We start from the raw sequence: 72,089 nt of genomic DNA on the forward strand, positions 1-72,089 counted from the left end.
TAGCAAAATAAATGATAGGATATGGAAAATTGAAGTTGTAAGTTAGTGAGGAAGGATGATTAAAGGTTGGTTGAGGATGTTAGACTCGGAATATTATTTCTTGGATTTGTACCATGTTGATTATGCTTGTTTTGATTAATTTTTATCATTTTAAATGTGATGATCAATGAACAATGTGGTTAGTAGATATTATTGAATAATGTATTCATTCATTTACATCTTACATTTTGATTGTGAATATACAAGAATTATGCATTAGATAGGGTGATTTTTTGTTTTTAGCATGTGCAATTAATGTATGTTATGCATATACAAAAGTGTAATTACTTGATGAATTAATTATTAAATAAGTTATTAAATACCTAATTAATGGTTTAACCATTATGGAAATTCTATGTTATACATAAATACTAAGTATCATTAAATATCTTCATTGATTTGATTATTCATTTGTGTAATTAAATAAATGGATAGAGTAGGATGTCAAAAAAATTAAAAATATTGTCAAAATATATTTTTAATTTTGTTTATTTTTCTTTGTGTTTTTTTTTTTTAAGGTTAAATTTCGTTTTAGATATCAAAAAAGGTTACATCACACGAGCATGTTTAATCTAGTTAGCAACTAGGGAAACCAAACCATACGCAAAATTGAAGCTTGGAAATCATCCATATGAACCACCATATAATAGTAAGTAGACTAACCATGAAACTAGTTCAACTAATAGGAGACAAGTCTAAATCTCCATATGCAACATTTCCAATTACTCTCGGTAATACCATTAAGTGGGCACAAAACTCAAATATTTTTCAATGAAAAGTTTTTTTTGTAGAAACTTCAAAGGTCCGATTTCGAAGCTTCGCTGGGAATATAAAACACTCACAAAAGTGAAACAGCCATGGGCCCCCATTATGCCACAACTTGATACCATAATCCCTTCGCAATTTTTAAAGGGTGCCTCCCATATTCACCCTCTTATATGTGGAGCAAGTGTTATTTTATTCCTTGCAAAAAACCATCGCCTTCTGGTGAGCTATTGTCTAGGTATAGGTTCAAACAATTTTGGAGAATTTACTATGAACTATTCTATTCATAACATCTCAAAAAATTATCACTAAATTGAAAATCCTACCTAACTCAAAACTGATGGTTAATTGGGCGTTGTCTAGAGTGGAAGTTGAAAACATTTTTCTCCAAGTTGTGACTTAGGAAATAAGGTATGTACTCAATTCATTTGATTAGACTTATTTTTCACACATCTTGAGGTAACTTAATGCACAGGCTGATGCATTTTAAAGGAAGCCTGAGAGATGCAAATTAGATACTTCTTAATCAAATACATCCTAGATGAGGATATGGTTGACTAGACGACTTTCCATCTATGATTGCTTCTTATCATAATCTTATACTTTCCTTTAAAATGATTGGCTTTATTTTTTTCTATAGATCAAAGAATAACACTCGTTTGAAGTTATTTTTGATGGATTGAGTAGGTAAAAGAAAACAAATTTGTAATTCAAACATATGTGGAAAAGGATCCAAAACTCTCTACAAATGAAGCATAACCTTTCTTAATAAAGGAGAAGGGAACTAGACTGATCCATATCTTTTAAATTCAAGTATACATTTAGAATTACATATAACAAAGCATGTTAACCAGGTAAACTAAACCACATGAAGATGAAGCACAAAAACATAAGAAATCATGAGATCAAAGACACATTAATTTGATTATGGAGTTCACCTAATGTGGGCTACATCTCCAGGCCCTGCTCAATAGTGGGGATGCCTTATTTTATTAAGTGGCATAAAAGAAATCAAGTACAAGAAACTTTACAATAATGACCCTTATACCTCCAATCCGGATGATGGCCTAAAAATGGAGAGCTCAGTTGAAGAAACGAATGTCACCACTGAATTCCTAGCGTGAAACCATGAAAAATCGACTATAAACTTGCCTAGTTATAGCGCTAACACCTCTTTCACTCTAAGGAATCTTTTTTGATGCCTCACTCAAGGTTCCAACCCTAGACCTACTCCTGGTTCTTCCCAGATCAAGGTTTCACACCTCCTGGTTCCCAACCTCCACCTTCGCCTCACTGCCTAGTCAAATGAAATGAAGGTTTTTATATAGCATCTTGGTGGAGATTTCAACGTGATCCCCAATGGACCATTACTGGTGAATAACAATAGTAATGGGTAGGTCAGGGGCTCAAACCCCATCGACCCCTCAGAGTAGCACATTTTTCATATATATATATATATAGATATATATATATATATAGATATATATATATATATATATATATATATATATATATATATATATATATATATATATATATATATATTTTTTTTTTTTTTTAAATTTGGTGCCATTTGTTTTAACGTTGGTGGGACCACAGTCTTGTTCAGTTGTTAAGGTTTAAAATGGATCATCTCGTTGGGGGCCGACCCACGTGAGTGGGTTGGGTTCTACCCCCTCCAGCTCCCCTCCAATCAATGTACAAAGTTTGAAGTGGGGTCGGGTCCGCCAGCGGGCAACCTGTCCATCGTAATATAATATGTAATATGTAGTGGGGTTCAATAGGGGTGGTGACTCGCCAACCCTTTTTTGGGCTTCATTATATATTGAAATATATTAACATTTGGTAGGGGTGGTGGGAGTGGCAGCTCACCACCCATATTTTATATACTTCTTTTTTATAAAACAAACTGATCATTTTTAACTTTCTTGAAAATAAGGGTCACTAGGCAAATTAACTATTTGACAAATTTGCCCATTCTGGTGGCTAGATTCCATGTGACGGGTCTCTGCTAGTTTGTTGCCTCCTTAAGCCTATCACATGTCCAACTTTGACCAAAAAATTGACTAGCCGTAACTTGACCATACGAACTCGGATTTGAGTGTCGTTCACATCGTTGGAATCAAGGCAACGAACACCATGATCTAGTCCTAGTTTCACTTTCATCTGATGAATTTTATTTTAGATCTATTTTCAAAGCCACTTGTATTTTTGGATCCTCCCAGATCATTCCTCACCACGAAGGAGATTTTGGTCATCCAAAAGCATGACCACATCTTGCACACTGTCTGTGTCCTCATCAAACCACACTTTCAACATCTGTATTGCATGCAAATCTGGTACATTCTTTGCAATCACATACAAACCACACATGACTCAAACAACCCCATACTTTCCAAGAGTTTATAACACACACTCTTTGGTCAAGTTTTACATAATAGAAACCAATACCCAAACTACTCACAAAATGCTAAAATCATCATCATTTCTTTATCAAGAGATGGAAAACACATCATCACTTTTACAATTATTCACAACACATGATTTTCAAACTGTTGCCATGACAAACTACTATATCTAGCGAAACCATCTCTTAATAAAGTAGACCACCATGAATGTGGTGGACTTGTTTGTTGAACATATTTGCCAACTAGTTTCTTCATGGGTGCTTTCTAGGCCTAGAGTGTCTGACATGCAAATTTCTGGCGTCCATCCTCATTGTAGTAACTACAATGATTATTTTTCCTCCAAATGTCTAGGATCATATTCAAGCACTTTCTCCTAGTGCACCTCTGATAAGTGATCGTGGAACCCTCACCGTCACTATAATGTGATGAAGTGCTCTCATCACCTGTCATTTGTTGGTCACTGGTTGTCTTGGAGCATTCCCTAACTTCCCTTCTGACATATCCAAGTCCTCCATAGTGAGGCAATTCTTCTTCTTTGATGGGGTTCGCTATGCCTTAGCCATTAATGTCGAGGCCCTTTCGTTGATACCCCATTTTATTCAACAATTTTGATCCAATTCTGGTAGTATGACTCTCAAAAGCAATGAAATCATCATCATAAAAAATACATGAAATTGAACAATCTCTTTTTCCCTCAAGCTTGTTATGCTACAACTTTTCTAATGCCTCCTCCTTGGCTTGTAACTGATGTTGCAACCTTTGTTTCTCATTCTCTTCTTCTTGTAGGAGTCTCCTTAATTCAATGTTGTCTACCTAAATGCTTTAGTTGATTTCTTCGAGTTCTTGGATCCATGCCGCATTTGGTGCCCTTTTCATCTTTGGTACGACATCTGCTAAAATCTTTGTCTCATTACCCGAATTAGAACCCAAGTCAATGGGTCCATCTGCTACAATCCCAAGAATTGCAGTATTCATTTCATCACCTGATTCTGATCCCAGGTCAATTGGTCCACCACCTACAAATCCCGTAATTGTTATCTTCTCATCATCCTCATATTCATATTCTTGGTCTTGTTGCACGATTGCAACTGTCTTCTGCTTCCATTTTCTTTTGTTCCTTGTAGGTCTCAATTCTGGATGAAAATTATAACAATTCTCCTCATCCTTCCCTTATTTCTCATAATGAGTACAAGAGGGATTTTCTCATCTTCTCTTCGTTGTTGTTGTCCTCTTTGTGTGGTCATCTTGTTCATGCTTCTCCTTGCTTTCAAGATGTACAACCTTCACACTAGCTTCATTAAGGTACTTAGGTTCAAATAATAATAATGAATGAGACAAATAGCTATGAAAGAGATAATATATTTCATCAACGTCTCAGAAGTTTCTAGTGGAACATTCAATGATAATGCTTAGTTTCTAAATTCCTCTGTAAAATTCTGAATAGTTTGTCCTTTGCTTTGCTTCAAATGTTGAGATTCCATCATGGCCTTCTCTCTGTAACCCAATGGATAAAATTGTCCTCTTAAAGAAGAAATGAACTCATACTAAGATGAAAGAAGTTTATGACTACTCTTACCACCTTGGTGCTGTTATCATTCCCACCAGATAAGAGCAGTGCCACTCGATCGAAGGGATGCTATATGGATCTTGACTTCACCCTCTTTGATTTTTTGTATGCAGAAATACACTTCAGCCCGTCTTAAGTTGTCTAGATTTTGTGCATTAGATTCTCCACTAGAAACATGTAAATCATATTTGACATCTAGCTTAAAAAAGGGCTTTTTAGGTGCATGCCTTTGATGCCTGTTAGAGTGATGAGAAGAAGAAGAAGAAGAACTGTCACCAGAAGATATAGAAGGAGGAGGATCTTCTCCATCGCCTCCATGATTTACCGATGCATGCTCACCTGGCTCTTTCTTCTTGAGCTTGATTGTATTCTCATACTCTACAAATAGCTTGTCAACTTTCTCTGCCATCATGTAGAAATCCTTGTGATAATTTTTCTCTTCCTCGATTCGAGCTTCCTCATCTTCCATGTTATGTCTTCGTGGTGCACGCCTTGCTTTGGGATCAAAGAATTTAAGTTTTCCTTCATCTCTTTGGATCTTGTTCCTGGTTATAATTCACTCATGCAACCCGCATCAAGAAGACCAACTCTGATACAAAACTTGATTGAGATATTTTAACTTTAAGGATGCATTTAGAATTACATAATAGAGCATGCTAACTAGATAAATTAAACCGCATGAAGAAGGAGTGAAAAAACATAGGAAATCATGAGATCAAAGACACATATATTTGATTATGGAGTTCACCCAATGTGGGATACGTCTCTTGGACTTGCTCAACGTTGGGGAGACCTTTTTTTATTAAGTGGCACCAAAGAAATCAAGTACAAAAAACTTTACAAAAATTACCTTATACCTCCAATATAGAATATGGCCTAAAAATGGAGAGCTCAGCTGAAGAAACAGACATTGCCACTGAGTTCTTAGCATGAAACAATGAAAAGTTAACTATAAACTTACCCAATTATAACACTAGCACCTCTCGCACTCTAAGGAATCTTCAAGGAATATTTGTTGATGCCTGCCCAGGGTTCCAATCCTGAACCTATTCCTAGTTCCGTACCTCCTGGTTCCCAACCTCCACCTCCGCCTCGCTTCCAAGTCGAATGAAATGAAGGTTTTTATATAACATCTCGACAAATATTTCAACATGAGCCCTAGTAGGTCGTTGGTGGTAGATAACAATAGTAATAGGTAGGTCAGGGGTTCAAATCCCATTGACCCCCTAGAATAGCACACTTTTTTTTTTTAATTTGGTGGCATTTGTTTTAATGTCGGTGGGATCACGATATAAGGTTTAAAATGGAGTCACTTGTTAGGGGCTAGCCCATGTGGGCCGAGCAGGTTCAACCCTTGCTAGCTCCCTTCCAATCAATGCAAAAAGTTTGAAGTGGGGTTGGGTCTGCTGGTGGGCGGCCCACCCATTATAATATAATATGTAACATGTGGTGGGGTTCGGAGGGGGTGGTGACCCATCGACACTTTTTTGGATTTTTTTTTTATTTTATATATTACAATATATTAATCTCTGACGAGGGTAGCGGGGGTGACAACCTACCACCCCTATTTTATGTTTTTTCGGTTTTTTATAAAACAAACTCATCATTTTTAACTTTGTCGAAAATAAGGATCAATGGGAAAATTAACTATTTGACAAATTCACCCATTTTGGTGGCTAGATTTCGTGTGTTGGTTATCTGCCAATTTGTTGCCTCTTTAAGCCTGCCATTTGTCCAACTTTGACTAAAACTTTGACCAACCATAAATTGACCATACGAGCTCCGATTTGAGTTTCATTCACACCGTTGGAAGGGCGACAAGCACTATGATTTGGTCCTATTTTTGATTTTATCTGATGACTTTGATTTTTTAAGCTATTTTCAAGGCCACTTGTATTTTTAGATCCTCCTAGATCATAGGCTTTGTGATCAATTATGCTAACAATATGTATATTCACCATAAATGAATATAACAACTTTTTCCTCATGGAAAAAATGGTAACTCTAAAAACAAATATGCTAATATAATAAAGTATAACAAAATATTAAATAATACTAATGAATAAATAAAGAAAAATTTGAATATAGAAAATTGATATTAAAAATCAAAATAATATTTAAATTATAGTAAACAATAATTATTATAAAATATCGGGAAAGATAAATTAAATAAAAAAAATTACAATGAATGAAATAAATAATACATATAAGATAAGTAAATATAGCATAGATATTTAGTTCAAGTTTTTGTTAATGGAAATGTTATCCTCTCCATAATTAAATCTACTTTAATTAGCATTCTAGAATTAAAAATAAAACATATATTTTATTAAAAATTCACATTTTATTTTATTTTATATGATTTCACTTAGTAATTTATTTTATATAATTTATTTGATATTTTATTTTGATTAACATTGTTTCAAAAACCAAAAGTAAAAAACTCATAACTATTAATAAAAATGGTTGAGAAAATTTTGATAAAGGTGAATGGAAGTGTGATAATTTAAAAAAAAAGAAAGGCTTTACCAGAATTCTAAAATATTTGATTGAAAACCTAAAAATATTTGGTTGAGAACTTCCAAATTTCAAAACCAAATTAACAATTTTTTTTAAACCCATATACAAGGTAAAAAGTGGAGAAGAAAGTTGAAAATAGAGTTTATGATAGTTACATCATGTAAAAAATCGTGAAAGGGCATATATAAAAATATTTTGATTAAAAACCTAAATGTAGTTGGTTGAGAACTTCCAAATTTTAGAATCAAATTAATAAATTTTTTCGTGAAGACATAGAAAGTAAAAAGTGGAAAAGGAAGTTGAAAACTATTCCTAATTAACTATTAATTTAAAACAATCTATTTTGTTTTTTTTAGCTCTTTTGTTTCAATCACTCTTAAGGTATTCGCCCCTTATTCTTTTACTATTATTTATTGGAAGGTCCTTGATTTACCTAGCCTAATTAGTTATCTTTTTAATGAATTACCCTTATTATGACTTAATGGTTTAAGTTCATTTAATAGTTTCTATTAATAGGTTAGAAAAACTATTAATCATTTATATTATTTAATTATATTAGCCCTTTGGATTCATATTAATTAACTACATACTTAGATATACAATAAAAAAACTTCAATATGATATTTAGTTTTTACTAATAGGTTATGATATTAACTATAACGTAACTAACTCACAATTAACTATTTAATTAGATAATATTAGCCCCTTTTTCATACTTGATAATTAATTGTTTAGTTACACAACTTGTTAACTTTATTATAATATTAAATATTTAATTAGTTTGTGATATAAAACCTTTTTAAATTCATTACTTCATTTACATGAAACGAACTTATATTAATTATTTAATTAAAATCCTTTCAGTAATTAATTAATTCCTATTAATATATAATCTTATTTCTCCCACCCCTATCCCGTAGTCCTATCCAGTTAGTCGTTTCCCAGTCAAATATAGCCGTTAGAAAGTCTAGTTGCCTAGTCCAATATAGTTGTTGGTGGATGATCTGCTCTTCTATTTAACTTGTAGCCAAGATCTAGTTCTTCAACTTGTCTTGACGATGAACCACACTTGTTGGTTCGAAATGCATCGACAAAAGCATCCCAATGTGATTTGGGCCGAAGAATCTTCTCATAAAACTTGATATGAATCACAGAAGCCTAAATTCAATAAAAAAGACATGGTATGCATGATCATGAAATGAACATATTTTAATTTAAGTGGTTAAGTGGTTAGTAAAATTGTTATTATTTTCTCTACAGGTTTAATTTATGTTATATTAAATTTATAATAAATATATTTTATAATATTTTAAATTTTATTATTTAATTATTCTTTTGAAAACTGAAACATGTATATATATATATATAGATAATCATAATCATTTCATAATCAAAACACTATATTTCACATGAAATATAAAAGATTGCATATAGGAAAAATATATACATAAATAATTTAATATTATTATTTTATTATATATATATATATATATATATATATATATATATATATATATATATATATATAATTACATATCATAATTTTTTTAAATATATAAAATACATGTGGTTATAATTGAAATGTTATAATCGAAATATCCACATAAGGTTGGGAGGAAGACACTCCTTTAGAATTCCATTAGTCAAATGGATAAAATACATGTGGTTATCACTGAAGTGATCCACTTATGTGGTTTGGAGGAAGACATTTCTTTAGAATTTTATCAGTAAAATGGAGCCAATTTGTTTTGACAAAAAAAATCAAGAGATTGGGGACTCAAAAACATATTATTTTTTTGGCAAGGCAATAGTTTCTCATAGCCTTTAATGCTTGGTTTACAATTCTTGCCGATGGGGAAACACATTAAAATTTAAATACTTTCCCTCATCTTCCTTTGAGGATTGGTTTTGGTCTCCTCATAAATAATCTATAGGATTTATTATATGGAAGGATTTTGTAAATGCTTTTCTTGAAGGAACTGGACAATTTAGTTAAATTCTAAATACTTGCTCTCATTTTTTTTATTAAAGATTGGTTTTGGTCTCCTCAAAAATCACCCATATGATTTATTATATGGAAGGCTTTTGTAGATGTTTCTTCTCTCATCAATATTGGACAATTTAGTGTGTTATAAATGGAAAGAAAGAAAAAACTAATCTTGATCTTTGGTTTGGAAAAGGTGATTATTATTTCCATTCAAATGAACTCATTCAAAATTTACACAATACAAGTTTCCTTCTTCTAGTTAATTCAAAGCACAAACTTCTCAAGCTTGGGGGCATAGTAGTTGGATCTCCTTAAAAAAACCTTGGCCGATATGATAAACTTGTCAGAGAATGGGATTCATACATTCCCTTTTGGTTCAACATTTCATCCCACTCAGAGAAAAAACCAAAGACAGTTGAAATGGTCTAAGAATCCACACAATAGTGATTTTACAACAAAGTTGGGATATGCCTCTTTCAGCAAGGTCTCTTTCAATGGTAATAAGAAATGGTGGTGATCTATTCTATGGAAAAGCCATGGGGTGCTAAAGTGCAAGATAAAATTTTGGATGGCCATAAATAAAAAACTACTACTGACATGATACAGTGAAAATGGGACAAGTTAGGCCTAGCTATTTCTTGTGTAGTGAAGAGAATTCACATTTATTAGTTCTTGCCTATGAAAATGGTCATGGACAAGTTAGGCCTAGTCCTTTCTTGGTGTAGTGAAGAGAATTCACATTTATTAGTTCTTGCCTCATCTCATTAGGGAGTACTATAGCATTCACTTCAGGTCAAAGTGCATTGACTTTCTAATATTTTACAATTTTTTTGAAATTCTAACCAAAGTTTTTAGAAAATGCTTAAAATTCTTATTTTCTCATAAATTCAAAAATAATTTTCTATTTTTTGGGAAATGTTATTTCTAATTTTTGATTGGCTAAGAAAGCTTTGATTTGACTTAGTTCCACTAGTGGAGGGTGTCTTATTTTTGGTATTTTTCAGTGCGTGATAAATTATTGAGCCATTCTACATCCCGATGTGTAACATTATACGTCCATCATCAAAATTAACTTGAAATTTTCTCATTTCCACCAAAATAAAAATTATGAAAAATCTAAAAATAAAAAAATTAAGTAACCATACAAAACATTTAAATAATGTCCTTCATAAAAAAATTTACACGTGAAGAAATTGGATCCCTCTGACAAAGTAAGTGCTCTCACACTGTTAGCTTTGCTATACAACACCGATTTTTTAAGGTCAGGGACCAACTTGGTCAGATTGGCTACGCTCGAAGGGAAGCTCACATTGGTCACTTCCTCCTTTCCTCCTTTACCCCGCTTATTCTCTTTCATCTCCATTTCCTCTGTTTTTCCTCTAAACCCTGCAAAATAGCCCCTTTTAACTTTAGCCCCGCGCGAGAAGCCCAAACCCACCATAAAACCTCACCCCGATGACCTCGCGCACTCATAAACCCCTCGCCTCATCTCCAATGTTAATCGCCCCACCAATCTAATGGCTCCCATCATGCCTGATAAAGTAACCCGCTCGATCATTTCCCAGTGTCAGATCATCTCCGCTAAGATCTGACGGCCTTCGCTCTTATCGCGCCAACAACTTAAAAGAACGATAGCATGTGATGAGAGTGGTTTTTCTCTCTCATCTGCCGCTACATGTCGATTGCTGAGTGGAATCACGCAACCTTAGGCATTTACCGCTTAGGGCCTAAAAGTGGTGCGATCAATACCATTACTGCTCGACCAAACTGCTCCCGCCTATTAAACTCCCGTGCAACTCCATTTCCCAATGACCATCCGATCTGTCTGATGTAGATCTGATGGCCCCAATTCACCCCGCTCCTCCCTCGACCGACAGACTCCGTCAAGCCATCTCTGATATCTGTTTACTCAATCCAACGACTATTTTTCCCACTCATCCAAACCATCCACTCGCCCATGCATTCCACGTCCTTGACCATTCTACTTTCCCGAAGAAGGAAATGACTAGCTCTGTCAGTACCAGTCCCAGTCATTCCCTAACCACCATATTCAACATACAGTATGGCTAAGGGAGAAAAGGACAAGCACGACCCTGTAACTGAATTTATCAGTTATGGAACTCCACTAGTACGAGCACTCCAACTACCTAAGAGGACAACACAGCACCTGAACAAATCAGATTCACTCACTGAAGCAAGCAAGCATGTTCAGAGACTCCATCAGGCAGTTAAATGTAGTTGGTGGTCAATTATGACCCCTCCATACCTAAAAGGCCAAGTGCCCTTGTAATGTGAATCTATAAATACCCAGAAACAAGATGTAATCAGGGTTGGTGGTTGGCATTTGATGTAAGGTTCAACTTCTGGAGACTGTAGATATTTTGTCACTTGCAGTGTCTCGTCTTCATTTTCAGCTAATACAAGCTTCTTTTGTTGTTAACTACTCACTTTCCATTTCCCTCTATTCTAGGCTTGTGCCTGATATGCTGTGTTCTTGATCTTTTGAGGTTTAGCACTAGATAACTGTCATCTTATCTCTGTGTTAGATTGTTGAATGTATCACTGAATAAGTTACTCAGGTTTCTTTCTATCTAATGCAAGAGAGTTGTCATCCTGTCTGTGCATTAGTAGAATAGATTTATAGGTTTCTTTACTAGTTGCAGCTGGCCATCACATGGTCTTGTGCATCTGCTGGTGTGGTTAGTATTCTCCATATTCATCTAATATCTAAACTGTGAGCATTTGGTGGTCTAAAGCCTTGTAGTCTGAGGGTGTTCACACATGTCTGGAGAGAAACAAAGTAGAAGTGGTTATCTGGCTTGAACAAACCATTATTCCTTCCATTAAACCTGCAACAATAGTTGAAATTATATGTTACCAGGCATCTCTGAGCTACAACCTAGGAGAGTTTCTTGGAATTGTAACATAATTGGTGACATTGTCGAGGAGAGGAGATTGAAGCTCAGCTTCCCTAGGAGAATGACACAGATCCAGCTTTGATGATAGACAAAGTCTGGACACATTTTTTGGTTGTAATCATCTATCTGGTGACTCTACTGGAGGACCAACCTTTGGTGACTCCACATCACAGTTCTAGCTCAGTTTGTGAGGCATACTCAGAGAAATCCATAGAAATCACCAATTGATCTAGCGCCTGACCCTGAGAATATTGTCAAGCAGAGAAAAACATCACAGAAAGGAGCATCAGGATCAAGTAAGCCTAAATAATCCTATGTATCTCTGCAAGAAAGGCTTGTAGCTAAGCATGCACATGTTGAAAATATAGAGCCTAGCACTATCAGTGAAGAAACACTCTTAGAGATCCATAAAGCTCCTTGTACAATAAGTTCCCCTTTAGATCTTAGTCCAAAGAAAACCTCCCCTATAGTCCATCAGTTTTCTTTAACCCTGTCATTCATTTCTCAGCTCCCTACCTTCCAAATTGCAAGTTCTATTCCATCTACCCTAGTCATGGAAGGTCCACAAGCACCTACCAAAATGGAAAGAATCATGGCTGCTAAGTATGGACCCCTGGTCCTGCCTATTCCTTTAAATGCCATGCTTGCAAGGGAATACCAGAAATACATGCCTAAGTTCACTGGTACAGAGGGAATAATAGCTGAAGAACACCTTGATTCTTTTTATAGCTATGCTGATAACCTAGATATCAGTGAGGATGATGTGTGGATGAGAGTGTTTGTCTAAAGCCTTGATCGAGAGGCTAGAAAGTGGTTCAGAGAGTTGACCCCTACGTTTATAGCAAACATTGAAGCATTAGATGATGTGTTTTTAAAGCATTGGGGGGATAAGAAAGACCTGCTATATTACCATATTGAGTTTGGAAACCTCAAAAGGGAAAATGGGGAGTCATTTTCTAATTTTAATAAATGATTCAATCATATGTATAGCAAGATACCAGTTGAAGTAAAGCCTACCCCCACCTCTACCAAACTTACCTATGCTAATGCCTTTGACTCTGATTTCTGCCTGCTATTAAGAGAAAGAAGATGTACCACTTTAGCTGAAATGCAAGATGTAGCCTTGGAGGTGGAATCCAATATCATGGCTGTAGAGAAACTCAAAGGCCATGCTGATAGAAGGAGGCAGAGAGGTGAGGCCTCCTCTTCTTCTTATTCTTCAGAACCTAAAATAGATAAAATGACTAAAATGATAGAGTCACTGGCTACTGAAATATCCAAAGTGAAGATTGAGCAGAGTTCTGGGAAAGCAAGGCTACCTAATACATTTGCTCCTAGAAATCCAAATCCTTTTAGAAAAGCAAATGAGCAATTGCAGATCATTAGAGGGGCAAAGTGTCCAGTGAAGAACAAAGGGTTAAAACTCCTTTCTAGAACGTAGTCATGGAGGAGGAACCGCTTGATGAAGAGGATGAGATTCACTGCATGGAAGACAAGGGTAGTGCTCCCTTTTTGACATTAGTTTCCTATGAGGAGTCATTACTCAAGGACCAGACTAGTGAAGAGTGGGACAGAGAAGCTGTTCTACAGATTGAAGACCACCAAAGATATAATCTAAGGTTAAGAACAAGTAATGTTAAAGAGAACCCTGCCCAAAGAGCTGCTGTCCTTACAGAGCAGTAGATCAGCAAAAAAAAGGCCAGCAGCTAATCTAGTCATCCTCAAAGCACTAGCTCAAGAGGTAAGAGGCCCTGAAAAATCCCCTTCCCCTTTCAGTTTTGAATCAGAAGTCCAGAAGTTAAAGATATTTGTACCTCTGAAAGAACTTACAAAGACTGAGGTCTTTAGGAAGCCCATCCTTGATGCCCTTGAGCTAAAAGCCACACAAGCATCCCATGATTATGTGAACTTACAAGATGATAAACCTGCAGTTGTGCTTAGCCTAATGACTGAACCTGCCGATAACAATTCCCCATCATTTTATGTCTCTCTAACCATTCATGACAAAATCCTCCACAACTGTCTGCTGGACACAGGAGCCAACCATAATCTGATGCCCAAAGCTGTCATGGAAGAGTTAGGCCTTGACATTACCAGACCTTATCATGATTTGTTTTCCTTTGATTCAAGGAAGGTGAAATGTCTGGGGTTAATCAAAGACTTAGCTATCACCCTAACTTAGCTGCCCATGAAGAGCATGATGATGGATATTATGGTAGCAAATGTTCCCCCTAAGTTTGGCATGCTACTGTCCAGAGGGTGGATTAAGAGATTGGGCGGGACATTACAAAATGACTTATCTTATGCCACTGTCCTAGTTTTTGGAGGAGAGAGCAGGAGACTGTACAGGGAAGCCCAGCTGGCCTATATTATCAGTGATGAGAAGAATCCCACTAATCATCCCATTTACACTGTGGACACTGATTTTGGAGCATGCATTCTCCAAATTGAAGAATCCCAGAGGGCCTCGGTGCAGATCAAGAAACCAGTATGCCAGGTCAATGAAGAGGAAGGGACACAAGTTTGGGATATGTTCTTTGATGGAGCATGTTCAAAAGAAACTGCAGGAGCAGGAGTGGTGCTGGTGTCTCCAAAACAAGAAAGCACACATCTGTCTTTTAAGCTGACTTTTCAGGTCACCAACAATATAGCAGAGTATGAGGCTCTGATATTGGGCTTGAATGCTACCAAAGACAGAGGAATCAAAGACATAAAGGTGTTTGGAGATGCTGATCTCATCATTCAACAAGTGAACAAAACATTCCAAGCAAGGCACCCAAGGTTGAAAGCATATAGAGATGAGGTATGGAGACTTAAAGATTCTTTTGATAGTTTTTGTATCTCATATATTCCTAGAGTCAAAAATCAGCTTGCCGATTCCCTTGCTGTGTCTACTAGCATGTTCATCCCTCCCATGCCCCTTAAATTGGTTTATGAAGTCTAGATAAAATATAGACTATCCTTGCCTAATAATGTCCAACACTAGAAAGTTTTTGAGGATGATGATGAAATAAATAGGTTCCTGCAAGTCATTGTGAATTCTCTGAAATGCAAATCGATCAATAGAATGAAACCTTGGAGGAAAGTCCCCAGCCTCAGCTAAGAAACAAAATTGGTTGAGACAAAATTGTACAATTGCCTAGCAATCATATACCTAAAGGGCTAGTACCTCTAGAGAAGCTGTTTGACCATAATGATATGCCGCATAAGATTTCCCAAAAAGAAGAACAGTCTACAATCCATAGGCATAATATAGGGAGTCTCGACCATCCAAAGTATATAAATCTGTCCACTCCTTTGTCTGCTGCCCAAAGTTCTGAGTATTGTGCTTTAATGAAGCAGTTTGCTAATGTCTTTGCCTGGGAATACAATGACCTTAAAACTTATGACAAAAAGATCATCCAGCATAAGATCCCATTGGAGAAAGACACCATTCCTTTCAAACAGAAGCTGAGACCCATCAATCCTTTTCTCCTTCCTCTGATTGAAAAAGAAATCAAGAAGTTGTTGGCTGCCAAAATCATAGTCCCCCTGAGATATTCAAAGTGGGTAGCCAACTTGGTAGTGGTAAGGAAGAAAAGTGGAGAAATCAGGCTGTGCGTTGATTTCAGAAACCTGAACAAATGCTCTAAGAAAGACAACTATCCTCTGCCTAAGATGGAGCATTTGCTGCAGAAAGTCTCAGGAGCCAAAGTGATGTCCTTCCTGGATGGATTTTCAGAATATAATCAAGTTGTTGTACACCCAGATGACCAAGAAAGTACTGCATTCACCACTCCTTGGGGCACTTTTATGTATTCCAAGATTCCTTTTGGACTGATGAATGCTAGAGCCACCTTTCAGAGAGCTATGGATATAGCATTTATGGGAGAGAAGGATAAGTTTGTCCTTGTCTACCTGGATGATATAACAGTATACTCCAGTAGCCATCAAGATCATTTGCATCATTTGAAGAAAGTGTTTCTAAAGTGTAGAAGGTTTGGAATATCAGTCAATCCCAAGAAGTCACAATTTTCTATAGAAGAAGGCAAGCTATTAGGACACATTGTTTCTGCTGTAGGTGTCAAAATTGATCTAGAAGGAGTGAAAGCAATACAGAATTTGTCTGTCCCAAGATCAAAAAAGGACATCCAATCCTTTTTGGGCAAAATAAATTTTGTAAGAAGATTCATTCCTAATTTTGCAGAACTGGTAAAACACATCACCTCCATGTTGAAAAAGGGATTAGAGATTAAGTGGACTGATGCAGCAAGAAGATATTTTAAAGCCATCAAAAGGGCTATTACGGAAGCTCCCACTTTGATCAGCCCATACTATAGAAAGGATTTCCATATCTTCTCCTTTGCTTCTAGTGACACCCTTGCAGCAGTCTTATTACAGAAAGATGATGAGGGTTCAGAGCATCCAGTGGCATTCTTTAGCAAAACCTTAAGGGATGCTGAACTAAGGTATGATATTATAGAAAAACAGGCTTATGCTCTTATCAAATCCTTGAAAGCTTTCAGAATATACATTCTGCACTCCAAGGTAATTGCATATGTGCCCTCTGCTTCAGTAAAGGATGTCCTAACGTAGCCAGATGTTGATGGAAGAAGGGCTAAATGGATTGCAAAGCTTATTGAATTCAACATAGAATTGAAGCCCACCAAGCTTGTCAGAGGTCAGGGTCTTGCCAAGCTGATGGCTGAAGAAAATTGCAGGATGCTAGACATGAATTGGATAAGCACAAATTCAGAGGATGAACAGACAGAAGAACCAACAGTAGGGCAGAATCAGTCGTTGGCAAAAAATCTAGCTTCCTGTGAATGGTATTTTACAATAACTTAATTTTTGTTGAAGCTAGAAGTTCCATCAGACTTTAGTTCAAGCCAAGCCAAGACTATTAAACTCAGAGCAGCCAAGTATTGCATTCATGAAAACTTGCTGTGTTGGAGGGATCCATCTAGAATCCTTTTAAGATGTCTAGCATCTATGGAGGACATCACTACTGGAAAACCACAGCCCACAAGATCCTCAGAGCGGGGTATTATTGGCCCACTTTATTTTCTGATGTCTTCTGATTTGTAAAATCTTATGACAAGTACCAGAGGTTTGAAGGAAAACAACAGTTGAAGTCTTTGCCCTTGAAACCAATACATGCTAGTGGCCCTTTTTAGTAGTGGGGTTTGGATTTTATATGGGAAATCAATCCACATTCCAGCAGCCAGCATAGATGGATCTTAGTAGCCACTGACTACTTCATTAAATGGATTGAGACCATCCCTACTAGGAAAGTTGATCACCATGTGGTCATGAAGTTCTTAACAGAAAATATTTTCACCAGGTTTGGCTGTCCACACAAATTGGTTATAGAAAATGCAGCAGCCTTCAGGGCAAAAGAGTTGGTGGACATGTGTGACTCAATGGGCATTAAGCTAGTGCATTCCACCTCATATTACCCTCAAGGTAATGGTCTAACAGAATCATCCAACAAAAGCCTGATAAGGATAATCAAAAAGCTGCTAGAAGACAACAAAAGGAACTGGGATTCCAAACTGAAGTATGCATTGTGGGCTGACAGGGTAACCACCAAGAAATCCACAGGGAATGCTCCGTTCAAGCTGGTTTACAGCATTGAGGCTGTATTCCCAATCTAGTTAACCCTCCCCGTGGAAAAATTCCTACAGGAAGAACAAGATGAGGAAAATGACATGGCAAAGAGAATTAGTGACTTGGCTGAAGTACATCAAATCAGGGATCAACTGGTTGAAAAGTCTGAAGCACATTAAAAGAAAATCAAGGAAGCCTTTGATAGAAAGGTAAAGATAGACATTTTTTCAGTTGGAGACCTGGTTCTCAAATGGGATGCACTAAAGGAAAAGAAAGGCAATCATGGGAAGTTTGACGCTCAGTGGATTGGACCATTTATCATTGCTCAGATCCAGGGGAACAACACTTTCATGCTGCAAAGTATAGAAGGAGAAACAATTTTTGATGGCCCGGTTAATGGGCGGTTTTTGAAAATTTATGTTGTTTAGGGCGTTTTGGCCTCAACATTGTAAATATGTTCTTTTTACAAGTTTTAGTGTAGGCTTGATTAGACTCCATGCCCAATGGAACACTAGGAAAGGTTGTTGATCTCGTTTTTGTAGGAAAGGCAGTGGTCTACAGTTCTTGAGACCTCACAGGGAGGATCTCATCCCCAGAAGGAGCCAGTGTTAGCTTTTCTATACAAAGCTGATTTTTTAAGGTCAAAGACCAGCTTGGTCGGATTGGCTACACTTAAAGGGAAGCTCACATTGGTCACTTCCTCCTTTCCTCCTTTACCCCACTTATTCTCCTTCATCTCTGTTTCCTCTGTTTTTCCTCTGAACCCTGCAAAATAGACCCTTTTAAGTTTAGCCCTGCGCGTGAAGCCCAAACCTGCCATAAAACCTCACCCCAATGACCTCGTGTGCTCATAAACCCCTCGCGTCATCTCTAGTGTTGATCGCCCCGTCGATCTAATGACTCCCGTCATGCCTGATAAAGTAACCCGGTCAATCATTTCCCACCGTCAGATCATCTCCGCTAAGATTTGACGGCCTTCGCTCTTACTGCACCAGCAACTTAAATGAACAATAGCACGCGATAAGAGCGGTTTTTCTCTCTCATCCGCTGCTACATGTCGATTGCTGAGTGGAATCACACGACCTCAGGCATTTACCACTTAGGGCTCGAAAGCAGTGCGATCAATACCATTACTACCTGACCAAACCACTCTGGCCCATTAAACTCCTATGCAACTCCATTTCCCGATGACCGTCTGATCTATCTGATGTAGATCTAACAGCCCCAATTCACTGTGCTCCTCCCTCGACTGATAGACTCCATCAATCCATCTCCGTTGTCCGTTTACTCTATCTGACGACTATTTTTCCCACTCTCATCCAAACCGTCCACTCACCCATGCATTCCATGTCCTTGACCATTCCGCTTGCCCAAAGAAGGAAATGACCAGCTCTGTCAGTACCAGTCCCAGTCATTCCCCAACCACCATATTCAAGATATAGTATGGCTAAGGGAGAAAAGGAAAAGAACAACCCTATAACTGAATTTATCAGTTATGGAACTCCGTTGGTATGAGCACTCCAACTACCTAAGAGGACAGCACAACACCTGAACAAATCAGATTCACTCACTAAAGAAAGCAAGCATGTTCAGAGACTCCCTCAGGTAGTTAAATGCAGTTGGTGGTAAATTATGACCCCTCCATACCTAAAAGGCCAAGTGCCCTTGCAATATGAATCTATAAATACCCAGAAACAAGATGTAATTAGGGTTGGTGGTTGGCAATTGAGGTAAGGTTCAACTTCTGGAGACTGTAGATATTTTGTCACTTGCAACATCTCGTCTTCATTTTCAGCTAATACAAGCTTCTTTTGTTTTTAACTACTCACTTTCCATTTCACTCTGTTCTAGGCTTGTGCCTGATATGCTGTGTTCTTGATATTTTGAGGTTTAGCACTAGATAACTATCATCTTATCTCTGTGTTAGATGGTTGAATGTATCGCTGAATAAGTTACTCAGGTTTCTTTTTATCTGATGCAAGAGAGATGTCATCCTGTCTATGCATTAGTAGAATAGATTTACAGGTTTCTTTACTAGTTGCAGCCGACCATCACATGGTCTTGTGCATCTGCTGGTGTGGTTAGTATTCTCCATATTCACTTAATATCTAAATTGTGAGCATTTGGTGGTCTAAAGCCTTGTATTCTAAGGGTGTTCACGCATGTTTGGAGTGAAACAAAGTAGAAGTGGTTATCTAGCTTGAACAAACCATCATTCCTTCCATTAAATATGCAATAATAGTTGAAATTATATGTTACCAGGCATCTCTGAGCTACAACCTAGGAGAGTTTCTTGGAATCCTAACACACACTATTGTGCTACTGCTTTTTCCAATTATGTCAAAATTGTGGCATTGCAAGTCCTTTAAGTAGATAGAAGGAAAAAAAAAATAAAAAAAAATCTAGAGAATTCTTTAGGCAGAACTTATTAAAGTGTGAAATGTGAAGTTCAATGTGTGGATGTTTGCTTGTGTATGGAGGTTTGCTTCTACAAAGGATTCAATGTGTGTAAAGCTCTATACTGCACATACAGAATTTGAATTAAATACCTTATGTGCATTCGTGACTGCCAATAATGCTTCAAATCCTTTGATTGTTCATGAGTTCATGTCCTCGTTAAGTATTGACTCCATTAAATTTTGGTGATGGCTAACCATTAAGAGGAAGGGGGTCTAAACAATTGGTTTTGCTTCAAGTATATCTCTTAGAAGAATAATTGAAAGATTAGTTATTTAATTAATTAATTAATTCTTTATTTTAGTGACATATTTTAATTAGTTAGCCTTCTCGATGACAGGTTTTGAATTTCTCACACAATGAGAGTTTCTCCCTTTGATCCTACTCTGCGTCCATGCCTCCTATTATTACTTTTTGTATCAGGTTTGGACTTTACAGTATGCACTAGACTGTAATCCACTTGTGTGTGGCCTCCAAATCAATTGATTATTGGACTATGGACTTTAGTTTAAATGATTTTTCTTTTCTACATTAATATCAAAAAATTAATTTTGACATAATAAACAATTTTATATTATTTGTGTGCATTTTTCTAGAACAAAGATAAATGACTTTTAAATTTCATCCATGTTCATCGTGTTTACAAACAAGTCGTATGCATAATAGTATGTGTTCTGTAGGAGTTCACTATGCATTGGACCTCTGCACAAACAATGACCTTTGCACACCCATGGTTGTTTTGCAATCTCTCCCATGCACATCACCCTGTAGCAGTGGCGATTCAACAGATCATCTAGGTCAAACCTAGCTTTTTCCATGTCTCAGCTTTTTCATCATAGATAAACGTACATGTCATCCCCTCAGAATTAGGCCCTCTTAGGATGATCTTGCATGCACCCAGTTTTGTGACAAAGCCCATCTTGATCAATGACACCAATGATAACATAACAGTAATGACCGTCTGTGAACAATGACATTAATGAAACTAAGTTGTAATACTTCTGAATTATTCAAAATGATCTATAATGCCTCGCACAAATGAAGATATTGTATGAAATTCAATTCAACTCAACTTACTTCTTCAAGATCATGATATATATTGGTTTCATTGTAAGAGCGCTTCCCAAAAGGATTGAAGGATAGTTATTTAATTTTATTTCTAATTGACATTTTCAAAATTAAACAACTCAATATTGTAATTCATTGGTACACTTGATCATGGGTTTTGAATTTCTTAGATAATGAGGGTTTCCAATTTCTCTATCTAAACCTAACATCAATGATGAACTACTCTTGTCTTTGTAATATTGAAGTTGAATCCAGAGATCTCACTGGAGTCATATCTCAAGAACTGGGCAAGCTGGTTGAGCTTAGGATCCTCATAATGTCCACTATTGGCTTAATTAATGGGAGAATATTTATATTTGGAGCCCTTTCCAATTGTAAGAAATTAAAGGAGTTGGATTTGTCCCACAACCATCTTACATGTACTTTCCTTGTGCCACTGACCAAATTTCTTAGACGTTAGCATTCTTTAACGTAGAGAAAAATGCTATTAATGGCCCCATACCTGAAGCAATCGACAATCTTTCTGCACTAGAAATATTATACATGGGTAGAAATTCCCTGGGCGGTACCATTCCTTATTCAATCACAAATCTCCTTACTCTTCAAGTTCTTGATATAAACTGAAATATGTTACAAGGAAACATTCCCAAAGAATTCTAATGAATGAACCAAAGCCTCACATATCTGTATCTCTCTACTAACAAGTTATTTGGCTCAATTCTTTAGATCATTAGCTCACTCAAAAATATTAGAGAGGTCAACCTACGCACGAATAGATTTCAGGGAATGATACCACCATAAATTGAGGAATGCAAGTATCTAGAGCTCCACGATCACTTTTAGAACAAGCTCTCTGATGTCATAATCTAGGAGGTTGCAAATATTTGAAACAGTGTCATAACCTAGAAGGTTGCAAATCTTTGAAGCTTGCATACTACTTTTGATCTGGTAGCTAATTCTTGGTCAACACCCATGCCTCTAGAAGTAGGAGGAATGCATATGGTTCAATTGATAGATATTTCCAATAACAAGTTATCTAACCACATTCCTCCCCAAATGATGCCGCAGGTTGGCACGTTGTACCTTAATCTCTCTTTTAATCATCTCACATGATTTGTTTTTGCATCGTTCAGAGAGAAACCCTGGCTCATTCAGGTCATAGATTTGTCTCACAACAATATAACAGGGTCGGTTCCTGATTCCATATCCAATCTTAGAATTATTTGGATATTGAATCTCTTATATAATGATATATTGGGCTCAGTGTTATCCCCCCAAAAATGATCACCTAGCCATTTCTTACTAGGTTGATCGAAATATACCATGTGAGATTAATTTTACCATGGTAAAACCAATTTCACCATAGGAAATAATTTAGTAAAATATTTTTCTAAATTATTTCTCATTAAAATCCACAAAACCCCATGAGAATAATTAAATAAATCATTATTTATTTATTATTCCTTATTTATTGATCAAGATCTTTTAATTCAAGGATGCATACAAAATTGCATATAAAAGAGCATGTAACCAAGTAACTTAAACACAAGAAAAGAAGCAGGAATCAAAATCAAATATGAGATCGAAGACACAAGATGATTTGATTACGGAGTTCACCTAGTGTGGGCTACATCTCTGGGCCATGCTAAATGTGGGGAGGCCTCTTTTGTTGAATGGCAACATAAATCAAATTACATGAATGACCCTTATACCTCCATTTTCTGACATGAACTGAAAATGTAAGGCTCAACTGTAGAGACGGGTGTCACCATTGGATTCATGGCGCGAAATCATGTCAAATGAATATAAAATTAACCACATTATGACACTGGCACTTCCAGACCCCCAAGGAATCTTTCTCGCCATCAAACGAGACCCTTGCGTCAAGGTTCCGCTCCTGGAACTCGATGTTAGGTTTCCTCTTGTCATGGTTATGCCCTAGTTGGAACTTCGATCCACTCTTGCTGGTCCCTGGTCGAATGGCGAAAGTGTGCTTTTATATACATTTGTAGCGAAGATTCCAAACCAACCCATATGGGTCATTGGTGGAGGTCTAAAATAGGCAGGTGAAGGTCCCGGGGTCAAGCCCGCGGGCCTCCCCCATATGTTGGTGTGTGTTATTTTGAAACTGTTGTCATTTTGGGGCCAGCCAGCTGGCGAGGCAGGTTCAAACCTTGTTGGCCCCAGTGCCATTCCACATGCGGTATGTTGATTGGGCGATGGGTCCGCCAATGGTGGCCTGCCCCTGATATATATATATATATATATATATATATATATATATATATATATATATATATTCAATTGTTGGCAGGGATTGAACACCTGCTAATGTTTGATTATTTTAATTTGACTGTTGGAGAGGGTAGCGGGGGTGGCGGCCTGCCATCCCTCATATAATATATATGTTTTTATTTATTTTTATACCTTAAGGGGTATTAGTTAAAAAAATTCCACCGAATTTAAATGGTCACTAAAAAAATTAAAGAGGTGAAAAATTCACCCATTTTGGTGGCCAGATTAAGTGCATCGATACTTTGCTAAATTATTGCCTCATTGGTGACTGCTAGTGGGCCTAATTTGACCAAAACTTTGACTGGTCATAACTCTTTCATAAGAACTCGGATTGAGGTGTTGTTCACGTTGTTGAAAAGCTTGAAACCATATCTGTGATTTTACCCTGGTTCTACTTCAATACTATGACTTTTTTTTTTGATCTATTTCTGGATTCTTAGCATCTCTAGAGCCACCTAGATCATTCCTCCCCAATAATGAACTTTTGGGCCACCAAGAGCTTTATCAATCAATTTGAAAGTGAGGGAATTTCTCCCTCACTTTCTCTTTTTCAATCCATCGAGCCTTACTTGGATAAATTCCCTTGAAACCAATACGAAGGTACTCCATGTCTCCCCGTCATGAAGTCCTAGTCTTTTTGTCAAGAATGATATCCTCAGGTAGTTTGTCCAAGTATTCGGGTGCAAATTCATCCACTATAGGAACCTGCCCAACCTCTTCGGTATCCATGATCAAAGAAGGCTCATAAAGCTTCAATTTTTCAATGTTCACCACTCTGTACATCTGCATTTATGCTGGAAAGTCGAGACAAAAATCATTGACTCCAATCTTCTCTAATATGGCGAATGAGCCATATTAGATTGGTCTCAACTTCTTTCCTTCCCCTTTCATCCTGTCTTTGCTGATGTGGAGCCACAATTTGTCTCCCACCTAGAATTGGTGATCGAATCGATGCTTTTCATGTTGAGCGTTATATTGAGCTTGACTTTTCTCTAACTTCTCCTGCACTACCTGGTGAATCATCTAAATCCACCAAATGAACTTTCGTGCTTTGTCCCCGTCATATTACCCACTTGAATAATCATCTCTCCTAAAGACCATTTCTAAGGGATCCTTTGGAAAATATCCAAAGCATGTCTTGAATGGTGAGATTTGAGTGGATGAATGCACTTCTTGGTTATATGCATGTTGTACATAAGGAAGTTGCTCGTCCCACAACTTGGGATGCTTGTCACAATAGCCTCAGAGTAAATGTATCATTGTGTGGTTGACAACCTCTGTTTTTCTGTTGTTCTGTGAGGAAATGTTGTGCTCGTCTTCAGCCTTGTGTCTATCATTCTCCACAAACTGTCCAAAACTATCCAAGAAAATGAGAGTCTCGATCAAGCACAATGGATGTGGGTAGCCCAAAGTGGACCCATACAAAATGGAAGAAGAGATGAGAAGTATGCTTTGCATTGACCTGCTTTTTACAAGGCATTAAGACACACATTTTGCTAAATCGATCCACAATGACATACAAATAGTCATGACCTCTCCTAGACAAAGACAAGCCACCAACAAAATCCATTGACACACTTTCCCATGGATGACTTAGAACAGGGAGTGGTGTGTAGAGCCCCAATTTTCTATTAGTGGGCTTGCTAACTGAACACAACACATATCCCTTTACATATCGAGTCACAATATTTTTCATGTGAGACCAATAATGCACCCTTTGCAAATGACACAAAGTTTTCCCTACACCAAAATGACTTGACACAAGAGAGGTATGTGCCTCTCTAATTACATGTACTCTCTCATTGGTGGGGATACAAAGTTTCCCAAGGTGGTACAAAAATTTAACCTGCAAATGGTAATTATTCACCTACGATCCATGAGTCATCGTTTCATAAATCTCCTTAAAATCATCTTCATAGATATATTGTTCAGCATAACTTTCATAAGATAAATAAGTATTTTGCATAACTATATATGAAGATATAGGAGGGTGAGAAAGCATTCTGCCACTTTGTTGTTGGTGCCCTTCTTGTATTTTATTACCAAGTGAAATTGTTGGAGGAATCCCATCCATCTAAAATTATGTGCTTGTTTTGCGACTGGAGGTATTGCAAGGGATGGTGATCTATGTGAATGATGGTCTCATTGCCAATCAAATAGTGCTTCCACTTCTTCACACTTTGAACCAAGGCATATAACTCCTTGTCAGATGTGGGATTGTTCACAACAGCTTGGGACAATGTCTCTAAATGGTAACATACAGGTTTCCTCTACTGCATCAACATTTCTCGCATGGCGTACCCATTCGCATCTGTCTTGATCTCAAAAGGTTGTTGGAGGTGAATTAAGGCCAAAACTGGTGCGGTATTGATCTTGTCTTTCAATGTATCAAAGGATTTATGTTGCTTTCCTCCCCAAGGAAAGGTTTGCTTCACATTGGTCAATGCATGTAATGGGGATGCAATAGCGAAGAAGTTGGTAGTGAACCTTCTCTAGTATTGTACTACACCCAAAAAGATACGAACCTTTGTAACATTGGTGGGTTTAGGCCACTTCACAATCACATCAATTTTATAAGGATCTATTTTTAATTGTCCACCTCCAACAATGTGATCCAAGTAAAGAAAAGTGGTCTTAACAAAATCACACTTAGAAGTTTTGACATACAATTTTTCTTTTTGCAAAACATCAAGCACCCGTCTAACATGACTTACATGATCTTCTCATGTTCTACTGAAATACAAGAATTTCATGAAGATACACATGTACAAAATCATCAAGAAAAGGTCTAAAAATATCATTCATCACCCTCATGAATGTGGCTGGAGAAGTTCATAGTCTGAATGGCATTACCAACCATTCTAACAACCCTTACTTCGTCTTGAATGCAGTCTTCCATACATCATGTTCTGAAATCCTAACTTGATGATAGCCACTGCGCAAGTCCACTTTTGTGAAATAGACAACATTTTTCAATTGATCTAATAAATCATCAATGCGAAGGAGAGGGTATCGATTCTTCACCATTATTTTATTGAGTTCCTTGAAGTCTACGCACATCGTCCATGTGCCATCCTTCTTTGGCACTAACATAATAGGTGAACCACATGGAGAAGAAATTGGCCTTATGACCCATTTGTTCAACATCTCATGTAATTGCTTCTTTATCTCCTCCATCTCAAAGGTTGACAACCTGTCCATGTCAATGTTAGGTAAAGGAGCATCCTGCTGCAAGTGAATCTCATGTTGGATCTCGCACTTTGGAGGAAACCCGCTTGGTTCATGAAAAATCCCATTATTGTTAGAAACAATTTCATACAATTTTTTTTATGAGTGGGATCACAACCTTGGAAAGCTTCAGATGTCTCTACATCTTTTGCTCTCACAAACATGAGCATGCACCCTTTGCTAGCATTGATCAATCTCTTCATTTGATCTACACTTACAAGATTAGCATTGATTTTGGCCCGATGAGCTCTAAAAATGTATTCAACCTCATATTTCATGAGAGGATACTTGCTTTCATGGTGAAAGAAAACTACTTCACCACCTATTCTATATATATGGAAAATCCCCACATCCATAAAGCATCTGTGAGGATTTCTATATATATAGAAAATCCCCACATCCATAAAGCATCTGCGAGGATTTCTTGGGTTGACAGGGTATTATTGCAAGTTTGTTAAGAATTATGGGAGAATAGCAGCACCTCTAACAACATTATTGAAGAAAGATTCATTTTCATGGACTCCAAAAGCAACAAAGGCCTTTGAACATCTTAAAGAGGCAATGTGCCAAGCACCGGTCTTAGCTACACCGGACTTCACAAAAACCTTTATTGTGGAATGTGATGCTTCAGGAAATGGAATTGGTGCTGTTCTAATGCAAGATGAAAGACCCATTGCTTTTGAAAGTTGTCCAATCAAGGGAAAGTTTTTAAGCAAAGCTATTTATGAGAAGGAAATGTTGGCAATACTTCATGCACTTAAGAAATGGCGACCCTACGTAATGGGAAGACACTTCAAGGTAAAAACGGATCATGATAGCCTTAAATACTTTTTAGAAAAAAGATTATCCTCTGAAGAGCAACAAAAGTGGGTCACAAAGATGTTGGGTTATGACTTTGAAATCATCTACAAGAAAGGGAAGCAAAATGTGGTGGCAGATGAACTCTCAAGAAAGGATGAGGATGTGGAAGCATTGTTGTGTGTCATTTCTATTATCCAACCAGATTGGATAAACGAAGCAAGGGAGGAATGGAAGAATGACAAAGAAGTGTGGGCACTTATTCGAAAGCTACAACAAGATTCCAGTACTTCTGATACATTTAGCTGGCAAAATGATTCGTTATGGTACAAAGATCGCTTATACCTCTATAAGAATTCCCAGCTAAAACAAAAGATTCTTATGGAATTGCACACTTCTCCCTTAGGAGGGCACTCAGGATTTTTAAAAACTTACCACAGGGTTAAGAAGGAATTTTTTTGGGATGGCCTTAAATCAGATATTCAAAAGTTTGTGGCGGAATGTTTGGTTTGCCAGCAAAATAAAGTTGAAACAATTAAGACGCCGGGTCTATTACAACCTTTATCCATTCCAAGCCAACGTTGGGAGGAGGTTTCAATGGATTTTATCACAGGTTTACCCAAGTCTGAGGGAAAGAGTGTCATCATGGTGGTAGTTGACAGACTTACCAAGTATGCACACTTTTGTGCACTATCACATCCATTTAAATCCAGTACAGTTTCTACTGCATTTATGGAAACAGTTCAAAAGCTACATGGAAACCCAAAGATTATTGTAAGTGACAGAGATCCCATTTTCACTGGAAATTTTTGGACAGAATTATTTTCTTGTCTTGGTACTCAGTTAGCTCATAGCTCATCTTATCATCCTCAATCTGATGGGCAAACTGAGATAGTAAACAAATGTTTGGAAGGATATCTTCGTTGCTTTGTATCTGATAAACAGACACAATGGGTCAAATGGTTGCCTCTGGCTGAATGGTGGTATAACACTTCCTTCCATACAGCAACAAAAATGACCCCATTTATGGCACTTTATGGGTATCAACCACCATCCATCACATCATATTTAAGAGAAAATTCTAAGGTTCAGGCAATGGAACATCACATCGAACATCAACAACAAGTCCTCCAACTCTTAAAGGATAACCTCGTGTTGGCACAAAATAGAATGAAACAACAGGCAGATCAACATCGCAGTGAAAGAAGTTTTGATGTAGGTGATTGGGTATTCCTACGGCTACAACCATATAAGCAAATGTCCCTAAAGCAAGCTAAGAAGGATAATAAATTATCACCAAAGTATTATGGTCCATACAAGGTGTTGCAAAATATTGGTACTATGGCATACAAATTGGAGCTTCCTACAGCTTCTCGATTGCACCCAGTTTTCCATGTTTCATGTTTAAAGAAGGTTATAGGTGACAAGCTCCCAATTCAAACAATATTGCCAGAACTTGATGAGGAAGGAAAAATTATATTGGAACCGGAAGCAGTCACAGAAACAAGAACTCGACAGCTACGAAATCGATCAATTTCAGAGTATCTTATCAAGTGGAAGAACTTATCCGCTGAAGATTCCACATGGGAGGATGAGAATTTTATGCAGAAGTATCTAGAACTACTCAAGCGTTGAGGACAACACTTTTTTGAAGGAGAGGGGCATGTTGGGCCCCTATAATACTAGTGATTACCCCATTACTATTGTAGTTATACCCCTTATTTATATTGTTGTGCCCCTATTACCCCCATATTGTTATTTCTGTGCCCCATAGAATCCCTCTTTTGTTATTTTTGTGGCTTTATATTATTATTGTTAGGTCGGCTGGATTATATTGTGACTCCTTAGACTCCTATATATAGAAAGGAGGTTTTGTCATTTGTATCATCCAAGAATTGTTCATTTATGTAATGTAAAGGAGGTTGCCCCCTCGAAGAGGCTGAATTCTAAGGCGTGGATCTCTCTTTTCTATCTTTTTGTAAGCTGGTTTCATAACAACAAATAACAACAAATAATTCCTTATGTAACTATGTAAAGCACCAATATACTTTGTTATAGTTTTGGGTGAATCAAGTGAAATACTCAAATTCAAAGCTTATTTTCTAAACTCTTATGTGAAGGTTTCTACATTTTGATCATTTCCTTGTCTCAAATATTTCAATTCCATTAAAGCATTTTGTCGATAACTCAAATGATAAAAATGATCTTTTAATGAAGAAACAAAATTGGACCAAGAAGAAAGGAGATTACCCAAATTTTTGCTGCCTTTCTGCAACTTTCTCTCCCACCAGACGAGACCAATGTCACTCAACCAAAGAGATGTTAATTATATCTTGGCCGCATCCTCCTCTATTTGCTAAATCTGGAAATAAACCTCGATCTATCTAATCCAATTGTTTAATTTATCTTCATTACCTTCTCCATTATATGTGGGAAAATCAAACTTTACATCTAGCTTAAAAAATGGTTTCTTAGATGTATTCCTATGACACTTGTTAGAGTGATGAGAAGAAGAAGAATAATTGTCACTATATGATGGAGAGGGTGGTTCAGGAGGCTCTACTCTTCCACCTTCATGATTTACCGAGGAATGATCATTTGGTTCTTTCTTATCAGGCTTGATTTTCTTCTCATACTCTGCAAATAACTTGTCAACTTTCACTGCCATGGTGTAGAATATCTTGAGATAATTTCGTTCTTCCTCCATTCGAGCTTCCTCATACTCCATGTTCAGTCTTTGTGCTGCACACCCTGCTTTGGGATCAAAGGATTTCATTTTTCCTTCTCCTCTTTGGAGCTTATTCCTGGTTAGAATTCACTCATGCAACTCACATCAAGATGACCTGCTTTGATACCAAACTTGATCCAGATATTTTACTTCAAGGAGGCATACAAAATTGCATATGAAAGAGCATGTAACTGAGTAACTTAAACTCATGAAAATAAGCAGGAATCAAAAGAAAAAATGAGATCAAAGGCATAAGATGATTTGATTACGAAGTTCACCTAGTGTGGGCTATGTCTCTGGGCTAGCTCACTGTGGGGAGGCCTCTTTCATTAAATGGCAACATAAATCAAATTATATGAATGACCCTTATACCTCCATTTTCCGACATGGACTGAAAATTCAAGGCTCATCTATAGAAATGAATGCCACCATTGGATTTGTGGCATAAAATCGTGTTTAACAACTATAAACTTGACCACATTTTGACATCGACACTTCTGGACCCCAAGGAATCTTTCTTGGCATCAAAAGATACCCCTGCATCAAGGTTCCGCTCCTGGAACCCGACGTCAGGGTTCTGATTGGTGTGGTTCCACCCTGGTTTGAACTACGCTCTACTCCTCCTGCTCCCTAGTCGAATGGTGAAATTATGTTTTTATATACATTTGCAATGGAGATTCCAAACCAGCCTATGTGGGCCGTTGGTGGTGATCTAGAATAGGCAGGTGAAGGTTCTGAGGTGAAGCCCACAGGCCTCCCCTGTATGGCATGGTTTTTTGGCATGTGTTTTTTTTAAACTGTTGTCGTTTTGGGGCTGCCCGGGTGGTAGGCCATCTAGCTAGCCCGCTAGGTTCAAACCCCGCCGACCCCGGTGCCATTCCACATACGGTACATTGATTAGGTGATGAGTCTGTCAATGATGGCCCACCCCTGGTATTAAATATATATATATATATATATATATATATATATATATATATATATATAGAGAGAGAGAGAGAGAGAGAGAGAGAGAGAGAGAGATTCAGTGGTTGGCAGGGTTTTACCACCAGGCAACCTTTGGTTATTTTAATTTGACTGTTGGAGAGGGTGACAGGGGTGGCAACCTACCATCCCTCATATAATATATATTTTTTATTTTTTATTTATACCGTAAGGGGTATTCATTAAAAAATTTCCTGCTAATTTAAAGGGTCATTGGTAAAATTAAAGAGGTGACAAATTCACCTATTCTGGTAGTCAAATTTCCTGTGAATTTAAAGGGTCACTGGTAAAATTAAAAAGGTGACAAATTGTTTCCTTGTTAATGACTACCACTCGGCCTAGTTTGACCAAAATTTTGACTGGCCATAACTCTTTCATATGAACTCGGATTAAGGTGTCTTTCATGTCATTGGAAAGCTTGCAATGAGATATTCGATCTAACCCTAGTTCTTCTTCAATCCAATGACTTTTATTTTGGGCTATTTCCGGATTCTGAGCATTTCTGGAGCCACTCATATGAACTTGAACAGGAAGGCAACAACTTACAGATATAATCATAAACATAGATATGCAACAAAAAAGCACTTCATCTCATTAATAGAAACATATTGAACTATGCTTACAAATAGAATGGAAATAAGATAGCTCGGGTGATGGTAGCATATCTCCGAGAAGAAATATGGCGGTTACATGCCTCTGAACTATGATACAATAAGGCTAAAGGGCCTATTTATTATTGGAAAAGGTTGAGAAAAACCTAAACCACCTAAACTCTAACCCCATGATATGTAACACCAAGAGTTTGTGGGCCCCATTGGGATTAGTTGGGCAGCCAACTTTGTGGGCTCGTAACTTGGTCATATTATCTCTATTTGGAGCATATGGTACCTTGTTGGAAATGTCTCTTTGAGTACTACAAGTTTTATCAGAGGCTCATCCGAAAGGGCTTGTCACGGACCCCAAAAACCTCATTTGGGGGATCAAAACTGCTCCGGAAGTTCAGGACCCAAAAAACTACTAAAAATAATAAATGATGAAATGAACAAGGAGATAGATGAAACTGACTGGGGGTCTAGGTGGAATAGGCCGGTGGTCACCAATATTCACCTGGATCATTCCTCCCCCTCAGGAAGCAATGGTCCTGATTCTGTGCAAAGCCTCCATGAGGTGAGGAAATTTCTGTTGAACCTGGTCCTTGGTGAACCAGTTGCCATGGTGAAGGAGTTGGACTACTTTCACAACTAGATATAGTTGTATCCTCTATTGGAGAGTGTTTTTGAACTGTGTGTCCATGATCTGATTAGTTGTGGCTTGTTCCATGTAGTCCGGGTTGAGCTCTGTTGGTGTGAATTGTTCTGCAATGTCAGATGTGTCCAACAATGGTGGAAAGTATGGTCAAAAGCAATCTACATTGAACACTCAGTGCAGACCAAGGAAAGGTGGGATGCTGAGCTTGAAGGAATTGTTGTTGACAACCTTGGTGATGGTGTATGGCCGATATTGGAGCACATGAAGCTTGCGGTGGGGTCCAGCAAGGCGCTCGTTCTACAAATGTAGTGAAACTTTGTCACCCACCTAGAACTTGTGGGGAACTCGATGCTTATCATGGTGCTCCTTGTACTTAGCATTGGCTCTATCCAATGTATCATGGGCCTGGTGGCGGATGTGTTGAATGCGCTCAATGAAGTTGTTAACCCTTTCATCTTTTGATTGAACATGAGCCGAATATACCTGAGTGGCTTCAAATAGTATGATGACATCAATGGGGCATAATGGATCATATCCTAGCCCTACCTGCAAGGAATTGTAGCTTGTTGCGCTGTGGAGAGATCTATTGTAGCTGTGTTGGACATAGGGGAGAATTTAATCTCACGTGTGTTGATTCTTTGAGTTGTACGTGCGCAGAATGTGTATGATCATCCTGTTGACAACCTCTATTTGGCCATCAGTTTGGGGATGGAAAGTCGTGGACTTAGTAAGTTTTGTATCCAACATCGACCAAAGAATTGAACAAAATGCACTCAGGAACCTGCTATCCCGATCTGAGACAATGGACTGTGGGATCCCAAAGTGTACCCATACTTTCTCAAAGAAGATCTTAGCAGTGGCCTCTATTGTGATACTCTTCTTGCAGGCCGCCATGATGGTCATCTTAGAGAATCTATCGACGACCATGAAAATGAAATCGTTTCCATGCTTGGTAGAAGGAAGGCCCCAAATGTAATCCATCGAGACAAATTCCCAAGGCCGGATAGGAGTAGGTAGAGGAGTATACAATCCTTGCTTCTTGATGGTTGGTTTGGAAATAACATAGGTGGTGCAGGATCTAATGTACTTCCCAACATCCTGACGAAGTTTCGGCTAATAAAAATACTTTTGCAAGACTGCCACTATTTTATCTACTTCGAAATGTCCAACAACCCAACTGTAGTGCACCTCCCAAATCATCTTGGCACGCTCACTTGAAGGAACAAAAATGTGTCCCAGGTGGCATAATAGTGCATCTTGAAGGTGAAAATTTGGAACTTCCCTTCCAGGAGTGTCTGGTATATGCTACCGAATTATGGATCTCTCTTGTAAATATGTGGCCACCTTGGTGTCTTGTGCTCACAGGAGTCTAGCACAGTGATCATCGCCATGACCGGTGGTTGACTGAGGTAATCAGCAACATTATTGGTGCTACGCTTGTTATACTTAATGTTCAAATGGAACTATTGCAAATAGGTGGACCATTTCTGATGGAGATCATTCTATAACTTTTTTTTGTGTCTGTATGAATTGTAGAGGTCAATGTTCTGTGTGGATGACCATTTCCTTCCCCATAATGTAATGCTTCCATTGACGACAGACCTACACAATGGAATACATTTATTTGTTGTAAGTGGGGTACTTTCAGACTGTGTTTGAAAGTGTCTCACTGTGGTAAGCCATTGGATGACCATGGTGATAAGAACCATACTAATAGCATAGTCAGAGGCATCTATCTCAATCTCAAATGGTTGCTGCAGGTTTGGTAATGTGAGCACTAGTACAGAAAAGAGGCGATTCTTCAACTCGGAGAATGCTTGTTGTTGGGTTTCTGACCAAATTTTTTTTTCTTTTTCTCTTCCCTTGGTGACTTGATTTAAAGGCTAAGTGATATGAGAGAACCCCAATACGAACCTACAGTAGAAATTGGCAAGACCCAAAAAGATGTGGAGCTTTGTTAGAGTGGTTGGGGCTGGCCAATCCCGAATGACTTGTATCTTGGATGGGTCAACATGTACACCGTGTTCATCAATGATGTACCCAAGATATTGAACATGGGTTAGGCCAAAGGTTCATTTCTCCAAGTTAGAACACAACTTGTGCTGGTGCAAGATTTGAAGGACCTTTCGAATATGGCGGAGGTGCTCTTCCCAAATCTGGTTGAAGATCAAGATGTCATCTAACTACACCACCACGAATGCATTGGTGAAGGGTCGCAAGATGTCGTGCATCAGTCTCATGAAGGTTTTAGGGGTGTTTGTAAATCCGAATGGCATGACCAACCATTAGAAAAGGCCCTCCTTGGATTTGAAGGTAGTCTTCCACACATCAGAGGGTTCAATGGGCACCTAGTGATAACCTAGCTTCAAGTCAATCTTGTTGAAATATTTGGCCCCCTTGAGATAGTCCAGAAGGTCGTCAATCCACGGGATTGGGTATCTATTCTAGACAGTGATCTTGTTTAGTCCTCGATAGTCAATACAGAGCCTCTAGGTCCCATCCTTCTTTTGTACTAATACAATCGGGCTCCCACAAGGTGACAAGCTTGGCCTGTTGTGCCATTTATATAATAGTTCCTGAATCAGCCTCTTCATATCATCATTCTCCATAACATAGCATTGATAGATCAGTGCATTGGGCAGTGGCACACCCAGGGTCAGATTGATGGAGTGCTTGACTTGACTATGCAAAGGTACCCTTGTGGGTGAGGTGAAAATATCCCTGTACTCCTCCATGAACTTGTTCATTTGTTGCTACTGTGCAGAGGAGCCATGCCTCGAAGTCGTGGCCAAAACCTTATTCTTGTCATGGGGGTGAATTAGGAAAACAGATTTGCTAGTTTGGGAAATGATCTTACTGCATTTCTTTCCAGTGATCAAAGAGATGGCGGTAGGCGAGGCTACCTCCGGTATCGTGTACAACTTATTATCCAAAGTAATAATCATAGAGTGAGGTCTAGACTCATATACAACATGTCACTTCCACAAGTATGGTTGTCCTAACATACATCACAAACTAAAAGAGGAGAAACATCACACAATACCTCACTTGTGAAGGGCTTGATGCTATAGGGAAGGTGATATTTCTGGCTGACACGAAGATCTAGACCTTGGTGAAGCCGCCCAATGGTGCACAGTTGTAGATGTGAAATAGCTTTTAGGCCTAGCTCCTTCACGACCTTTGTTTAAATGAGGTTCTTTTGGCTCTTGCTATCGACAATGAACTACAGTGGAGAACCCTTCACCCATGTCTATGAGTGGAAGAGGTGTTCCGCCTCCTTTGGATCTTCAGGCTCAATCTTCTGGATCTTGGTGATGGCCATGGTGGCACTGGGCTCCACATCAATGATCTTCTTCCTTTTGTCAGTTCCCTTATCGGGTTCTGATTCAGAGTCGGAACCTGTGTCTAATTTAGAAAGCCTTAAGCTCGGCCACTAGTGAGTGCTTGGCCCGATACTCACTTGTATTGTGAGTGGAGCTCTTATGGAACTCACACCATTTTCCCATGTCCTTCTTTTTCTTTGGGGTGTTGTTTTTTGCTTGTAGTTTCGGCGGGCTATCCTGGGTAGTGCTGCCTTGGCTTGGTCCTTTGTTCTGTGGTTTGGGGGTGCTTTTTCCTTGCTTTGGATTCACAGATCCAAAATCCCACTTCTTCTGTATAAACTTCTGCTCAATCTTGACAATGTACCAATACACCGTGCTAAGCGAGGAAATGTCTAGGAATTCCATTTTGTCCTAGATGTACTTGTATAGACAACTATAGTACTTGAGCACCAAATGTTGCTTAGTATCATTGATACCGTGCTTTGTGTGAAGGGTATGGAAAGTATTTATGAACTCTGGCACACCTTGGTCCCTTCCCTACTGTAGCATGGTCCACTTTATGTATTTGTCTTCATAGCTCCTGACAGGGTAATATTGTTCCTTGATGGCATCTCGAAAATAATTCCAAGTGGGTGTGGCTGAAAACAGTGAGGGTTCACTCTCGTCCTTTTGTTCACAGTAGGTTTCCCACCAATCCTTGATGTGTTGGGTTGCTTTAATAAGTGAAAACGTAATCTTTTCTCATTTGGAAAAAGTGATGAACTGAAAAATATCCTTCTGATATATTTAACCATTTATCTACGGCGTTTGCATCTATCGGGCCTTCGAATTTGGGAATATGGAAGTTAACTTGTACCTTAAAAGGAGTGGCTACTAGATGAAGATGCATCACCGGTGGGTAGACGTCGAAGGATCCGGGCAAAGTTATCCATCATTGCATTCCTTTGTCGCTCGAGGGCTTCCTCGAGAAACATTTTGAAAGGATCTCCTGCCCCCTCATCTTTATTTTCTAGTGCCATGGGAGGTCGTCAGGTTTTGCAAGGCTGATCTTGCAATGGTTCAACTAGATCAAGCCCTAACTCCTTATACCACAACCTCGTTGGGGACATGCAAATAAAAACCAAGAAAGAGCACACCGCTTTGATACTACTAATCTGAAATTAAATAGGAATGAAACAACTTACAAATATAATCATAAACACAGAGATGCAATAGAAAAACACTTCATTTCATTAATAGAAAAATACTGAACTATGCTTACAAATAGAATGGAAATAAGATAGCTCGGGTGGTGGTAGCTTATCTTTGAAAAGAGATGTGGTGGCTACATACCTCTAAACTATGTTACAATGAGGCTCAATGTCCTATAGATTATTGGCAAATATGAGAAAACCCTAATCCTAGGAGATGTAACACCAAGAGATTGTGAGCCCCGTTGGGGTTAGTTGGGAAGGAAACTTCCCGAGGTTGTAACTTGGTCATATTATCTCCGTTTGGCGCGTACGATACCTTGTTTGAAAGGTCTCTCTGAGTACTACATGTTTTGCTGCAGGCTCGTGCCTACGGCCAAGGGCCTGCTGCAGACCCTATTGGGAACGGGTTCCCCGAAGGGCAGTTTTGGGGCTAAAAGCCCATGTTTTGGGACAATTTTGTAATAAAGTTGTAAAGTCTCTGCATTTTTGTGGTCGTGGAGAGCGAAGATGTCAAGAGTCATAAATGGTTGTCTGCCCTTATTTTGTAAAGTGTAAAGTCAGTTGTAAAGATCCACCCATGGTTCGCGGACCATGGGATTGTATAAAAAGGAGCTAAGTAAGTAAGCTCTAAGTAGTGAAGAGTTAAGCATTGGAGTTTTGGTAGAGAAGTCTAAGTGTTTCGGGTCTTAGCATAAGTAGAGGCTCTGCAGCTGAGTGCGCAGAGGCCTAGGGTGGAAGTCTGCAGCTGAGTGCGCAGAGGCCTAGGGTGGAAGTCTACAGCTGAGTGCGCGGACCCCTGCAGCTGTGTGCACAGGGCGGATAGAGTCTGTATTAAACTGGAAGATATCAATAAAGAGAAGTATTTTTCAATTACTATGTATTTAGTTCCTATTAATGCATCTGATTATATTGCGTTTTGGGTTTAATTTACAATGTTTATTTGATGCGTGAATATATATGATTATATCAGTTAATTGAACGCAAGTAAGGATATCAGTTTACACGACGCTAACTGTGATAGATTAGTAAGATAAGTAAAACACTTGAGATAACTTGGGAACCTATACAATACATTGTCATAGCTGTGTGAAAGTACTTGGACCATGGGTTAGGGCTATGCGAAGGTCAATCGTACACCTTCGTGGAGGTATTGAAGGGCAGAATAAAGGGTAGACTGACAGAGCCCTAAGGCTTAACGACCTATGCGAAAGTAGGGGCAGAGGGTATAAATCAACATCATGACCATCTCAGGGTGCATAAACTTGGTTCCAACATCCCCCCAATACTAATTTGGGTGAGACTTCGATCTGCGCTTTGCGGGCTGATGTTGAAAGGGCGAGTACTGTAGGGATTTGTTTGGCTAACTAACGCTGGACTTGGGTCAGGCCTCAAAAATCCAACAAATGGTTCCATTGTTGGGACTGGAATCTACATGAGAGATGTGTGATGTCGTATTACTAGAATCCAACTAAAAAATTGGTTGAAGATTGGTTGGATAGGAAGATCCACGAATTTGTGGCGCAGGAGAATAGAAACCCACGGCTGACGAAGGAACAATGGCTGGATAGGTACCTGTATACAGAAACGCACGAAATATTTTTTTGTTCCTTTCCAGTTAAGTTATACGAGTGGATTGCGAAGATAGAGGATAGCCAAGGAAGGTGGAGGCTTGATGGTCCTATTGTATGGACCCCAGAGCTGGTACAGAGACTAAAAGCTTCTGAGGATAAGATCGCCCACGCTGTCAATCATTAGCTTGATCGTATCATAGGAGGATTTGTGACTGAATTCACTATTGATACCTCAGTCAGTTACAACGAGGCAGAGAGGCGCTTTTTCAAAGGTCCATGAGGTAAGTACTTGAAGTCTTTAAATACTTGGATTAAGATGTTATTGTGTGAAAAACGGGTTATGCATCTACCTTGATGTTCGAAGCTAAACGAAGTGGAAAGACTTACAGGAACAAAGGAAGCAAGGGTCCTGAATATAGCCCACTAATTTCACCTCCGTTGGGTGGTGAAGAGGGAGGAGCGCAGGCTTCTCTGCGAAGTGTTGTTCAATTTATAAAACAGGGATTCCCATGATTGCCACCTCCAACTTCACCATTGTCACCTGTGACTTCGCCCACACCACTACCACCTATGACTTCGCCCACACCACCACCACCTCCACCATAATTCAAGATGGCGAATTTAGTGAAGCTGCCTTTGTTTAAGGGCATGGGAAATGAGGACTCAGACCAATTCTAGTTCTTTGTAAAAGCTGTATGGGAAGCTCACGGCATCACATATGATCACATGAAGAAGGCAACGCTGATTAGAGGTTTACAAGATCGTGCACTAACTTGGTACATCAAGTACTCTAATGAAAACCCAAATGTTGGGTTGGCAGAGATCCAGACCACGCTGAATAAAGACTTTAGTAGGCCTAAATCCGAGGCGCAGTCGATTGTGGGGTTCAAGGAAATTGCAATGAAACCAGTTGAGACACCTTAAGAATTGGATCAGAGATTGAAGTGTAAAATCCATGAAGCTAATATGAACTTAACATATGGACAACACCGTGAATGGTTCGTGGCTTCACTCTTGCCTCACCTAAGGGTTGCACTGTCACAACAGAAGATTACAACTCAGGCAGAGGCCTTGGATATTGCAATAAGACTGCATGAAACACTGATGCAATATCCGAATCTGGGGGTTCAACAGATCCATGCATAGTTGCAAAATCTTTGCCTCAAAATGCAAAGTTTGAAGTAGGACAAAACAGTTCAACCAGAGGTGCGCAAAGAGATATGGTGCCTAAAATGTAAAGGTCAGGGGCATGACAAATACCACTGCACAAACTTTGTGAATTATATTGTAGGAGGTGGACCGATGCCTTTGAGGCCAGAAATGCAAGCAGGACCGAGCGTGAGGCCTACGTTGTGTTGGGCTATATGTCAGGTAGCAAGGAAACATACGACTAATAATTGTCATTTGCTGCAAAAGTTTTTACAAACATTGTAGCAACTATTCTGCAATTTCTATGGGTCAGTAGGGCATGACGAGCACAACTTCCAAAGTTATGAATTGAGGATGGATAGAACACCCGCCTATAGAGTTCAAGTAGAAACATGCCCCCCTGACCAAAGTGTTGGGATGGTGTGATCAGGATTTTAGGGGCACGGATGAGGGCGAGGTGGAGGAGGACCTAGTAGAGTTCGGGGACAAGTAATCTGTTATAATTGTGGAGGACCAGGACACTATGCCCGTGAATGCACTAACCCAACGTGTTCGTCATGCAAATATTGTACTCAGTTTGATCATGAGATGGAGGACTGTCCTACACTAATAGTGAGGATATGCGAAAAAGGGGTGCTACCGTTGCAGCCGACTTAGAACCTACAGATGATGAGGGCTGAGCCTTGCGAAGAGGATCCGAATGTGAATATAGTGCTCCAAAGTGGAATTGCAACGGACGACGATAAGGGGAAACAACCTAAAGACAACGCATGGGTTTGCAAAGCTCTGGCAAAGGAGGCTGAATTTGATTTGGAGCGTGCACACAAAACATTCATGGAAGCAAAAAAGAGCTTCGTTAAGGCCTCTACCTCAGGGAGCCGGGATAAGCCTATTCAGGAAATGGACCCTTCTATGCTTACGACCTTTCTAGAAACCTGCATGAAGCTACTGCGCAATAGCAAGGCTATGAAGGGGTTACAGGAACTTATAAATAGATGTGCCAGAAATTCTTCGAGTGAATCATGCATGGTATGGAAGATTGGTAAGCATAAAGAAATGACATGGTGGGAGATGAGACTCACCATGCAGATAGGAGAATATGAAATGGATTAGGTTATTCTAGATCTGGGGTTAGATGCGAAAATTTTACCATAGAAGACTTGGGAGAGGATGGGGAGACCCGCGCTGCAGTGGTCTCCGATTCAGTTAAGGATGGAAAATCAGCAGAATATCATCCCCATGGGATGGCTACAAGGATTAACTGTCAATATTGAAGGTGTGAGTGCATTAGCTGATTTTGAAGTAATAGAAATTGTGGATAACATCAACCCCTACCCTGTGCTCCTTGGTATTGATTGGGCTACTGACATGAATGCAGTAATCAACCTAAAGAAGCAAAAGATGACATTTGAAAAGAAATCTCTTTGTGTAATAGTACCCTTAGATACTACCTAAGGATCTCACTATACTGAACCAGTCTGTGATTACAAGAGTGATGACGATTTGGACTTCATATATAAAATAATAGAACAAGACCAAGATTGGGTGAATCCGACAGTGGATGGCCGAATTACATGGGATCGCGAGAGTTCTTGCACCTCAAATTCGGATGAAGAATTAGTGCTGGCAGAATCGACTACATGAAGTAACTACGTTGCACTGTAACATGATGACCCGGTCGCTACGTTGTGTGTCATCAGAGGTAAGAAATCTGCCCACTTATGATGGCTTGAATGATGTGGATGTGTTTTTGGATGCATTTGAGAGGGAAGTGCCTGAGAAGCAACACTTCCAGGCTTTGGACTGGGCATTGCGTGCTATGCTCGTGAGATGGTGGGGTACGCACAAGGGTGGTTTTGACGATTAGCGCGAGTGTAGGAGGATGATGCGAACACCCTTTGGGAAGCTGAAGGTACGAGTAAGAGACAAGTATGAGGGGAAGGATGATCCGCGCACACACTTGGCCAAATGGGCTAAGGCCTATGGAGTGAAGCCCCAACCTAAATAGGTACACTTGTTCTGTCACACCTTGGATGTCACCCTGATGAATTGGTACTTAGAGACAAAGCTCCACCATGGCATAGGCGAATGGGATATTCTACACGAAGGGTTAATAATGACATTCAACTTCAAAGAGGGGTTTGACTCTATTGACGAAGCGCTACAAGAAGTTAAAGAAATAATCTTTAGGATACCACAAGATCCTTTGGATTTGGTTCAACCCGGTTGGACTACTTAGCTAAGCCACGCACTGGAATGATATAATGTGACTGCTGAAGAAGAAGACGAGGACCCAAGAAATATTAATATCCATGAAACCGAGGGTCATCGTGAAGTCGAGGAACCGTAGATTGAGAATCCTGATATAACCGCACCACTGAAAATGAAACAGGTAAATATTGGTACAGAGGCAGAGCCAAAATTCACGAAGATTGGAGATTACTGGGATGATGCAATGGTAGATAAGGTTTCCGAATTGCTCCGCGAATACCAGGATTTGTTCCCTACCAATTTTATGGAGTTAAAGGGGATAATAGGAGACCTGGGCGTTATGAAGATCATGTTGAAACCAGACGCGAAGCTGGTTAAGCAGATACCTTACCGTCTCAATCCATAGTATAGGGAGAAGGTATTCTTGGAGTTGGATAAATGCTCACGGCCGGAATCATTGAGCCTGTAGAAGAATCTGATTGGGTAAGCCCAATGGTGGTACAGGAAAAGAAGCAGAAGGAAGAAATAAGGATATGCGTAGATCTTAGGAAGTTGAATGACACTTGCGTACATGATCCTTTACCAACTCCGTTCACTAATGAGGTATTGGATAATGTAGGTGGCCAGGAAGCATATTCCTTCATTGATGGGTTCTATGGGTACCATTAGATCAAAATCGTGCCTGAAGATAGAAGAAAGACGACCTTTGCGACTGAATGGGGATGTTTTCAGTACACTGTAATGCCTTTCGGATTGAAGAATGCGCCTACGATTCCGCACATAGTCATTGTTTCATTCAAAGAATTCATTCATAAGTCTCTAGAGGTGTACATTGATGACTGGACTGTGTTTGGGCTAGTAAAACACCATGTGGAAAGTTTGCGCTTAATGCTAGATACCTGTCGAAGGTACCAAATTGTGTTCAATCTGAAGAAATGTTTGTTTTGTGTTCCTCTTAGGACTCTACTGGTTCATGTGGTATGCAGACAGGGATTTATGGTAGATCCCATGAAGATTGTAGTGATAATTAACTTGGAGGTGCCCAAGAGTGTGAAATAGCTGCGTGCAACCTTGGGACATACTAGGTACTACAGGAAGTTTATCAAGGGCTATGCCCAGATCACCGCGCCTATGGAGAAGTTGTTGAAAGAGGATGTCACATTCTGTTGGAACGAGGAATGTTTGAAAAGCTTCGATGTATTGAAAGGAAAAATGGTCATCGCACCGATTTTAGTCTTCCGAGATTGGAAAAAGGAGTTTCATGTACATGTAGATGCATCATGTATAGCACTGGGAGCAGTACTGACACAGGACAGCAGAGGAGAATTGGACCATCCTATAGCATTCACAAGTAGGAGGTTATCCAATGGTGAGAAGAACTTTTCCACCACCAAGCGCGGAGGATTAGCCATGGTATACGTGCTCCAGAAGTTTAGACACTATTTGCTGGGTGGACATTTTAAGATGTATACGGATCATTCTGCGTTGAAATACCTCGTCAATAAGCCTGTTTTGGGGGGAGAATCTATAGGTGGTTGTTATTATTCTAGGAGTATGATTTTGAGGTTATTGTGAACCCTAGACAACTGAACATGGGACCAGACCATTTGTTGCACATCGAAATGGGGGAAGATCCCACTAATTTGGAGGAGGGATTGCCTGAAGTGTAGCTATTTGATGTGCGTGTTGCGGATGGTCACTTTGAAGACATCATACACTTCCTAACGACATGAACTGCCCCAAAAGGCTACACCGTCCAGTAGAAAAAGGAGTTAGTGGTTTGCACAGCAGAATTTTTTGTCATTGCTGGACATCTATACAAAATGGGGTTTGATGAAGTATTATGATGATATGTACCAGAGTTTGAAAGGAGTAGTATCCTCATGGACACTCATGGGGGTGCCACGGGAGGGCATTAAAAAGGAAGGGCAACCGCATAGAAGAGTCTATGCACAGGGTTGTGGTGGCCAACCCTCCATCACGATTCAAAAGCTTACTGCAAGGAAAGTGATGTGTGTCAAAGGACTAGCAGGCCATCGCAAAGAGATGACCTGCCTCTGAACCCATAGATGACGTTACAACCATTCGAGAAATGGGCGATAGATTTTGTGGGACCCATTCATCCCCAAGGGAAGAAGACGGTAGCGCAGTACATTATCACCGCAACTGAGTATTTGACTCGATGGGAAAAGGCATAGCCTCTAAAGGACTACATAGGTGCAACCATTGCGAAGTTTCTCTTTGAGTATGTACTGACACAATTTGGGTGTCCAAATATTTTGATGAGTGATCGTGGTACGCACTCTCTGAACAAAACAATCAGCGCACTGACAAAGGAATTTCAGGTATATCACCAGAAAAGAATGCCTTATCACCCACAGGCTAATGAGATGATGGAAGCATTCAATAAGGTACTGGAGAATGTGATGACCAAGGTTTGAAATGCTCAGCAAAGTGATTGGGACCTATGCATACCCATCGTACTATGGGCCTATCGAACGACATGCAAAAAGTTGACTGGATAGACACCCTTTAAGCTCGTATATGGTGTTGAACCAATGATTCCTATGGAATAAATTGTGCCTAGTCTGTGCATAGCGGCACTCACGAGTATGACGGATCGCGGAGCCCTGGAAGAGAGGCTTGCGCAGCTTGCTAAGCTTGAGGAAGAAAGATTTATGGCTGGATTTCACCAACAGGTCCAAAAGCAGCGTGAAAAAGCATGGCATGATCGGCACATTAAACTGCACACGTTCAAGTTAAATAATATGGTTTTGTTATATGACAGCAAGTTTGATAAATTTGTAGGGAAATTTAGAATGCACTAGCTAGGGCCCTATGTCATTAAGGAGATTACCGACAGTGGAGCAGTTCAGTTGGTTAAATTGAACGGAGATCCCTTCCCAGGAAAGGTGAATGGTAGCCTATTGAAGCCATACACCGGTGACTCGACCAAGTGATTATATGAAGGTAGCCTTAGCGCTCCAGGTAGATGAAAGGGGGCGTAGGACTATAAACTACATTGCCCAGGTTGGGGAACTTCGCAATTGGAAGATTGTGCAGAATGAGGAAATGTCATAGGGTTCACAACAACACGAAGAGAGTTGCGCTACCCAGGGGAAAATCGCGTAGGTCAACCTGAAAGTGACCGTTAAACTCATTTTTCATGTTTTGATGATAAGAATGCGGCCAAATGGAGTGGGCAGCTAGCATTTACAACAAAATTTATGGGTAAGATCGTTAGAAATCTATCGCTAGTCGAGCATTAATGAACCAAATGTGGGGGGAATGGTCAGATTTGAATTCAAAATGGCCTATAAATTACAGGTGGAGGCCCAACGAAAAACACTTGGCATTTTGAACATTGAGTTGGTGAGCTCTCAGACATGCATGATCCACGCATTCTTCGAAGAATTGCTTGACTGCCCAGTGTTTGATTGGTTTCCAGAGTCCAACCACAATTTCATCCGTGATTTTATCCCAGGATTTGAAGCTATGGACGCCGAAGCAGTGATAGCCAAGGGAGCTGTGTCGAAGGTTGTTATGGAGGTAGAGGGAGCTGCTCCAGAGGTTGCAAAGGTACTAGCTGAAGTCCCCAAGTCACCATGGACACCTAGATCAAAGCCTACCCTGACCAAGGAGAGTGTGAAGGATAAGAAGGGCAAGCAGGCTGCGATACCGGTGCATGCGTCGCCTAGAAGAAACCCACAGAAGGACAAGCCCACCACACAGGAAAAGGGAAAAACTATTAACTTGGAGCTAGAGGAGGAAGAAATTGAGGACATCCCGATGGATGATGAGGATTTGGGGGTGGAAGTGGAGGAAGTTGAAGTCGAGGGTTTTGACCCTATCACTAAGTTTCCCGAGTACGTCCCTCTGCACAAGGGCAAGACCAAGGTGCCAAAGGACATTGACGAAAGCAAGGTCACCTTACACATACCTCTGCTGCCGGACAAGATTTTCTTTGAAGGAATGTGCTTGGGGCAGGTTTTGCTATTGAAACTAGAAGATTGGGACTTAGCTAACCATGAGAAGTTCCTGCACTTGGAGATAGAACAAGTAATGCACCACGTTGTTCACACAACCACCAGGATGACTGCATTGGAATTGCAGAAGTGGCTCAGGGGAGTAGACAAGGTACGTTTTCTCAACCTGCTTTGGGTGCCACACTACAATCACACACCCATTACAGTATTGGTCATCAAGCAGTTGCTATGTTTGGTGCATGATGGGTGTATGTGGCTGGAGGAGTTGATACCCATCACCGACAAGCTGATCCATAGGATCACATGGTTGCCCTATACAGGGGAGAATCTGACAATGATGTTTGGCAGAAAAGGTGGCGAGCAAGCCCTCACGGAGGTCATGAAGGAGAAATTCAATCTCGTGAAGAAGTCACGTGACTATGCCATCTTGAGTATCTACAACCCTGCGTTCAAGGTGGCGATGCAGATCCTGGTAGGAAATGTTATGAAGAAGTGTCACACAGATGAAGTGTCAGTACCCGTCGTTTCTCTTGCAGCCCAATGTGCCAAAAGAGTCCAGTTTAATTAGGTGCGCTATCTCTGTGGTGAGTTCCTTGCAAATTGCCGCGAGGCATAATAACTTAGCAAGAACTTCCACTATGTGTGGATCTTGCTGTCCATTGTGCTAGTAGCCTTGGATCTGCTAGAAGACAATCAATTCCCCTCAGTCGCACTGGACCTGCCAGAAGTAGCGAAGTACGCTTCACTGTGGGCGACCAAGGATGCTCAGCGCATCAAGGATAGCAAGATCTTTTGGATCTTGATGGAAATGAACATATGCATGGCTATCAATCGCAAACCGCGATTGTCGCCTATTGTGTTCGCCAAACTATAGGAGTATGTGGAGTTCAAGACATACTTTCAATGCATATCAATCAGGGAATGGAAGAACCCTGAGTAGACATGGCATGACTTGACTTACTTGGCAACGGACGACGCGATTGGCGCAGTTTTTGATCGTTGGTCGGCAGAGTGGCGCACTACCTCAGCCTTGGAGGTGGGGTCGAGTAAGTTCGTCGCATAGCGTAAAAAGGAGGAGGCCAAGCTCAAGATAGCACAGATGGCTGAGAAAAGGAAAAAGGAGGCCGCTGACAAGGCCCAAGGAGAGCTTGATGCCGCCCAATAAGCGGAAAAGTAGACAGGTGAAAAAGATCATGGCTCTGACAAAGGTGCGAGGTCGCCTTCGCCCAAACAGAAGAAGAAACTGACGAGCAAACAGAGAAGCATGGAGCAGACCTACATACGGCATCGTACTGCATCAAATTTCTAAGAGAATAAGAAAAAGTGGGGCCGCGGAAGAAATCCAAGGCCAGTAAGGCCTTGCTAGACCCAATCACCCTCATAGAGGGATATTTGAATGACATTGGAGATATGGTGCGGGATGTCACCATGGAGGTACTGCAGCAACTCGAGTAGAAGCAACAATAATTATTGGGGGCCATCTAGATGGGTCTGCATGAGCTACAGATCCATCCATCACAGGCTGGCACAGTGTCCACCAGCCTTGCTATCAATACTTCAGAAGCTGCCAAGATGCTATGTGCGAAGGACTCCCGGGAGATAATGCTACCAGATGGAGCACTGACCATAGAATATGAAGTTGACAAGCTCGCTTTTAGCACCCTCAAGGGAGTGGGGTTGAACTTGGTAGCACTTCCTGGCAAGGCACTCCACCTACTGTAAGATGGAGTGATTGCAGAGCTGAGGGCCTGTGAATAGCACGCTTTGCAGGTAATCAGTGAGCAGAAGATTAATAATGAACAGATGGCCCTGTAGCGAGACACCGCCCTCACTTCCATGGTGGAACTTACTAACACAAATATGTGCATGATTAAGGCCATGAGGGAAGCCTGCCGAATGGTCCCCAAATTGGCCATTCCTGAGGATGCGAAGGTAGATGAACAAGTCTACAAGCTTGCTACAGGGGTGTACGACGCTTGCACAAAGTTGGCTAAGGTTCAACTGGAGCTGAATCTATAGCTTACAGATTTACAGTTGAAGGCTCATCCTTCAACTCCGCCAAAAGTAAAGGAGCAGCACGCAACCGTTGTCATAGAGGCAATAGTGGTGGTAGATAGTGCAGTAGCAGATTGTACATGGCTTTTTGAACAGTCGTTCAAGGTCCTAACGAGTCTTGCAAGAGGATCCTAATGTACAGTGGCTGGAGACAGAGGCACGAGAATTGCAGCAGCGCTATGACGAAGTAAAAGGTACAACACGCACTGTCTCTCTCACACAGAGACTGGCGAAGCTGTAGGAGGCCAAAACATTGAAGGAATAGGTAGATGTAGCACAGCACAAAGAGGCAGTGCTGAAGGCGCGCTTGAAGCCTTGGTTGGACGAAGCTTATTTGGTCACGACCTCCATTGAAGGCAAGCTTGCTAATCTGCAAGCGACTCAGTAGAAGCTTCAGGCTGACAGTTCAAGACCAGTGACAGAGCAGTTGGTTGAAGAAGTGAAGCAGGCGGCCGCACAGTGCACTACCGAGGTTGCCGTCATATAGGTCGAGCTGGGAGGTCTTCACGCCAAGATCTCTGCACCCACAGAGTGACTCGAGGGCGAGTCACCATGTTTGTGTTGGGGGCCTATTGGGAATGGGTTCCCCCAAGGGTAGTTTTGGGGCTAAAAGCCCATGTTTTGGGACAATTTTGTAATAAAGTTGTAAAGTCTCCGCATTTTGTGGTCACGGAGTGCGAAGGTGTCAAGAGTCATAAAGGGTTGTCTACCCTTATTTTGTAAAGTGTAAAGTCGGTTGTAAAGATCCACCCATGGTCTGCAGACCATGGGATTGTATAAAAAGGAGCTAAGTAAGTAAGCTCTAAGTAGTGAAGAGTTAAGCATTGGAGTTTTGGTAGAGAAGTCTAAGTGTTTCGGGTCTTAGTGTAGGTAGAGGCTTTGCAGTTGAGTGCGCAGAGGCCTAGGGTGGAAGTCTGCATCTTAGTGCGCAGACCCCTGTAGCTGTGTGCACAGGGTGGATAGAGTCTGTATTAAATTGGAAGATATCAATAAAGAGAAGTATTTTTCAATTACTGTGTATTTAGTTCCTGTTATGCATCTGATTATACTGCGTTTTCGGTTTAATTTACAATTTTTATTTGATGCGCGAATATATATGATTATATTGGTTAATTGAACATAAGTAAGGATATTAGGTTACACGGTGCTAACTGTGATAGATTAGTAAGATAAGTAAAACACTTTAGATAACTTGGGAACCTATATAATACATAGTCATAGCTGCGCGAAAGTACTTGGACCAAGGGTTAGGGTTGTGCGAAGGTCAATTGCACACCTTTGTGGAGGTACTGAAGGGCGGAATAAAGGGTAGACTAACAGAGCCCTAAGGATTAACGACTTGCATGAAAGTAGGGGCAGAGGATATAAATCGACATCACGACCATCTCAGGGTGCGGAAATTTGGTTCCATCATCCCCCCATACTGCTTCGGGTGAGACTTCGATCTGCGCTTCACATGCTGATGCTGAAAGGGCAATAGTGTAGGGATTTGTTTGGATTACTAACACTGAACCTGGGTCAAGCCCCACAAAGCCAAAAGACCCCAAAAAGACATCATTTAGGGGGTGAAAACTGCTCCAGAAGTTCAGGACCCGAAAAACTGCTGAAAATGGTAAATGTTGAAATGAACAAAGGAAACAGATGACACTGACTGGGGGGTCTCGGAGGAATAGATGGGTGGCCACCAATATCCACCTGGATCATTTATCCCCTATTTTTCTTTTGAAATAATTGTTAAATCATTATTTAATAATAATTTCTTAATTCTCACAAATTGATTAATAAATCATTTTTATTTGTTAATTACTTCAACTACTTTCTAAATAAAGATATTTGACCATTTTGAATATCTTTTCCCTCTCAAAAAATATAATAAAATATCCACAACGGCTAGATTTTGATTTAGTAAATAATATTTTATTATTTTCTAATTATCAATCTATTTTAATATTTTGTTATAAAAAAAAGGTTTTATCTCCATTCTTCACCTTGAACATTTTCATAGTCCCCATTATCGTCTCATATCATTTGAACTTCCACTTGATTTCAAATATCTTTTATTTTCTTTTATGCTCATTGGATATCACATGTTGAGAGAGAGAAGCACGTTGTTGAAGCACAAGGTTAAGAAGGACCCATCCCATGGAGGGGGATCTATAGAACCAAGTTTATAAGTTCTCCTCACTAGGTGTATCCTTTTTATTAATAAAATTTCTTGTTCATATTATTCATTAGGTTGCTACACTTTTATTTATGTTGCTATATGTTTCTATTTGCATATTATCTTTTGTTGCAGGGTTTTTCTAATGTTTTTTTGTAGATATGAAGCATAGAGATAAGCATATTTTGTTGTCAGGGTTATAAGTCACCTATAAATTAAGTAAAGGGATTTTCTCTCACTTGCATAAATAATTTACTTTAACACTCAGTTCCATGTTCAGGTGCATTCAAGAACCTGCATAATACGAAGTTCATAGGAAATCCTGGACTGTGTGGGAAGTGTTTCCACTTAATGGATTGTTTGTTGGATAATCCCAGTTCTACAAATAAGAAGAAGATAATAGTAATATCGATTTCCTGTGGAGTGGGTATCTGTGTGGTGTTTTGCATTGGCCTTCTATTTTGGATTTTCAAACAAGCACTATCCAATACCTTAGCCAACCCAGCATCAAATCTTGCAGACTTGATATCCTATTTGAGAATCTCAAGGGAAGAACTCCGCAGAGCAACAGAAAATTTCAGCCCCGGGAATCTACTGAGAGTGGGAAGCTTCGGATCGGTTTACAGGGGAACTTTAGCAGGAGGCGAGACTGTTGCCGTTAAGGTGTTCATAGGTCTAGATGGTGAATATGGAGAGAAGAGCTTCAACAAAGAGTGTAGACTGTTGGGGAAAACTTGACATCAAAATCTACTAAAAAACATCATGCATGCTCCATGACGAAATTCAAGGCTTTAGTGTTAGAATTCATTCCCAACGGAAACCTCAATGACCATCTACATGGAGAAGATAGTGAGAGATTAGTTTGGAGATGTGGCATCATGATTGTTGTCCACCTATTTTTTACTATGGTTTGAAACCACATAATGAAATATTAGATGAACACATGACAATTCATCTTGTTGATTTTGGATTAGCTCGTATGTTCTCCAAACCCGACGACTTCAACATTGAAGGGACCCATAGGGTATATAGCCCCTGATATCAACTTCTTACAATTTTTCAATAGATATATAATGTTTATTTGTAGCTTCTCGCATATTTGGAAATATTTATTTTCAAGCTCTTATTATTTGCAGAGGTGTGGAGGATGGTTCAACACTTCCGCACAACCCAACCTTAACACTTCCGTACAACCCATCCTCCACACACTTTCGGATTATAAAGTGTACTTTTTCCCAACCCATCCTCCACACGTTCACATGTCGTGAATTGCTTAATTTCTCTTTTCAAATAGTCACCATTGACCTCCTCTACAAATAAACCTATAATTTAACAAGTTTAAAATTTATGACGACTAATATTTTTATTTTTCAACATTAAACGAAAAAAACTACCATTTAAAAATTAATGATGGATAATTTCTTTTTAATTTTTCAACATAATTAAACCAAAAATATACCATGAAATTGAAAATGCTTCAATTAGACTAAGCCTAAGTGAACCGATTTTGCTAGTGTTTATCGTCTCCTTGAGAGTTAGCATTAAGGAAATTTGGGCATTAAATGGAGCAATGAAGACAATACAATATAAAATTGCAACATTTTAAATACAATATAAAACTGCAACATTTTAATGTTGTCTCTTTAGGGCTCCAATTCCATAAAATTTTCACACTAAATTTCCATAGTGTTCATGTTATCATGTGTGGATATCCTTAATCCCATCAAAAATTCCTACTGTTATTAAACATGACTTAATTTCAAATGGGTTCATAGCCCATATGGAACATGGTAATAGATAACTAATGTAATTCAAAATATATGTTTCTTCCAAATATAAAAGTTGTACCAAGATATGTATGGAATGAGGGAAGAGCTCTAGCAGCAGCATCCATTTCCACTAAAAATAAAATTTCTATCACATTATGTATTGGGTGAGCGAAGAAGTCCAGGAGCGACACAATAATATCTCATATTAATATGCACTGCAAATTGTCCTTTCATTCTTTGTAATCCTATGTGTGTCCCATTCCCATCTGCCACATGATCATGCAAGACGTGCAACACATAAATCTCCATGGAATACATCGAATCTCCGGAATGTATACAATAGAGGTGTTTTCTGGTTGCTGCTGATGATGGATAAAGTATACGTTGAAGTATTGAACCAATTAAAAAACTTCACAATTGCTTTCAGAATTCTCCACTACACAACTTCTATTTTTGTTGCTATTAATTAGGCCATAAATCATTGACCTGGTGGTTATTCGCATTTATCTTCAAAAAATAAAATTAGTTATCGTAAAGAATTCAAGACAATGAACCTCGCACAATCACGATAAAAATGTAAACAACAAATAAATTTTGAAAACTCCGATTATTCAATAACAATATAAAAATTAATGCACAATTTTCTTCCAATGTAATATTTGAAATTTCAAAAAATACAAAAATAATAATTTATGTCTTGATGCAGGTCGTATTGAAGATTCAACCAAGGAGATTCAACTATTTTATTTTGTTGAGATTAGATTAGGCATTGTTATTAGAACCTTACATTATTATTGTTATATAGGCTCTAATTATATTGTGACCCCTTGGACTCCTATATATACCAAGGAGGTATTATCATTTGAATCAAATAAATTACCACTCAAGTACTATGTCCCTTGCAAGGTGTTTCAAAATATTGTTACTATGACATACAAATTGGAGTTGCCTATATCTTCTTGAGTACACCTAGTTTTTCATGTTTCATGCTTAAAGAAGGTTTGATGACAAGCTCCTAGTTCAAACAATGTTGTGAGAACTCGACAAAGAAGGAAAAATCATATTTGAGCCTGAAGCAGTCACATAAACAAGGACCCGACAGCTATGGAATCGATTAATTTCGGAGTATCTCATTAAGTCGATGAACTGACCCACTGAAGATTCCACATGGGAGGATGAGAATTTTATACAGAAGCATCCAAAACTACTCAAACATTGAGGACTACACTTTTTTGAAGGAGAGGAGCATGTTAGGTTCCTATAATACTAGTATATTCCCCTTATTTTTATTAGTATAGCCGCCTATTGTTATTGTTGTGCCCATGTATCCCCCATGTTGTTATTGGTGTGCTCCATATAAGCCCACTATTGTTATTGTTGTGCCCTTACATTATTATTGTTATGTAGGATCTGATTATATTGTGACCCCTTAGACTCTTATATATACCAAGGAGGTCTTATCATTTGAATCATCCAAGAATTGGTCATTTATGTAATGTAAAGGATGTTTCCCCCTCGAAGAGGACATTTTATAAGTCGTTGGTCTGTCTTTTTTGTGAGTTGGTTGCATAATAAAGGGCCCAGGAAAATGGAAGATATATGAGATTTGATTCTTTTTACATACACTAGTATAGATGTGTGACCATGTGTTTTTTGGATTTGTAGATATGTTCATTCTTGTTGGGTTGTGTTATATTCTATCCACAACTAGCCACCCTAGTTAATTGGGCGGTTAGAGGGGGGGCGGAGCCTCCCCTTCATTGCGTCGATTGTGCAGTGAGGGGATCACATGGGGGTAGCATCCCCCCTGTCCAGGGGGTTTGAGGGGGGCTGGTAGCCCCCCTCTATGGGGTCTGGGGCAACGACCCAGGGAAATTTTTTTCGGACCCTATATTAGGTTGGGCAGACCTACCTATGGTTTTGTGCATGGTTTTCGCACATGGTTTTGGACGCGATGGTTTTCGGTCCATGGTATTGGATGCTTCAACATGTATAAATATGTATTGTAACATTGAAAGGAACATAATGAAAAATCAAGCTGGTAGTCCCAGTTTTGGGATCCAGGGGAAAATCTCTACATATATGTGTTTTATGTGTTATGCTCTTGCATTGTTTATTTTTTGTGTTTTAAGAATTCGTATGCAGGTAATTTCTGTATAGGGTTAAAACCTACATTTGCTATCAGAGTTGTTTTAGCTTCAATGGGACGCCTTTGTTGTTGACGGGTTTCACTTGGGCCTGTGGTAGACCCTATTCAGTGGGAGATCTGTGGGATTGATTCTAGTGGTGAAAGAAGATGGTGAGCAATGGAAAGATAGAGATTGAGAAATTTAGTGGTTAGAGTTTTGAGTTGTGGAAACTCAAGATGGAGGATCTGTTGGTGGATAAAAGTCAGTTGATCATAGTAGATCTGGGTACTAAACCAATGAGAGTGTTTGATGAAGAATGGAAGAAGTTGGATCATAAGGTAAAGAGCACAATACGACTGTGTGTCTCAGATTCAATATTATTGAATGTATCAGGGGAAGCTAAAATGAAGGCTTTGTGGGACAAGTTAGGGAATCTGTACCAATCCAAGACTCTGGTGAATAAACTATTCCTACGGAAAAAGCTATATAACCTAAGGATGAAAGATGGAAACTCGGTGACAGAAAATTTGAACACATTCAATACTGTGGTAAGTCAGTTATTATCTATTGATATTAAAATTTTAGATGAAGATAACTACATCAGTTTGTTGTGTTCTTTACCAGATTCGTGGGATAGTCTGGTTATTGCAATAGGTAGCAATGCAACTGCCTTGTAGTTTGATGAAATAGTCTCATCCTTGCTGACAGAGGAGATGAGACGGAAAAATATGGAGAGCCAGAATGGTGATGCCTTGTCTGTACGAGGACGGTCCCAGAACATAAACAAAAATAAGTCATCGAGTGGGAGATCTAAATCTAGAGGGAGATCTAAATCTCCAGGAAAACCTGTAAAGGTGGTGTGCTGGAAATGTGGAAAGGAAGGGAACTACTAAAGGGACTGTAAATCTAAAGCTCCTAACAAAAGAAAGGGATCTGATGATGATCCTTCTGCAGAGGTGAAAAGGACCTCAGATGAAGGTAGGGATGTGTACTTGCCTTCTTTAAGTACACATGTAGATCATGAGGCATGGCTGATTGACTTAGGTGCATCCTTTCACTTTACTCCCCATTGAGAGTGGTTCTGCGAGTATGAGAAATATGATGGTGGTGATGTCTTCTTAGGGGATGATAGGAAGGCTATAATTGTTGGTCACGGAAAAGTAAAGTTGAAGTTGCAAGGTGGAAGGGTTAGAACAATTCCGGGTTTTCTGCATATTCCTACATTGGCTAGAAATCTGATTTTCGTAAGCAAGTTGGATGATGCAGGTGTAAAAATAGTGTTCGAGAAGGATACCTGCAAGATGGTCTAGGAAGCACTGGTATTGATGCAGGGAGTTCGGATTGGAACCCTGTATAAGTTGCAAGGTAGCACTGTTGTTGATGGGTGCAATAGTTCTGTGGTTCCTGAAAGTGGAGCAGAAAATCTAGTGGTCTCTGGAGAGAATACCATGTTGTGGCATCAAAGGCTTGGACATAATGGAGAGAAGGGCCTTTGAATACTTCATGGTAAAGGTAAGATAGAAGGTATGCGTAATAGCTCTCTGGATTTTGATTTCTATGAAAATTGTGTATATGGGAAGCAGAATCGGGTGAGTTTCCCTTTTGGTGGTAAGAGGGCAAAACATATATTAGAGCTTGTGCACAGTGATGTGTTTGGACCTATGAAGGTTCCATCACTGGGTAAGTCTATGTACTATGTATCATTTATAGATGACTTCTCAAGGAATACATAAATATATTTCCTTAAGAAGAAATCTGAAGTCTTTGATAGGTTTAAAGAATTTAAGGCTCTGGTGGAAAACCAGACAGAGAAGAAGATAAAGGTGATGAGGATAGATAATGGTGGAGAGTTTTGCAATAAGGAATTTGAAGAATTCTGTAAGAAGTGTGGTATAGCATGACAGAAGAATACTCCATACACACTTGAGAAAAATGGAGTTGCAGAAAGAATGAACAAGACGTTGATGGAAAGGGCAAGAAGCATGCTCATTGGTGTCGGGTTAGGACAGGAATTCTGGGCAGAGGTGGTGGAGACAGCATGTTACCTGGTCAACAGATCACCTTCATCGGAATTGGAGGATAAGACTCCATAAGAGGTATGGAATGGTAAGAAACCCTCTCTTTCACATCTAAGGGTATTTGGATGTGATGCATATGTACACATCCCAAAGGAGAAAAGAACAATGTTGGATAGTAAATATGAAAAGTGCATCTTTATTGGGTATAAGGATGGTTTAAAGGGTTATAAGCTTTGGAACTGAGTAACAAGGAAGGTTGTGTACAACTGAGATGTAGTGTTCAGAGAGGTGAAAAATGTTATTAAACATGAATTCTCATCAAAGGAACCTAGGAAGATAGAGTTTGAGCTAAAGGAGGAATAATCAGACTCTACAGTAGAAGAGGAATTAGAATATGAAGAGCCACAACCTCCAGTTGTGAGAAGATTAGTTCAAAAAAGAAGGCAGCCAAAAAGGTATATTCCATCTGCTTTCTATTCAAATTTTGCTTTATCTATTATTGATGATGATCCCAGAATTGTGAAGGAAGCAATAGATTCAGAGGATGGAAAACTCTGGAAAGAGGCCATGGTTGATGAAATGGCACCTTTGCACAAAAATGAGGCCTGGGATCTGGTGGAGTTGCTAGCTGGAAGGAAACCCATTGGCAGCAAATGGGTGTTCAAAAAGAAGACAAATGCAGAAGGAAAGATGGAGAAATACAAAGCTCATTTGGTAGCAAAAGGTTATTCCCAGGTGCTAGGAATTGATTTTGATGATATTTTTTCTCCTGTTGCCAAGGTAGCTTCTATTAGATTACTTTTATCTGTTACTGCTGCTTTTGATTTTGAGGTAGAACAGATGGATGTGAGGACATCATTTCTTCACAGGGATTTGGAAGAGGAGATCTACATGAAGTAACCTGAAGGATTTGTGGTGAAGGGTAAGAAAGAACTGGTATGCAAGTTAAAGAATTCTTTGTATGGGTTAAAATAGTCACCAAGGATGTGGTATCAGAAATTTGATACATTTTTACAGGGACTTGGCTTCTCCAGAAGCAAAGCAGATCACTATGTGTATTTTAAATTAATTGGTGACCATTTCATTTATCTGGCCTTACATGTGGATGAAATGTTGTTGGTTGGAAATGACAAAGAAATTATGCAAGATTTGAAGACCCAATTGTCCTCCAAATTGGACATGAAAGATCTTGGTGTTGTAACCTATATTTTGGGCATGGAAATTAAAAGAGATCGGGCTGTTATCACTGAAAATGCTGTAGTAAAAATTTTTTTAGCTTGGCTTAAAGTCAGGGTATTTTCGCAGCGCCAGAATTCTTTTTAGCAGTTTCGCAGCGCTACCTGTTTGAGTGGTTTCGTAGCGTGCTACGAAACTGGGGATTTGTTTGAGTTTTCAGTGAAGGTCCAAATCCTAGCATGCTTATTGTACAGAGTTCTTCTTCCCTCCAGGAATGTTGATGAGAGCAGTGGCAGTATGTTCAAGGAGACACCTTATGATGATGCAGCTATTGTAGGATTGCCATCAAATACATTAAGGGAGTTATCTCTGAATTCTGGCTCATGGGTGATTGTGAAAGATGTACATACTAATGTGGGAGACTTGCAGGAGATTTTGTGTTGAATCCTCTAGACAAAGAATCTATTAAATTTTATAAGTCATAGAGTGTTTGATATTTGGGATTGTCTTTTCACAATCTGTAACTTCTTTCACAAAGCAGGGCGCCACAATGGATTGAAAGATTTGAAAAATATTTATGATAAAGTTCATGTTCCCGTTTGTTGGGTATTGGTGTTCAAAGTTGGATTAGGTAATAAAGGGGCTGCGCTTGCAAATAGCATTTCCAATTGGCTAAATGTGGCACTTCTATCAATTTATGTTAAATCTTCCCCTGCATGCAAGAAGACATGGACATCTTTCTCAAGGGAAGCTTTATATGACATTACAAACTTTCTTAAGCTTACTATTCTATCTGCAGTAATGCGTTGCTTGGAATACTGGTCTTTTGAAATGCTTGCTCTCTTCTCCGGTTTGTTGCCTAAGCCTGAACTTGAGATATCAGTTCTCTCCATCTGTCTTAGCACTGATGCAGTTGCATATATGATCCCCTTTGGCGTGGGTGCTGCTGTAAGTACACGAGTTTCCAATGAACTAGGAGCTGGACGCTCACGCACTGCACAGTTATCAGTGTGTGTCGGGGTTTGTATGGCAGTCAATGAGGCTCTTATGATAGGATATATTTTATTCTCTATCAGAAATGTATGGGGCTATGCTTATAGCAATGAAGTAGAGGTAGTTGAATGCATTTCAACCATGATGCCACTGCTTGTACCCTCAACATTTATGGATGCCATCCAAGGTGTTCTATCAGGTATTGCTAGAGGATGTGGATGGCAAACGTTGGGTGCCTATGCAAATCTTGGGGCATACTATGTGGTTGGCATGCCTATAGCTGTCATTTTAGCCTTTGCACTGCATGCTGGCGGCAGGGGACCTTCGGCATTTGAGCACCTGTTCTGTTGCTAAGAACATTGCGCTAACAAAGGAAAATCTTATCAAAAATTTATCACTGCTGCACAGAAAAGGATATATGGGAGCACCCAAAAGAAGTTGATCAGGTTTTGGTTAAATATGAGCGCCTTCAAAAATTTCGCATTCATACTCCAAGGTATGCACTTGTGAACAGAGATTACCCCTATTAAGAGTTGAACTACTTTGTGGAGCAAGGGATTTTGTTCAAAACCATGCATAGCGAATTATCAAGCCTTTTGTGGAAAAAACCAGTTTATGGAGATGATCACAGTGTCTATGGTTTAGTGGCCAATCTTCTGGCTTATCATATGTTTTCGAGCCTCTTACACTATTATGGAGGATTGAACCCGCGTTATCAAAGGCAAACAGAGCGAAAAGTTGTAGAAGGACAATGGGATTTCCAAGAGCTAAGGCCGCTGCATTACTTGTATCATTTTGTCCGACAATATCCATATGGAGGAGGCGAAGGCAGATATGAAGAATGCAGTTCTGAAAGTGTTCATGTCGAAGGTCGAGGAAGCTAAAAGCCAGAACCTTTATCAATATGAAGGTTGAATCAATTTTGGAAGATTTGTCTTCGGGATTATTAGAGTCTATGAAGAGACACGTCTTTGGTCCCGTGGCAAATTCATGGAATAGCTTAATGTATGGGCGCAAGTGTTTGATGAAACAGACGTAGCTCATTATCATCGTGGCCTAGCTTCATAAGACCTCTTTTTCTACGCAAACAGGTGGCAGGGGTGATCAATAGTCACTGTTGTTATAATGAGACATCTGGAAATTCTGTTTCCAGGAATTCGTTCACTTGAAATAAAGACTCTCATTGGAAATATATACGCTATATATCTATTTGAAGCTACGCAACAAGCTGTGATATGAACCGGTGAATGAAACTGTGATATCTATTATAATAGCTTGATATGTGGGCGCAAGTGTTTGAAGTCACTTCAGGTAGAGTATTTGCTGCTTGGAAGAGATCACAAGGTTGAATACGAGTTGCAAATGAATTGCCTAACAAGACAGTTCCAAGGGCGCAGAGGATTTTTAGAGCATGAGCATGTATCAGAGCAGGAAAAGATGCTCGTTGCTCGAAGATTTGCAAGGAGTGATCAATAGATGGAACAGTTTAGATCTTTTCGACTCCTTCTTCATTTAACATAAGCTCGAGCTCATCATGTCAGCTTGTAGAAGAACTCTGTTAAAGGCTGTCATCCTTGGCAATAGTGCGGTGGGTAAAAAACTTGCTGATGAATTAATATACAAATAAGAGTTTAGTGGCAATACTGCTACCTCGAGCGCGTTTGGTTTATTACCGAGATGAAAGTGGGAATATTTCTTCTTCACATTTGAACGCCGATTCTAGAAAAACAGAACTGGAAATTTAACTTTGATATCCTATAATTGGAGGCTGGCAAAGCTACCTGTACAATAGGCTATGGCTTATCTCTACAAGATTTTCTATTCCAAGCAGCTGATGGCAGGGGTTATCTTGATATTGTTGTTGCATCTTCATTCAGTGTTGTGGTCATTGATAAACTTATTGTGAAGGGAACTCAAGTTCAGGAGTAAAGAGGAGGTTGCAGAGCATAATGGATGATTGAATGACTACTGCTCGCTTATATTGTACTTACTGTTATAATGTTTAGTTGAAATCATGAAAGACAGTAGAAAAATTCAGTATGAAGTGACCCACAACATAAACTCCGGCAGCCTGGCTACTCTTCTCTCTGACAATGGAATTCAACGGGTGCCAGGATTGTGTTTCTCTTATACTCATATCATTCATGGTGTTCCTCCTATCGTTGGTCATTATGTGGAAATGTAAATTCCTTGCATGAGGTTCTCAAGTAAATCATTTACCATCTCAAGATTTATTTGCTACGGAACAAATAGAGGTTATCTACAGCAGTTTCGTAGCGCGCTACGAAACTGCTGTAGGTGATAATTTAAAGTGCAGAGCAGCTAGTCTAACACGGTGAGCGGGAGTTGAGGAAGAGGAATAGCTGTCTATCAAAGACCACCTCCAGCACATCATAAATCTGGCATTACTCCATACTTGGGGTCATTAAAGGATTTGGGAGCAGGCTGCTATATTTTAGGAGAATGTTAGGAGACAAAAGGCCGACAAACAGGAACAGCTCCCTATATTTCAGGGCGATGGAAAACATATTATGTTAAGGGCCAACAAACAACTGCAGACACCTTTTCAGCTCATAAAGTTTCCAGCTCATTTGAAAGGTGTGGTGATATGCGGTGTTTGGGAAGAATTAAAGAACAACAGACTTGTTTTTAAAGTAATGAAGAGTGATGGGAGACAAAAGCCGTGCAAACAGGGCATTTCCCTTAGTTAATTAATGAAGCCATCTCCATGACTGGAATCCAAGGCCAGCTCATTCAGTACGTTCTCCTTCAACCATCTCAGCTTAACTGAAGAAGGACAGCTGTCACAGCATTCAAGAAAGCATCAAGCCTAAGAGGAGAAATGAAAGTAGTGTTTTAGTTTAACTAGGACTTTATGTAATTACATACCAACATGTTTGTAATTAATGCATTAGTTAGTAGCATGTAGGAGGAGTTAATAGGGTTTTCGAGCTCCCTCTAGAAAGGGAGGAATGTATTCATATAAATAGAAGAAATTAGGATGTAACAAGGGTTGGATACTTAATAGAAAAACAGTGTTGTTTTGGGCCATTGTAAGACCTTTTTTGACAGTAATAGTAAAACAGAGTTATTCTCTTCTCAAGATTCTCGAAGGATTGTCATGATCAAATGTAGTGATGATGTGTGGTACTTTATGTTATTTTATGGTTTTGTTGTATGCAATCACTCAGAATTCATAAATATATGCTCTGACTTCCTGTGTATACAGCAAGCTATGTTTTGGTGAAATATGTTTGACATGTAATGCTAAGAGCCTTGATTTCTATGAGGTCACTGTGTTTTTCCTTGTTTACTTGATATTATAGACTCCATAGCCCAATGAGAGCCAGTTTGATGTGTTTCCAACCAGTTATGCTTTCATAAGTAAATAAAGAGTTAGCCATCTAGTGTTTGAAGGATTTTGTCAAGAGTTGTGAGAGAGCCCTCTCTGATTAGGAAGGTTAATTCCTAATCTAAAGTATGGTCTGAAACAGTTACATGAGACCTTGCTTGGTTGCAGTCCCTAGTACTGGTTTTGTGATAACACGGGCAAAGAGGAAGCTCTGGTTAAACTAGAGGAAGTATGTCGAGACAATACTACAAAGGTTTAATATGCGGGATAGTAAACCAGTTAAGGTTCCTATTCTTGTAGGTGTAAAGTTATCTGCCGAACAATGTCCCAAGACACAAGAAAAGGAAGAGGACATGTCCTGTGTTCCATATGCAAGTGAAGTCAGTAAACTGATGTATGTGGTGGTCTGTACTAGACCAGACATTGCACATGCAATGGGAGTATTGAGCAGGGTTATGTCAAAACCAGGGAAGGAGCATTGGACAATAGTGAAGCGAGTTTTCAGGTATTTGCGTGGCACTAGTGATTATGGTTTGTGCTACCAAGGAAGACTAGGATTGGGTAGGCTGACCTATTCTATATTAAGTTACAATATTTGAGGGTGGACAACCCTTTGACTTGACTCATTACAATTCGTGCTCTACACACTTCGCGGAGCCTTTACAATACCATTACCCAACATTGTGGGCTTTAAGCCCCAAAACCGTTACGGGGGGGATCTGTTGCCCAAAAGTCCCCCAACACAATCATCGTGACTTGTCCCGAGTCACTTGGTTGGTGCGGCGAGTCACACTGCCAAGGCTTCGCGGTCTGCCATCCCTGTGAGTGACACACTTCAATCTGTTGCTCTGTCATTGCCTCCTGCAATGCTTCTTCAAGCTCCTGCTCCATTGCCCCTACTAATTCACTTAACTGGTGATGCTCATTCTGCTCTGCTAGGTTAACAAAAAGCGACCACTCATAGGATTTTAGCTCTAGCTGAGATGTCAAATGCATGAACTTTTTGTGTAAGAGCAGCAAGCTTGCGATCTTTGGTTCAGTATACTCAATGTCTTTTGAAGCTTGTGTTTCATTTTTGCATGAGAGTTGTTACTGTCCGCGAGGTCCCAATCTTCAAGTTTCGTCGTGGGCATGTGGCCCAGAGACAAAATGTTAAATAGAATTCCGTCTTTTGTCTCAAGATTCACCGTCTTGCCCTTATCTTGCATAGAGCGCTTACCAGACTGCAGGTTCCGCGTCAACATCCGGATCGGTCCTGCTACCTGTCTGGGAATTTCTAGTACATCTCCCACCATTGGCATTGGGCTTGATGCGGCATCCTTGGCTGTCGACATTACGCTGTCCCGAAGGTCCTACATCTCGTTTGGCAATGTTGCAAACACTGGGCTTACTCTCAAAGCGTCGAAGTTCGATGGGTCCATATCTATTGGATAGCGCAATAACTTAATTCTCAAGATGCCATGGTTTGTTCAGTGGATGACCAGTTGTGATTTATAGGCCTGTTGAAATTCAAATTCGACCATTCCCCCCTTTTCTAGCTCATTAATGCTATATTGGCAGCAGATCGTTTCAAATCTAGTTCTGACTCCATGTCTTAAATGCCCGCCGCTCGCTCCTTTTTGCCTTAACTCAGACATTTTGTCATGAATAGTGACACTAATGGTCACTTCTTGGTTTATCCATGGAGCAGCATAGCCCCTTCTGCGCGATCACGGCCCTTGTGGCATACTGACCCTGTGTGCACCCCTGTTGTCGCGTAGCTCCCTAACAGACTATTTTATAGTCCCACAATCTTTTTCAACTATCTGGAGTGGTGAGACTGTGCTTCCTACAGATAGTCAGGCAGTCGTCCCACCCATGTAGAGCTTCAAGCAACTGCCATTTACTCTGCCTGGGAAGGGTTCTCCATTAAGTTTGACTAACTGGACCACGCCCCCATCTGTAACTTCTTTGACCACATATGGTCCTAACCAATGCATTCTGAGTTTCCCCGAAAAATTTTTGAAATTGCTGTCATACAGCAACACTAAATCGTTTACCTTGAATGTGCGCATCTTGATATGGCGATCGTGCTAGGCTTTCTCGCACTGTTTCTATACCTGCTGATGGAATCCTGCCAGAAACCGTTCTTCCTCAAGTTCTTCCAATTGTGCGAGCCTCTCTTCCAATGCTTTGCGGTCTGACATGCCTGTCATCACTGCTATCCGCAAACTAGGTATGATGTATTCCATTGGCATGATTGCTTCCGTGCCATAAACTAACCTGAAAGGTGTCTGACCCGTCAATTTCTTGCATGTGGTTCTGTATGCCCATAATACGGCAGGTATGCACAAGTCCCAGTCATTTCGTTGTGTGTTACATACTTTGGTCAGTGCAGTCTCCAGAATCTTGTTGAATGCTTCTACTATCCCATTAGCTTGCGGATGGTACGGCATACTTTGCTGATGATACACTTGGAACTCCTCGGTGAGTGCATTGATAGTTTAGTTTAGGAAGTGTGTTCCGCGGTCACTCATTAAAATTTTCGAGCATCCAAATTGTGTCAACACGTTTTTGAACAAAAATTTCACAGCCATGGCAGCCATGCAGTCCTTAACTGACTGTGCTTCCGCCCATCGAGTCAGGTACTCTATCACGATGATGATGTAGTGTGTGCCTATTTTCCCCTGAGGTTTGATTGGCCCCACAAAGTCTATTGCCCATTTCTCAAACGGCTGCAACGTCATATGTGGATTGAGTGGAATCTCATCCCTTCGTGATGGTTTCCCAGTCCTTTGACATACGTCACAGGCTCGATAGTGTGCTTTCAAATGTTGATATAGGGTTGGGCACTATAGTCCAACGCGAAGAATCTTCTATGTCGTCGCCCGTCCCGCATAGTGTCCTCCTGCAGCCCCTCCATGTGCTTCTGCAAGGACTTGTCCTCATTCAAATTCAAGTACATATCTTCGCAATATCTCATCATTTCCCATTTTATAGAGTTACCCCGCGATGATATAAAAATTCGCTACGCGTACCACCAATTCCTTCTTCTGCTAGACTGAATATCCCCGCGGTGCAGTCCTTGAGGTTAAAAAATGAATTATATCTTCGAATTGGCTGTCCGCGATGCGCACTGCAAAGAGTTGTGCATCAGGTAGTCCTTATTCCAAGTTTTTTGGCTCCTCTCCTATCTCAATTCATGATAAATGATCTGGTCCCACATTTAGGTGTCCTGGCTTTACGATGACCTCAAAGTCATATTCTTCAAACAGTAGCAGCCATCTGCATATGCGCCCCCCCAACACAGGCTTATTCACCAAGTATTTCAATGTGGAATGATCGGTATACATCTTGAAGTGCCCCCCAAGTAGATAGTGGCGGTATTTCTGGAGCGCGTATACCATGGCCAAGCCTTCATGCTCAGTGGTAGAATAGTTCTTTTCTGCTTTGGATAGTCGCCAACTTGTGAACACGATCGGGTGATCCACGCCTTCCATGCCTTCCTGTGTAAGTACAACGCCCAACGTGATACACGATGCATCAACATGTACATGAAATTCAATGTCCCATTTTGGGAAGACCAAAATGGGAGCGGATGCCATTTTCTCCTTGAGAACATCCAAACTTTTCTCACACTCATCATTCCAACAATATGTAGCATCCTTTTTCAATAGCTTCTCCATTGGCGCTGTTATTTGTGCATAGCTCTTGATAAAATTCCTATAGTAACCAGTGTGCCCCAACGTAGTGCATAGTTGTTTGACACTTCGTGGTGCTTCCAGATTGAGAATAACAGCAATCTTCGTAGGATCCACCATCAAACCTTGTTTGCAGACCACATGGCCGAGTAGGTTTCCAAAGGGGATGAGGAAGGTGCACTTTTTCAGATTCAGCGCAATTTGGTGTCGTTGGCAAGTATCCAGCATCAAACGTAAGCTTGCTATATGGTGTTTAACTAACCCGAACACAGTCCAATCGTCCAAATAAACCTCCAAGAACTTGTGGATGTATTCCTTGAACGCGGCCACCACTACGCGCGAAAATATCGCTGGCGCATTCTTTAGTCCAAAGGGAATAACGGTGTATTGAAAACAGCCCCATTCAGTTGTGAAGGTTGTCTTGCTCCTATCATCCAGCACGATCTTAATCTGATGGTACCTTGAGAGAATGAGTATGCTTCCTGTCCACCATCATTCTCCATTACTTCATCTGTAAACGGTGTCGGGAATGGATCATGAACATAGGTTTCGTTAAGCTTCCTAAGGTCCACGCAAATTCTAATTTCACCCTTCTGTTTTTTCTCCTGTACTACCAGAGGACTTACCCAGTCTGATTCTTCCACTAGTTCAATAATTCCGGCTGCAAGAATTTTGTCTAATTCTTCGTGGACCTTTTCTTTATAATTCGGATTCAATTGGTAAGGTCTTTGTTTAACTAGCTTTGCGTCTAGTTTTAGAGTGATTTTCATCATCCCTAATTCACTAATGATCCCTTTTAAGTCCGTGATTTTGGTCGGGAACAAATCTTGGTATTTGCGTCCCAGTAATCCCCAGGCATCGCGTACTTCGGCTTCGTATTTGTACCTATGTTTACCTACTTTATTTTTAGCAGCCCAGTGATGTTGGGGTCCTCAATTGATGGTCCTCGAACTTCGCGACACTTTAGTTTTTGGAATATTAATGTTTCGGGGATCATCATCACCCTCTTCTGCTTGTACGTTATAAGATTCTATGGCATAGCTTAACTCGGTTGCCCATGCTTGTTGAACTTCTTCCCACGGTTCCTGTGGTATTTTGAAGATGGCGGCTTTCATAGCTTGCAGCGCATCGTCAACAATATCCGACCATCGGTCTTCAAAGGTGAATGTTAACAAAAATCCCTCGCGCAACACATCCCATTTGCTCGTACCATGTTGGAGTTCTGTCTCGGTATACCAATTCATGGGTATGACATCCAAGGTATGATAGAATAAGTGTACCCATTCAGGCTGAGGCTCTTCTCCATAGGCCTTGGTCCATTTTGCAAGGTGCGTGCACGGGTCATCACATCCATCGTATTTATCTGTTAGCCATAGTTCTGGTTTCCCAAATCATAGCCGCATCATCCTCTTGCAGCCACGCCAGTTCTCAAAATTTCCTTGATGTGTTCCCCACCAATGCACTGGTTTCACACGTAGTGCCCACTTCAATGCATTGAACCGCTATTGCTCCGGTACTGTGCTCTCAAACTTGCTCAAGAATTCATCCACCACTGTCAATCCATCATATGTCGGTAGATCTCAGGCTTGGGTTGTTACACAACACAGTGATCTAGTCATCATGTTGCAATTTAGCATTGTCACTTCGTTCAACTGATTGTGCCAGCATTTGTCTTCTTCATCTGAATCCAAGGTGCAGGAACCTGCACGCTCCCACGAGATTCTTCCATCTATAGTCAGATTTACCCAATCCTGATCCTACGCAATTATCTTGTAGATACAATCCATCTCATCGTCACTTCCATCATCATGTACAGGTTCAGTGTAGCGCGCTCTTTCGGCGGGTCTAGTGGAATGACTACGCGTAACGACTTTTTCTCAAATATCATCTTCCACTTCTTCAGGTTGATGACTCCATTTATGTTAGTGGCCCAGTCTATTCCTAGCAACGCGACATCAGGGTTGTTGTCATCAACAATTTCTATTACTTCAAGGTCTATCTGCGTGCTCGCACCTTCGATTTCCACTGTTACCCCTTGCAGTCTCCCCATGGGCAAGATATTTTGTTGGTTCGCCATCCGTAACTGAATAGGGGACCACTGCAATGCAGGCCTACCCATTTGTTCCCATGTTTGCTTTGGTAACAAATTCGCGTCCGAACCTAGGTCTAGAATTACCTGATCCATTTCATATTCACCGATTTGCGCCGTTAATCTCATCTCCCTTCCGGTGTGCAACATATTCTTTCCTAGTTTCCGAACTATGCACGGTTCCCCTAATCCTGCGCACCTAGTTATCAACTCCTGTAGTCCTTTAACCACCTTATTATCGCGTAGCAATTTCATGCATGTCTCTAAAAAGGTAGTTAGCATAGAAGGATCCATCCCTGTCTCTGGTTGATCCTTACTACCTAAAGTAGAGGCCTCCGCGAAGCTCTTCTTAGCTTCCATAAACATTTCCTTTGCGCGTTCCAAGTCAAACTCAGGTTCCTTTGTAGGAGCCTTGTGAACCCATGTATCTTCCTCAGGTTGCCTCCCCTTATCTTCCCCTGTGGTCGCGCCGTTTCTGAGCATCATGTTTACGTTGGGGTCTCCTTCTCGTTGTTTTGACCTCATCATTTGAATATTATGCGTCGGAGTAGGCTGAAGTACCCCTTTCTCGCGCATCTCCGCGCTCAATGTAGGACAATCTACCATTTCGTGGTCAACCTGAGAACAGTACGAATAAGATAATCTCATTGGGTTGGTACAATTGCGAGCGTAGTGCCCTGGTCCTAAGCAATTGTAACATATTAATTGTCCGCAGCCCCTTCCTGGCCCCATTCCTCCTCGTCCTTGACCTCAGCCTTGGAATCCAGTGTGCGCCATCCCTGCGGCTGGGTAAAGACCTCGCATTTCCATCTGCATTCTATATGCTGGGGTCCAATCCACCATTAACTCGTAGCTTCAACAAGTACGCTCATCGTGGCCCACTGATCTACAGAAATTACAAAACAATTGCTACGGAGTCTGTGTATACTTTTGCAACAGATTGCAGTTGTCCGTTGTGTGCTTTCCTCCCACCTAACAGATTGCGCACCAGAGCGCAGGTGCCGCCCTTGGCCCTGCCTGTGCCTTTGGTCTCAACGACATTGGCCCCCCTCCTGCCAAGTAGTTTGCGAATACCAGACAGTGATCCTTATCATGGCCCTGGCCTTTGCATTTTATACACCACACTTCCTCGCGCGCCTCCGGTTGCGGTGCCCTATCCTACCTCAAGCTTCGCATCTCCAAGCATAGGTTCTACAGTTGCACATGGATCTGTTGGACTCCCACTCCTAGATCTTATATCGATGTTTCATGCAACCTCATCACCATTTTCAATGCTTCTGCCTGGGTCAAAAGCTTCTGCTATGACAGTGCCATCCTTAGGTGTGGTGTCAAAGATGCCACAAACCACACGCGGTGCTACACATCCATTAGCATCATATTAGCCACACTGATCATACTTTTCAATCTTTGATCTAGATCCTAGGGGGTCTTGCCTGGAAGCATCGTGATATCCTTAAATCTGATGATTGATTGCGTCTCTGATTTCGACCAGCTAAATTCTCTGTTCAATGCATTCTGGATATCTGCTATTCCTGCATTTGGGTGATCATTTGAGTGCTTGATATACCACATGAACGCGCAATCCTGCAGCGCGCTTACCAAGGTAGCCTTCTTAATGTTATCGTCCGTAACCCCTTGTGCTTCCCACACTACTCTTACCATGAACCAGAACTGATCCGGGTCCTCATTTCCTACTCCTCTGAATATGGGTAGCTTAATCGCGCTTGCCATACTAAACTGCTGGTTTGGTGGAGGTGGTGTGGGCGAAGATGGAGGTGAAGGAGGTGAAGCAAGTGGTGGTGTAAGAGGAGATGGTAATTGCGTAATACGTTGCCTGATCAAACTAACCGCACTCCTTGGAGACACCCGAGCGCTCGCAGAGGTGAAATTAAAGGACTATTTCCTAACCCTTTAATACCCTTGTAGACCTTTTTGCTCTGCGTCATTCCAATCATTAATGTAATCACCCTTCAATTTCCTTCTTCATAGGGTTCCAGTGTTCCGACATCAGACATCCCTTAGGCAGATCCCGGTCCTGGAAACGGAACCATTTGTTGGCTTGTTGGGGCCTAACCCAAGTTCAAAAGTGTTTTATCCAAACAAATCCCAAAACTACTGGCCCTTTCGGCAATAGTCTGCAGAGCGCAGATTGAGGTCTCACCTGAGGTGGTATGGGAGGGTGTTGGAACTAGGTTTTTGCACCCTATGGATTTCTTAATGAAGTCTGGGAAGTTTGCAAACCAACCCTGCGTGCTTACGCTGCTCCACGCAGATGTTTGACCTTTGCGTAGCTCTGTAAAGAGTGCGAAGTGGCGTGGTTTAGATCCTTTATCCTTACTGCATTATTATTATAGATCTTAACTTAATTTTGTGGGCCCAATATTCTTATCAATCATTTAACATTCATAAAAAGTGCGCGCAATCATAAACTATAAAGAGATGCATAAACATATACCAGAAGCATAAACATACAGATCTACGAACAGATGCACAATATTTCTGAATCAACTTAACTGTTACTAAACTTTTGTTCCAGTACAATCCAATTCCACCCCACACACACAGCTGCAGGGGTTCGCGCACACAGCTGCGGACTCTACTAGGCCTCTGCACACATAGCTACAGAGCCTCTTCCTAGTCCCAAGACTCGAACTTACAGACTCAGGGCGAATATCGCATTCAAAAACCCATATCACTTGAATATCAATGCTAAAAAACTGCATTCTACACTTAGAGCCTCGCTCTATTTATACATTCCCATGGTCCGCGGACCATAGGTAGGCCGACCTATTCTATATTGAGTTACAATAGTTGAGGTTAGACAACCCTTTGACTTGACTCATTACAATTCGTGCTCCGCTCACTTCGCGGAGCCTTTACAATACCATTACCCAACATTGTGGGCTTTAAGCCCCAAGACCGTTACGCGGGGGATCCGCTACCCAACAAGTAGAGGGTTGAAACTTCATTGACCTTCTATTCTTATTGATGGAACTTATGCTATACAGAGCACTACCTCAAAAATTATTGTTATGACTACTGTAATGATTCTGGATATGCTGCTAGAAATCTGAGACCAATCCTTTAAACATATGATTTCTTTCTTGTTGTTGGCATTGCTTGTTCTTCAACTAAGTTGATTCTTTGTTTCGAAGAGGTGCAACACCGATATCCTCTGCAACTTATCAGAGGCCACCACCATGTATAGAGTGCTCTAGACTTTGGACTCAAATGAGGCTATACAAGGATTTCTTGGACAAAGAAATCGGCACCCACGTGGCCTTGCCTTTGTGACTCTTGCAAATATGTGATGGATGGAATCAACCATTAGTGAATGTGCAGTCAAATATTTGCTGACGAAGATGCACTATTTACATGCCCTTTTTTGTAACATTTGTGTGGATAAACTTATACATTTATTGATTTATTGTGAATTTTGATAGTGATTTAATTAGTGATAAAAGTTGTAAAACCTGCAAAACCAAGAATATAATTAAATTAGTTGTTCTCGATGTTCTTTGGTGCCGAGAGAACGTATGGCTAATTTTATTGTTTGAATCTGTTATATGTTGATGGGTCTTGTTGTTCTTCGGGATTCAAGAGCATCAGTTACAAGTAATGTTATGAGATCCATGTTTGTAGAAAGGTCAGTTGCATAATTGACATTTGGATACAGTCCAGTATCGAGATTGTCCTTAGGGAGATCGAGAAGTGCCAATTATACAAATTTCATCAAATATGGTTAGAGGCGATTAGGTCTTAAATGAGCTGAATGGGAAGCTCAAAGATTATGGTGGTGAAAAGAGCATTGTTCGGGAGACTTCAGAGTGAGGATAAGTGTCGAGGAAGACCAGTCAGACAGATGTGACATGTGAATTGTAATTTGTTATTTTTTTGTATTAATATTTGTAATGATGTAATGTAAGAATTAAAGGGGAAACTTGGAATAATGCTTACCTTAGAATATAGGTATGATTTGGTTGGTTGTTGCTGGAGTTTTGTTGAGAGATTTTCTCAACAATATTCTCCTTTTTTAGAATCTGTTGGATCTCATGATCACTATTTATGTGGCTTGTAATTTGGCTTTGTGTGTAAGATATGAATTGTTTTGAGTGAATCTATCCACAATGTTTTTTCTTCCAATTTCTTTGTTGAACTACTCCTAAAGCCCCAAAATCTTTGTGTCCTATGATACTTCCTACCTTTTCTTATTCCCATCATGAGCTTCCATTCCTTTCACAATGTGAAGTTGCACTCCCTTGTCCTCTATCTTCTACTTATTCTAATCAATGATTTGGATTGGTAGCGATGAATTTCTTTTAATTTCCTAGGTAACATCATTGACTGTCAACACACATAAGTAAACTAGGGGTGGATCTAGGAGAGGATCCTTGGGCTAGACCTAATTTAATTCAACTATCAATCTATGTGAACCAAAGAATTATGACACCAAGCATGCATGTATGAATCACATTAGCCCAATGGACTCCATATTGAAATCGGAAATTAACTTCCTCATAGTGCTTATGGCTCAAAAATTCCTATGCATAATTAACTCCCCTATTATGGAAAGAATCCAAGTGTAATGTTCCATATTGTTTGCAAAAGGTAATGGAGGCAACAAAGTATTTAATG

General features: G+C 40.0%; 1 pseudogene; it reads left to right on the top strand.

Moving 5' to 3' along the window:
- Nucleotides 1-50,599: 50,599 nt before the first annotated feature.
- Nucleotides 50,600-58,687, top strand: LOC149167228 (protein DETOXIFICATION 16 pseudogene; annotated as a pseudogene).
- Nucleotides 58,688-72,089: the final 13,402 nt, after the last annotated feature.

The sequence above is a fragment of the Pinus tabuliformis genome, chromosome 5_1, assembly GCF_031772625.1.
Source record: "Pinus tabuliformis cultivar Carrire ecotype Pingquan chromosome 5_1, CPIR1, whole genome shotgun sequence".
Taxonomy (NCBI): Eukaryota; Viridiplantae; Streptophyta; class Pinopsida; order Pinales; family Pinaceae; genus Pinus; species Pinus tabuliformis.